This window comes from Carcharodon carcharias, chromosome 12 (genome assembly GCF_017639515.1).
Source record: "Carcharodon carcharias isolate sCarCar2 chromosome 12, sCarCar2.pri, whole genome shotgun sequence".
Lineage (NCBI taxonomy): Eukaryota > Metazoa > Chordata > Chondrichthyes > Lamniformes > Lamnidae > Carcharodon > Carcharodon carcharias.
Window position 1 is genome coordinate 137,091,072 of NC_054478.1, and position 72,089 is coordinate 137,163,160.

At 43.2% G+C, this 72,089-nt stretch overlaps 1 protein-coding gene across 1 annotated transcript; it reads left to right on the forward strand.

Annotated features, from left to right (window-relative positions):
• The first annotated feature begins 9,957 nt into the window (after positions 1 to 9,957).
• On the forward strand, positions 9,958 to 45,901 carry LOC121285179 (synaptonemal complex central element protein 1-like). The gene is made up of 11 exons (XM_041201435.1): positions 9,958 to 9,967; positions 12,406 to 12,499; positions 17,012 to 17,073; positions 18,105 to 18,202; positions 18,503 to 18,555; positions 21,455 to 21,554; positions 24,107 to 24,210; positions 29,195 to 29,266; positions 30,409 to 30,498; positions 31,541 to 31,650; positions 45,516 to 45,901. The coding sequence occupies exons 2-11, from the start codon at positions 12,482 to 12,484 to the stop codon at positions 45,640 to 45,642; spliced, it is 834 nt and encodes a 277-aa protein (XP_041057369.1). The 5' UTR covers positions 9,958 to 9,967; positions 12,406 to 12,481; the 3' UTR covers positions 45,643 to 45,901.
• The last annotated feature ends 26,188 nt before the right edge of the window (positions 45,902 to 72,089 follow it).

The following is a 72,089-nucleotide window of genomic DNA, read 5'->3' on the forward strand; positions in this document are numbered from 1 at the left end:
GAGAAGAGTGAGGGAAGAATGCAGATGACTTTTGCATGCATTGTCTTACTGGTTACATAGTCATAAATTAAACCACAACTGAAGAATATGTCATCTAATTTAAAGAAGCAACAGATGATTTGGGAAACTCTTCTGTCATTTTATTTCATGCCTCTTATCGAACCACATGATGTGAATCATGCAGGGAGAGAAATTAAGCTTCTTGATCTGACACCTAGTTTTGGTCATTTTCATGACCTGTTCGTTTCTGGTGGCCTATATTTCATTTGGACTTACTGATATTCAACAACGCAGGACCACGAAAAGTAAAATCACTTTGGTCCATTTGATTGGGTCCAGTTTAGTGCTTCAAGTTATTTTCTGTTTTTCAGGATATTTTTATTGTGGTGTTTGACTGTCAAAGCCTTGATTTCGGTGCTTGTGAACCGAAGGTAATAATTGAGAACAAAAGGTTCTAGTAGCTGCCCGAGAGATTTTTATTTGTAGAATCAGCGTACTACAATACAGAAACATGTAATTTGCCCCAGGGACCACAGGCTTTTATTTGAATATTGTCCCTCCCACGTGTTTTTCAAAAGATGAGTTAGATATAGAAAGCATATGTTATGGAGAATAACACCTCAAGTAATTTTCAGAAGATATCATTGAAAAGCATAAATTGCATTTCATACTCTGAGTTGTACTTACACCATTATTTTTGTGTGACATTAAGTGTTAATATAACGACTGTTAATTTTTGAGTTTCAAATGTTTTAACTGTTATGACTGATGCAGTTGGTAAAGCTGAGATTTTTTTTAAAGGGAAACTTTAAACAACTGTCATAACCTATAATTTTAAGTGTTATGTTTGAGATACAACTCTAAATTCAGGAATCATACCAGTTCTAAAGAGGTTTTATATTAAGCTAAATGAAACATTTTATTAACTTACACAAGTTAAATATATACACATGGCTACAAATTGCTACGATCACAACTTTTAACAAATTCCCAAACTAATCTCTATTAAAGGCAACAGCAACCCATAGACTTAACCAAACACCAGGCAAAACATTTTCATCTTAAGAATTCAAACTGAGGTTCTTTTCACTTTGGTTCCTGTGGAGACAGTTGGAGGCTTGCAGCTGCTTTTGATCTCACATTGCCTCTGTTCTACACACACAAAACTGCTGAAGTTGTACCTAGCACAGCCCATTGAATGTAAATTCTCATTTTATCACCAGCTTCTTTGAACTCCATCTTTTAACAATAAAACCCCTTTCATAGTACCAATTTTATTAGTAATATAAACATATTGCTTGGTCTCTGCTAGCTAGGTGGTAGTTTTCACCCCACTTCTTGAATGCCCTTCAAAAAATGCAAATGCACACTAGCTCTATGTTTACATCTCAAAACTAGTACACATCAAAGTACCCAGACTAGCTGGCTTTAATCCAATTAAGCCATATCCACAGACTAAAACTCTATTTTAAAAGAAAAATATTTTCCAATAATATTATATGCATTAATAGCTTCATGACGTAACACAAATGTGGTTCTATTGCTAGAAAAATATTGTTGATGCCATCAATAAGTGCTTTCTTACCCAGCCACAAGACTGAAAAGAAGTGGGCATCACTCTTCAGGAAAGGTGTTAAGGCTTTGGGGAGAGTACAGAAGAGATTTGCCAGAATTGTTCCAGGGATGAGGGTTATCACAGTTAAGTGGAGAGACTAGAGGAGCTGGGGTTGTTCTCCTTAGAGCGGTCAGAGAAGGCTAATGGGAGATTTAATAGGGGTGATTCAAATCGTGAAGTGTTTGGATTGAGTAAATATAGAGGAACTGTTTCCAACGGCTGAAGGATCGATAACCAGAGGGCATAGATTTAATGTGATTGGCAAAAGAAAGAAAGGCAACATGAAGAAAAATCTTTTTACACAGTGTGGTTAGAATTTGGATTTTTAAAACCTCTTTTACAAAGCATTTTCCGATGCCTGTTGTAGATTGTCAACTCCACTAATAAACCGATTGTCAATCTATATTGGTCTCTGTTTGAAAAGAAAATGGTAATCCATGATTTTCATACCAAATCTCTTGTTTTTGTTTAAAAAGTTTGACCCTTGATTTATGAGATGGTGAGATTGGCATGTTTCAGAGAATGAGAGTGAAGATTGTAAACCTGGGTCTGTGTTTGGGAATGTTTATCGCAAAATATCTGGATGGGCTACCTAATGTGGTACCACAGGGGATGCTGTTTCCTGTAAGCTGGACTGCAAAACTGTGGAGAGCTCATGAAACTATCTCTTCCTGAAATCAGCACTTATTGTTACTGGGGCGTTTCTGTGCTGCTTCTGATATAGAAAGACGGTTTTGTTTCACAGCTTCTCTTCTTTGTCGCTTCCCCTCCAGCACAACAGAAAAATCCTCAGAGTTGTGTAGAAAATGCAAGAGAGGGACAACTTTCCCACAACTTTACAAGGTAAGGGATTAATTATACAAGGGGACCCGCGGTATTGTAATGTGGCGGACGGCAGAAAACTTGCATGACAATTAATTCCAGCAATGTTTAAATGTTGGTCATAGCCAGGAATGAATCTTCAAAATTTGAATATGAGTAAAAAGGGAGGAAATATGCAAGACAACCAGCTTCTGCAAGAGAAAGATAGGATAACATTTTGCGTAGGAACTTCCAATTTGCAATAATGTCACTCCATCAGTAGGCTCATTTGAGCATAATCATAAACCCATTGTTGTGGTCACTTTGACAAACGGACCACAGGAGTCTCAGGTACAGTTCATGATCATTTATTCGAGCAATTGCAAGGAAAGAACCATCTCAATGCAGCTTGAGACAGCACTCTGCTAAATTACAAGTATTCAGCATATTTATTCATTATTGGTCACGTACAAGAACAGTTTCCATATTCCAATTTCGTCAACATATAGGTTTACATTAAACAGACATCTCTGGTAACAGGTACATGCATTGTATGTCCCTATTTTTCACCCAGGCAGAGACCTTCCCTCTATCTAAACTAGGACAATCTGTTCTTCCCCTATCTGTTGAACAGCGCACTTAATCTTAGTTGTTATTGCCAATGCTCTGACTCCAGGCTCCCAAGGCCTTTCTATTGTTTGCAGGACCTAAGGCTGTGCAAGGTTCATCTGATAACCTTTAACTGTTAATGTGCTTGGTAGCACTGGCTGCCTGGAGATTTTAAGTAATTCATTCCCTTTCAATAAATTCTCTGTTACCATAAATTCTCACCTACTTTCTTCCCCCTATGATTCATTCTTTTTTTTAATTCTCCAAATGTCTTCATTGCCTCTCTCACTCCCTATTTCTTTTCCTTATTTGAACCATAGTTTCCGTTTATTTAAGTTCTCATCCTTGTGTTCAAATTCCTCCATGATTTCACCCCTCCCTATCTGTGACCTCCTCCAGCTCCACAATCCCGATACAATTCTAGCCTCCAGCACGTCTCCCACTACCTTTGCCTCATCATTAGCAGCCATGCCTTCAACAGCCTGGGCCTGATCTCTGGGACACCCTCCCTCCACACTCTCTCCTCCTTTAAGAAGCTCCTTAGTACCTTCCTTTTGATCAAGCTTTTGGTCACCTGTCCCGATATCTCCTTATTTGGTGAGGTGTCAGACCGTCCCGTGAAGTGCCTTGGGATCCTTCACAAAATTAAAGGTGCTACATAAATGCAAGTTGTTGTTGTGCCACTGTGTTTTACATCAGGCTGGGGTATTCTGCAAATATCAGTATTCTGCAAAAGTGTTCAGCGTGCATTTGTAGGCAAATTTCAGCGAAGTGTAAAAATAATAGGGTAGTAATTGTGGGGGATTTCAACTTCCCCAACATTAACTGGGTTAGTCATAGTGTTTAGTCATAGGTTTAGAGGGAGCAGAATTCTTAAAATGCATCCAGGAGAGCTTTTTAAGCCAGTACATAGAAGGTCTTACAAGAGACAAGAGAAGGTCCTGGACTTAATTTTAGGGAATAAAGCCAGGCCAGTGGTAGAGGTATCAATGGGAGAGCATTGTGCAGATAGTGATCATAACTCCATTAGATTCAAGTTTGTTATGGAAAAGGATGAGAATGGGCCAGAAATCAGAGTTCTAAATTGGGGGAAGGCCAATTTTAATAACATCAGATATGATTTGGCCAGAGTGGACTTGAAGCAACTACTTTTAGGTAAACCTGCATCAGAAAAGTGGGACTCTTTCAAGAAGGAAATAGGGAGAGTACAGGGCCAACATATTCCAGGTAAAGATAAAGGGTGGGAGCAACAAACCCAGGGAACCCTGGATGTCGATGGATATACAAGATTGGATAAAGAGAAAAAGGGAGGCTTATGGCAGCTACTGAGGGCTCAAAATAACAAAAGTCCTAGAGGAATATAGAATGTGTAGGGAGAACTTAAAAGGGAAATTAGGAGAGCAAAAAGGGGGCATGAAAAGACATTGACAGGTAAAATAAAGGAAAATCCAAAGTTATTTTACAAGTACATTAAGAGTAAGAGGATAACAAGGGAAAGAGTAGGGCCCATTAAGGACCATAGTAGTAATTTGTGTGTGGAGCCTGAAGATGTAGGTAGGGTTCTAAATGAATACTTTGTGTCGGTATTCACAAGTGAGAGGGACGACATGTGCATAGAAATCAAGCAGAAGGACTGTGATATAATTAAAGAAATTTGCATAGAAAGGGAGGAGGTTCTAGGTGGCCTGGCAGGCTTAAAAGTAGATAAATCTCCAGGCCCAGATGAAATGTATCCCAGGCTTTTGAGTGTTGTAAGGGAGGAGATAGCAGGGGTGCTGGCAATAATTTTCAATGCCCCTCAGGCCACAGGAGAGGTGCCAGAGAACTGGAGGACAGCCAATGTAGTACAGTTATTCAAGAAGGGAGGAAAAGATAAACCAGGGGACTACAGGCCAGTCAGTCTAACCTTAGTGGTAGGAAAACGATTGGAAGCAATTCTGAGAGTCAGAATTAATCTACACTTGGAGAGGCAGGGATTAATCAAGGACAGTCAGCATGGTTTTGTTAAGGGGAGGTCACGTCTGACCAATTTGATTGAATTTTTCGAAGAGGTGACCAGGTGTATAGATGAGGGCAATGCATTTGATGTAGTCCACTTGGACTGCAGCAAGGCTTTTGATAAGGTCCCACATGGGAGACTGATAATGAAGGTAAGAGTCCATGGGATCCAAGGCAATTTGGCAAATTGGACCCAGAATTGGCTGAGTGGCAGGAAGCAGAGAGTGATGGTTGAGGGGTGTTTTTGTGACTAGATGCCTATGTCCAGTGGGGTTCCACAGGGATCAGTGTTGGGTCCATTGCTGTTTGTGGTACATATAAACGATTTAGACTTGAATGTAGGAGGGTTGATCAGTAAGTTCGTGGATGACAAGAAAATTGGTGGGATGATAAATAGTGAGGAGGATAGCTTTAGATTACAGGAGGATATAGATGGGCTGGTCAGATGTGCTGACAGTGGCAAATGGAATTTAATCCAGGTAAGTGTGAGGTGATGCACTTGGGCAGGACAAACAAGGCATGGGAATACACGATGAATGGTAGGACCCTGGGGAGTACTGAGGATCAGAGGGACCTTGGTGTACATGTCCACCGGTCCCTTAGGGTAGCGGGAAAGGTAGGTAAGGCGGTTAAGAAGGCATATGGGATACTTGCCTTTATTAGCCGAGGCATAGAATATAAGAGCAGGGAGGTTATGCTGGAACTGTATAAAATGCCGGTTAGGCCACAGCTATATTATTGCGTACAATTCTGGAATCTGCATTTTTGGAAGGATGTGATTGCACTAGAGAGAGTGCAGAGGAGATTTACCAGGATGTTTCCTGGGCTGGAGAGTTCTAATTATGAGGAGAGATTGGATAGACTGGGATTATTTTCCCTGGAGCAGAGGAAATTGAGGTGGGACCTAAATGAGGTGTATAAAATTATGAGGGGAATAGATAGGGTAGACAGGAAGGAACTTTTCCCCTTGATGGAGAGATCAATAACCAGGAGGCATAGATTTAAGGTAAGGGGCAGGAGTTTTAGAGGGAATGTGAGGAAGAATTTTTTCACCCAGAGGGTGGTGGGAATCTGGAACTCACTGCCTGAAAGGGTGGTAGAGACATAAAACCTCATAACATTTAAGAAGTATTTGGATGTGCACTTGCAATACCATGGCATGCTAGGCTATGGGCCTAGTTGTGGGAAATGGGATTAGTATAGGTACTTGTTTGAGCGGCACAGACTCGATAGGCTGAAGGGCCTTTTTCTGTGCTGTACACCTCTATGGCTCTATGACTCTATGAGGTTGTGGGAGAGTACATCTATATCAGAGTTTGTGAAATGAATGAAAGATCATTAAATGTGGACTGGTGTCAAATTGTGAAATTTCTGAGAGGAGACACCAGTGCGACCCTGAGAAGCCAGCACCACTGAGTCATAGAGAGTCATAGCGTCATGGAAATATTACAGCACAGAAAGAGGCCATTGGTCATTTGGCCCATTGAGTCCATGCTGCCTCTGTAGTGCAATTCAGTCACTACAGTCCCCACTCTATACCCGTAGCTCTGCAAGTTTATTTCCCTCAAGTGCCATTTGTTACGACCAGTACCGGGTGAGATTTCAACAATTTGTTATGATCCCAGATGAGGTCCCAAATTGTTATGCTCGTGGGTGAGGAGGGGTGAACTGACTCCCTTTCTTTATTCAACCCCCTCGGTTGTTTACAACAAGGACAATTTAAAAGGGATCCCTTCCATTGTGGATACCTTTTCCCAGCCCAAATGCATTATGTTTTAAAAGGAGCCAATTTAAGCTGCCTTTCTTGAATCAATGAAAGAGTGAGTTTATTAGTCACTAAACATGAGAAAAGATAATAAAAATGCAACACACACATACACATACACAGATTAGAAAATGAGAAATTGAGTCCAAAAATAAAAAGTAAAAGGATATACAGATCAGTGCTTTGGCTTGACTGGGAGGAATAGTTGGTGAAATGTTGCAGCTGTTAAGGTGAGTGATTCTGATAGAGCTGACTCTGACAGTTAAGCAATGGGTTTGGAGATTCTTGGTTCTGCAGGTTAGCTGAAAGGATTTGTCCTGTTTCCTTTTCAATTGTGGATTTGCTGACTTGTGACTTCCTTCCAGCAATCAGAGAGAGAAGACTTTTATACCTGCAAGAGCAGGGAAGCCCAGTTGGTGTTCTTTAGCTGTGACCTTCACAGCACACACACAGCAGAACAGAACACCAGACTAGCACACAGAACTCGGGCTGCAGTTGGCTTTTTTAAACCCCTTTCCTTGTGTATTCCTGGAAGGGGAAAAATAGACATATCTTTCACCCAGGTGTGTTTTCTTTTCAACTCAGTTCATGTTCACAGTCTGAGATATAACTCAACAGGAGTTCTGCTAAGTGGTAATCAGCCTACATTACCTCTGCAACCACAGGAGATTACAGTTCAGTTTGCATTGTATCTTCTCTTCTGAAGTGCCTCTGTCTGAAGTAAGCCATGTCACACCTTTTAAGTACGGCATTCCATTCTGTCGGAACTAGTTATATTCACATAGGAATTTTCCAACAAGTGGCTACCTTACAGTCTCAGCCAACTTTTGCTTGAATGTCTTTTAATAAAAAAAACATGCATCTTACTTAAATGTTCAACAAGTAATTTGGGAATAGGGTCCATGGTCATGACACGTTCCAATTTCCTTTTGAAATCATTGATTGTCTCTGGATCCACCACCCTTGTACACAGTGAGTTTCCCACTCACTGCATAAGAAAGCTTTCCCTCACAGCCCCGTTGTGTCTCTTTGCCGAAACCTTAAATCTGTGTCCCAGAGGCAAATTTACTTTCAGAATGCTGTCTTCCATAGTAGATTTTGGGCTTGTAAAGGTGGAGGGATGGGGGCAGGGAGCTGGGGGTGTGGTGCAGAATGATGACACTTTTGGTCCCAATGCCCCCGCCAAATACATCTAATTATTGAATCCCAGTTGTTTTGAAAATTGCTGTTGAGACTGGGGCTAAATGGAGCTTCACTGATATGAGCTCAGGCTCTAGCTCTCTATGTGCCATATTGTTTCCTTAATTCTTTCATGGGATGTGGGCATCACTGACAAGGCCAGCACTTGCTGCCCATTCGTAGTGAACTGAGATGCTTGTTCAGCCATTTTAGAGGGCAGGTAAGAGTCAACCACATTGCTGTGGGTCTGGAATCACATGGAGGCCAGACCAGGTATGGATAGGTTTTTAGCAACAATCAATGATGGTTGTCATGGTTTCCATCACTGAGACCAATTTTGTATTCCAGATTTATAAATTGAATTTAAAATGTTGGGATTTGAACCCAGAGCATTAGCCTGGGCCTCCTGATTACTAGTCCAGTGACGCACGACCACTACACAGGATCTACACAGGATGGTGGGTTGGTGAATTTTTTTTTAAGACAACGGATAAATAATGATCTTTGCTTTAAACAGAAAGGGGACCCAGTTGTCATCGCACCAGGATATGAATTATCACGGACCAAAAGTAGTGTTGCTGTCTCCCTGTGTGATGAGTTTTTCAATCGGATTCAGCCACCAAAGCCATTTGTTTCAAGGTAGCTTTACTCTTACAAACTGTTGAATTACTTATTGGCAAGGGAGACAGGAAGAAAAAGAGAATGAGCTGCGGGATTTTGATCTGTAATACGCACAGAGAAAATATATGACCTATTGCACCTGTGAATGGCTCAACTGCTGTATCTCTGTCTAAGCAATTAGTGTAGCTTGTGTATATGTGTCACAGCTCCTGTTTGCTGTATGTTCCCCTGTCTCCCTGTACTGTCCAGTTTGCTACATCTTCCCTGTCTTCCTGTACTGTTCAGTTTGCTATATCTTTCCCTATCTCTCTGTACTATACAGTTTGCTACATCTTCCCCTATCTCCCTGTGCTGTACAGTTTGCTACATCTTTCCCTGTCTTCCTGTACTGTTCAGTTTGCTACATCTTGCCCTATCTCTCTGTACTATACAGTTTGCTACATCTTCCCATGTCCCCCTATGCTGTACAGTTTGCTACATCTTCCCCTATCTCTCTGTACTGTACAGTTTGCTACATCTTCCCCTATCTCCCTGTGCTGTAGTTTGCTACATCTTCCCCTATCTCCCTGTGCTGTACAGTTTGCTACATCTTCCCCTATCTCCCTGTGCTGTAGTTTGCTACATCTTCCCCTATCTCCCTGTGCTGTACAGTTTGCTACATCTTCCCCTATCTCCCTGTGCTGTACAGTTTGTTACAACTTCCCCTATCTCTCTGTACTGTACGGTTTTCTACATCTTCCCCTATCTCCCTGTGCTGTACAGTTTGCTACATCTTCCCCTGTCTTCCTGTACTGTACAGTTTGCTACATCTTCCCTATCTGCCTGTGCTGTACAGTTTGCTACATCTTCCCATGTCCTCCTATGCTGTACAGTTTGCTACATCTTCCCCTTTCTTCCTGTACTGTACAGTTTGCTACATCTTCCCCTATCTTCCTGTACTGTACAGTTTTCTACATCTTCCCCTATCTCTCTGTACTATACAGTTTGCTACATCTTCCCCTATCTCCCTGTGCTGTACAGTTTGCTACATCTTCCCCTGTCTTCCTGTGCTGTACAGTTTGCTACATCTTCCCATGTCCTCCTATGCTGTACAGTTTGCTACATCTTCCCCTATCTCCCTGTGCTGTACAGTTTGCTACATCTTCCCCTATCTCCCTGTGCTGTACAGTTTGCTACATCTTCCCCTATCTCCCTGTGCTGTAATGTTTGCTACATCTTCCCCTATCTCTCTGTACTATACAGTTTGCTACATCTTCCCCTGAGGGATTGGATTATACTTGATAAGAGTTTGTTTGCGGATTATTGGAATTTATGGTACTCTTTCTGTTATTAATTCAGATTTTTATCTAATTTTTCAGGCTGGCAACAGAAAACCAAACGTGAGTGTTTATGTATAAAACAAGCCGCAATTTATGGAGTGACAGTGTGCCCACTTAAACTCAGACCTATTTATTGTTGCACGTTGAATTCATTCCGTTCTTTAACCTCTCTTTTTACCAGATTCGGAAAATAGATAAAAAGGACTTTAGCAACTTAGCTATGAAATTGTTTAAGGGGTAGAAGAATGGGAGTGATGGCGAGTAGATATTTCTCTGGAGAGGAGTGTGCAGTGGAATATTCCAGGGACTGGTATTAAGACCAATGTTTTTCTTATTTTATGTATATTAATGACCTGGACTTGAGTATAGGGAGCACAGTTTCAAAGGCTGCAGAAAATACAACACTTGACAACATAACAAACAGTGAATGTGTAACAAAAACAGAAAATGCTGGAAAATCTCAGCACTTCTGACAGCATCTGAGGAGAGTGAAACAGAGTTAAGGTTTCGAGTCCGTATGACCTTCCTTCAGCTCTGAAGAAGAGCCATATGGACTCGAAAGATTAACTCTGTCTCTCTCTCCACAGATGCTGTCAGACCTGCTGAATTTTTCCAGCATTTTCTGTTTTTGTTTCAGATCTCCAGCATCCGCAGTATTTTGCTTTTATCAATGTGAATGTGACAGCTGCAGAAGAACATGGACAGGCTGATGAAATGGGTGGACTCACAGCAGATGCAACCCGACACAGAAAAGTGTGTGTAACAAGAGCAGTGACATGGAGGGACAGTGTAATCTATCTGTCCCTAGTTTTAGGGGAGTGCACGAACAGAGGGAGCCAGGTTCTGCGTATTCACAAATCTTTGGAGGTAGAAGGGCAAACTGATAAGGTGCTTAAGAAAGCAAATGGGACCCTTGGAGTTTTAAATAGGGCCAATGAATATAAAAAACAAGCAAGTCATGCTCAACCTGCCTAAGTCTCTGGTTATACCTCAGCTAGAGCACTGCAGCCAGTTCTGGTCCCGATGCTTTAGGATTTACCAGGATGATACCAGGGTTGAAGGAGTTCAGTGATGAGGGGAGATTGGAGATGTTGGCAATGTTCTCAGAGGGTAGGAGGGTAGATCTATTTGGGGTATTTAAAATTATGAGAGGTTTCAAAAGAACAACTATAGGGAGAATCTATTGAGAAAATAGATCAGAGTGTTCAGAGTTAAAATAATTTACAAAGAACTAGAGGGGAAGTGAAGAGAAATTCTTTAGAGCGTTATTAAGATCTGGGATGCTTTACCTGAAAGGCTGGTGGAATCAGATTCCGCAGGAACTTCTAAAGGCCAATTGGATAAGTACTTGAAGAGGGCCAATTTATCCTGCAGGTTGTGGGGAAAAGGGGTGGAGCAGTGGTTAGTGCTGCTGCTGCCTCACAGCTCCAGGGACCTGGGTTCAATCCTGACCTCGGGTATCTGTCCGTGTAGAATTTGCATATCCTCTCGGTGTCTGTGTGGGTTTCCTCCCCCTACCCAAAGATGTGCTGGTTAGGTGGATTGGCTACAGTGTGTTGCTCCTGAGTGGGTGCCCTATGATGGACTGGTTCCCTGTCCTGGGTGTACACTGCCTAGCACCCGTTGCCTGATGTGATAGGCTCTGATTCCCCACAACTCTGAATTGGATGAAGCAGCTCTGGAAAAATGAGTGAAAGTTATGGGGATAAACTGGAGTGGATAACTCTGTCAAAAATCTGACAGTCAAAGGCCTCATGTGCTGTAAGATTCAATGATTCTTTCCCTTTCCTAAAGAGATTGACCACTTCCTCAGCTGATGACAGCCAGCTCTACCTCATCATCACCTCAGTCAACCTTTCCCTTGCCTGTGTGTTGTCAGACTCCTTGTGTGAAAACCAGTCCTGGCCTTCCCTCTAGCCCTGAGCTCTGGAATTCTTTCCCTAAACCTCTCTGCATCTCCTCCTTAAATCCTACCCCTTTGACTAAACATCTCCTTTTACAGCTTGGTGTCAATTTTTGTCCAATTATGCATCTGTGAAGCACCTTATTGGGACGTTTTACCACATTAAAAGAAGAAATGGGAGTTGATGTTACTAATAGATTAAGAATGGGAACCCTGGCCCAACGTTGCTCCCTCAAATGCAACAACTCAAGGCCCATTTTGGCTTTGGCTGGAATCAGCTCCCTCAGCATAGACCAAGGATTGAACCTGTCTCTTTGTTGGATTGCGCGACTCAGCTTCTCATTCACTTCATACCCTGAGCCATTGGCCTCCCACTCTTTAACTACTCCGTATTTTCTTGCATCAAGGTGAAACCCATCTGAATAGTGGTGTAGTCTGTCAGTATAGGCTCAAGGGGCTGATTGGCCTCTGCCCCATTCTTCCAAGCAGCTCAATTTCCTTTTGGACGTAAAATTTCTGATCCAAACTGTCTTGAAGTCCACAGTCCTGATGAAATGTGACATCTCAGTAAACATTTGAATCTTGTGCTTTCCAGAGAGCAGCTGGTCACAGACCTGCAAAAGCAGATCACTCAGCTGGTGCATTTACTGGAGCAGGAGAGTCTCAAGCAAATGAGCATTGAAAACAGGGTGAGTCAAAGAGTTATCTGCCTGTAGGTGTCTCTGTGTCCCAGTTTTTGTACTACAGAGGTTGGAATGTTGGTGCTGGAGAGTGGAATATTCACTATGTTGTACCTGGCCTCCAATCCATATGACCCAGCTCATCTTTTCAAGTGTTTCTGTTAGTTGGTAAAAGTAACAGTCGCCATGCCTTATCCATGGGAAGAGATGATAGCCAGACCCATATAACTGCAGATGAGTGAGCATTTGGCCAATCGAACCACCTCTGAGTCAGGAAGGGCAGAGTTCAGACTCTGAGCTCCAGGCAGTCCTAGCAAGTAGAGGGTGGATCTGACTTTAAACACTTGGTTGACATGCAGTATGATACTCACATCTGGTGGGTGAAGGTGACCCACTCCTTATTATATGGGTTAAGGATCCTCAGTCCATGTAGGACAACTACTCTTTCTGTCTGCTTGGTAATTTTAGCCTTAGTCCACAAAGGACCAATGGTCTCTCTCTCTCCATTAGAGAGAGATAGTTGGTTATATAGCTTGAGGGAGCCCAACTCCACATCAAACATGGGCAAGATAAGGAGGGCAGGCCTGCATGAACTAGCACAGCTGGTACTGGAATCAAACCTGTGCTGATGGCATCATTCTGCACCACATCTATCCATCTAGCCAACTAAGCTAACTGACCCATGGAAGGAGTATTCACTTCATTTCCTGTCAGACTGTTAATCAGCCAGGGAATCCTTCCACTGCTTCAGGCTACTCTCCAAGAATGTGAAGATATAAAACACAGAATTACAGAACAGTATCCCCTCTGTCAACCGTACCAAAGCTGATGGAGACCACAATGAAAGAGAATTTGTTGCATTATCAGATGCCCAGCTGCTACTTGGCATCCTGAATAAATTGGTATGAAATCTGGGAGAGATGTAACGGTTCGAATGTGGGATTTGCTACCACAGGTTGAGGTGAATAGCATTTATACCTTTAAGGGTAAGCTAGATATGTGCACAAGGGAGAAAGAATTCACTGTAACGTCTCCAATCTGGAAATCCATTGTTTGGAAGCACCAGTTGTGCAGACATTTTTTGAGCAGCTGCTTTCTTCCACACCTCTTCTAACTATTGGTGAAGTAAAGCAGTTTATGGAATCACCTGTTCCCTCAACATCATCAACATCAGTTTAGCCCAGTACTTTGGCAGCGGAAACATGGAAGACACAGTATTTGGATAAGTGAAACAATTTTTATTACTGTTTTATAATGTTTTATCACTGTTTTATGTTTCTGCTAAATATTTTTATCTACGGTGTTTTCCAGTTCTCACACTTGTGGTTAGGCATTCTGAACTGGAGGGGTTACAATGTATAAGGAAATGCTGATAGGGTGAGATGAGGTTGAGTGGGAGGAACTCATCAGGATTATAAACATTGGCATTGTTATAGAGTTGATCTTCCAGGCAACTTTTCTTAGTAGACACACATCTTAATTTACACGACAGCAGCAGTGTGTGCACCAAACTCCATAACTAAAGAACTCTCGACTTGAGGTTCCCCGCGCTGCTAACACATTGGTTTACACAGGTCATGTGATCTTACGACACTGGATTATTCTTAAAGCTACAGTCCTTTGTTTATCCAAACTATAATTAATACGTTCCTCCCCCTTTAACTTTTCTGTAGATTTTGCATTTACAGGGATATTTATCTTATGACATTACAATATTTACACAAGTCATGAAATTACAAGTTCAGACTCTCAGGTTGTTTCCTGATCCATGTGAAATGTTGTAGCTCCGCGACTTCAGATTCTTTTGCAGGAACCACATTCTCTGGAACTGCATTACCATCAGGTACCTCATTAGGCACAAGCACTTTAGTTCAGTCCCGACAGAGACATCGGGCATGTCTATTCTTGGTTGAGCATCTTCAACAGGAACCATTGGGTCAGCAATGGTGACAGGTGGAATCATTTTGTTGGGGTATCTCCCTTTTGCTTAAGTGATCCACATGATTATGGGTGATCCAGGCTTCCAGTCTCAGAACTTACTTTAGCAGGTAACCACTTCAGTCCTCCACCGAAATTCCTTACGCATATTGCTTCTCCAACAGTGAATTGTCCCTCACGACTATGCAAATCATGGTTCCCTTGATTTTTCTCCACCTTCCCCATTAAATTGGGAAGGATCAGGCTTAATCGTGTTTGAAGATGGCGCCTCATCAGTAAACCTGCAGGTGTTGCTCCTGTCGTAGTGTGAAGGGTTGTTCTATACTGAAACAGGAAATGAGCAAGTCTAGTTTCCAACAATTCATCTGCTTACATTTTCATTCCCGCCTTAAAAAATTGTGCTGCTCTTTCCTCCAGTCCGTTAGATGACGGATGGTACAATGCAATCTTCATGTGGCTGATGCCATTGGTGCTGACAAATCATTGAAACTCAGTGCTCGTAAACACAGTAACATTATCTGAGATGATTATCTCTGGCAATCCATGGATGGCAAACTCAGGTGTAGTTTTTCTACAGTACTGCCTGGCGTTGGTGACTTTACCTCATAAATGTCTAACCATTTGGAATGAGCATCTATAATCAGTAGAAACATGGTTCCACGGAAAAGACTGATGTAATCTATATGCAGTCTCACACAGGGTCTACCAGCCACTCCCATGGGTGTAATGGGGCTGCCACCTGTAACTTTTGCAGCTGTTTACATTGCACACAGTGTTTTACCACCTTTTCAATATCGCCGGCCACCAAAGATAACTTCCCGCTATCGTCTTCATAAATGAGATTCTTGGATGGACACTGTGTAACTTTACTAAGGTTCCCTTCCTTGTGAAGGAACTAGTACTCATGCATCCCGTAACAGAATATCATCTTGACTGCTCATCTCGTGTCTTCGGTTGAAAAATGGCTTCATTTCATCAGAGACCGGTTCCTGGAACCTACCATGTAACATTTGGTCTCTCACTCGAGACAGGGTTGGATCACGATTTGTCCAGTTTCTTTTATGCTTGGCACAGACTGGTGAGGGATCTAGAAAATTCATCACCAACACGAGTTCTTGGGGAATTTGGACATGGTCATTGTTCTCTGGCAAAGGAAGGTGACTTAGGGCATTGGCATTTGCTATATGAATCCTTGGTCTGTGTACAAAGGTGTATTCATATGTTGCCAAAATTAGGGCCCATCTTTGTAGTTCATAAGCTATGGGAGATATAGCCTTTTCCTTGCTAAACAGATCCAAAAGTGGTTGTGGTCTGATACTATCACGAAATGTCATCCATGTACATATTGATGGAAATGTTTTACACCAAAAATAATCAACAGACCTTCCTTTTCAACCTGAGAATATCCTTTCTCAGCTGTGGTAAGTGTCCTGCATACAAAACATATCAGCCTCTCTGTGCCGTCGTCCATCTTGTGAGATAATACTGCTCCCACTCCATTGGGGATGCATCACATGTTCGCACCAATTCCTTTGTCTGGTCATAGTGCACTAACAAATTTGAAGAGTTTAAGAGCTGTTTTACTTTCATGAAAGCTTCTTCTTGGGTTGAGTCCCAAAACCAATGTTGGTTTTTCTTTAGCAGTGAATGTAGAGGGGCTGGAACTGTTGATAAATTTGGTCAAAATCGGCCATAATAATTTGCCATCCCTAAAAATGATTTAAGTTCAGAGATGCTCTTAGGTGCAGGTGCCTCTCTTATTGCTTTAACCTTTTCTTCAATAGGGTATAACCATTGGGCATCCACCCGGTGGCCCAAATAAATGACTTCATTTGCCTGAAAACTGCATTTTTCCTTCTTCAGGTGCACTCCTGCTTCTAACAATCATTTCAAGACCTCCTCTAGGTTAGCCATTTGTTCCTTTTCTGTGAATCCAGCTATTAGAATATTGTCCAGGTAGACCACAACTTGAGGTAGTCCCTGTAGCAGGTTCTCCATTGTCCTCTGAAAAATGGCACAGGCTGAGGAAACAGCGAAGGGCAGGTGTGTATATTGATATTACCCTTTGTGTGTATTTATGGTCACAAATTCCTGGGAGGCATCATCAAGCTCCAGTTGCTGATATGCGTGACTCATGTCAAGCTTTGTTTACGCTGTGCCTTCTGCTAGTTTGGCATATAGGTCTTCATTCTTGGGAATAGGGTAACTGTTTTGTTGACCGTTAGTTTATAGTCCCCGCAGATCCGGACGGTCTGGTCTGGTTTAAGAGCAGGGACTATGGGTGCTGCCCACTCTGAAAACTGAACCGTTTTGAAGACATCCAGCCTCTCTAGCTGGTTCAGCTCAGCATCAACCTTCTATCACAGGGTGTATGGTACCTGTCTTGCTTTCAAGAAGTGAGGGGTTGCTTCTGGGTCCATGTAAATCTTGGCCTGTGGGCCTTGGAGTTTTCCCAGTTCTTCCTTGAAGACGGTGTCATTTTTTTTAGCAGCTCCTGTTTGTGCTGTGAATGTGGCTGAAGCATGAATCATTTAGATGTGTCATCAAGGAATAGTGTCTCGCTGTGAATGTTATTGGTTCCAGTTTCAGAATGAAGGCAAGGAGGCGAGCTTGGTGCTGCAGAAAAAGCATGACGGGGAACTGAGGTAGGACTGTAAACAACTGCGTGGGGTTAGAGAGAAGGTAGTGATTCTAATTTTTAAAAAATACATCAGAAAACAATGCAGTAGAGATCTATACGCAAGCTGGAGGAACAGCACCTCATCTTCCGACTAGGCACTTTACAGCCTTCTGGACTGAATTTTGAGTTCAACAATTTTAGATCATGAACTCTCTTCTCCATCCCCACCCCCTTTCCGATTTTCCCCCTCCATTTTGTTTTTTCCAATAACTTATATAGATTTTTCTTTTCCCACCTATTTCCATTATTTTTAAGTGTATTTCCATCCATTATTTTATCTCTACCTTTTAGCCTATTTCGATCCCTTCCCCCCACCCCACCCCCACTTGGGCTCTCTGTACCTTGCTCGTTCTACTTTCTATCCTTAATTAGCACATTCCTTTAGATAATATCACCACCTTCAACATCTCTTTGTCCTTTTGTCTGTGACACCTTTTGGTTATCTCCACCTATCACTGGTCCTCTATCCAGCTCTACCTATCCCATCCCCCCCTTAAACCAGATTATATTTCACCTCTCTTCTATTTTTACTTAGTTCTGTTGAAGGGTCATTCGGACTCAAAACGTTAACTGTGCTCCTATCCGGAGATGCTGCCAGTCCTGCTGAGTTTTTCCAGGTGATTTTGTTTTTGCAGTAGAGATCTATTGTTGGGTGTGGAGGGTATGTGGGAAGTTATGTGCTGTACCTGACCTAGAAGTGTTGACTGGCAACTGGAATAAGAAGGTGCCTTGTCTTGTCCAGTCTTCAATCTGACCTGTGTTGCATTTACCATGGCAATATGCTAAAAAGTTGACTCCAATGCTTTCCTTCTTGAAGACTGGGACTAAAGCTTGCAGCAGGTGTAATTACCTTTCAAAGCTGCAGTGTGACTTGCCTTCATGAGTTGGCCATCCCACCGAGGAAAGCATGTCAAGGTTGCTGACGGCAGTGATGGGGAGAGGGGTGAAAGGGACTAAGGGGTCAGTTCTTTCTAATGTAGGTTTACTTTATTTCAGGAAAGTTGTGAAGCTGCATACACTTGAAATCAGGGAGCTGCAGAGCAACTTTGCAGAAATACTGGAGGAAGAGAAGGAGAAAACAGAACAGCGGTATTGTAGGTCCAATTTGCGCTGCTGAACCAAACAGAAGTGGGTTCATGAAGTATTGTTTCTCTTCTGGTCTTTAAACCTCTTTAAAAGTTCAAAAAGAAACACACACTGACAAATTAACCTTTAACCTTAAAAGGGCAACTGATCTTCATGTGAAGCCACTTCTTCTGTTGTTATTTTATTTAATTATTGTCAGCGTCCTTAGTCAGCTCAGTGCTGACTAAGATAAGTGCTTCATTTGGTACCTGAACTGATTTACTCTGTGACTTGAGTGAAAAAAGATCCTCTCTTCTTTTGTGCCATAGCTGACCTGACGATTCAGTATGAAACTTTACAGGCTGCGTTTGTATCCTTTAAGGTAAGGCATACATTAACTTGGTGTTAACATGTTATAACCTTACCATGTTGAAATGTCTCAGGGCTAAAGGCAACAAATTCCTCTTGTAGGAGAACCTAGAACTAGGGGAGTCACTTTTTAAAAATAAGGGGGCACCCATTTAAAATGGAGATGAGGTGAAATTTTTTCCACTCAGAGGGTCATGAGCCCTTGGAACTCTCTTCCTGAAAAGGCGGTGGAAGCAGAGTCTTTGAATATTTTTAAGGCAGAGGTGGATAGATTCTTGGTAAGTAAGTGGGTGATAGGTTATCAGAGGTAGGTGGGATGCAGATTTGAGGTTACTATTATATCAGCCATGATCTTATTGAATGGCGGAGCAGGCTTGATGGGCCAAATGGCCTACTCCTGCTCCTTGTTCATATGTTCCTACTTTTGAGGCACAGCATGAGAACTAGGAGCAGGAGTACACCATCCAGTATTCAGATAAATGCAGTGTACCTACCAGCTTATCATTTCTCAGCCAAATTCTGCCTCCCTTTTGACCTCGGGAGGGGCTCTTAAATTTCGGAATTTTGCTGTGGGCTGAGGGGGTCGTGTTGGGACTGGGTTGCTGACTCCTTACTGATTGGTTACCTAGTTACAGGGATCGGGCCCTCTGCCAGGCCCCGAAGCTGGCACTGTGTTTTTGATGTTGCATTGAGTCCGCCCAGTTGATTCCTAAAAAACAGCACCCGTCACTTTTGAAGGAGGGAAAGGCAGGAGATGGGCCTAGGGCTGGGGCCTGGGGTCTCTCTCTCTCTTAGCTCGGTTATTACACAAACCCTAGACTTAAACTTCAGTTTAATTTTTAAATTCCTGCATGCTCCCTGACACTCCAACACCAAGCTTCTTGCTGTCTTTCACTTCACTCCATCACTGATGGCCCCTCAGTTTTACCACTACTGTCCTGCCCTCTCTATTCAGTTCTCTCCAAGCTCTCTGCATTCAAATACCTTTCATTTAATGTGCCTTTCATTTCTCAACTTGCTCTTTATTTTCAAACTTTCCTCTCTTACTTGGCATCCACTATTTTGCACTCTTCAATGTAAAGCAATTAGCGATGAGCCCCTGCATCAGTATAGAATTGCAAATTGTGCTGTTCACTAAGTATCTGTTATTCTGCATGACCATTTATCATATTCAATTATTTCATGATTTTGCAAATGAAGGTAACGAGTGAAATTGATATTTGAGATCTTTACATTTTATGGTTGGGGAGCATATATATAGTGAGATACAAGGTATCACAATTGTATGATATAGTTGGATGGATCAGATGGTCTTTACCTGCCAGTTATTGTTCATATGTTTGCACATTTTGATCTACCATATTTTGAATAACTCAAACTTGGAGGCAATAATAGTTGCCCCAGTGAAGGTAATTGTATTTTTAATGTATTAAAACTAGAACACATAGGTTAGATTCCATCCTTTAAGGAAGCAGCTGTTTAGCTGTATAGTGACAGTGCTGGGAGCGTGGATCCTTCTTTAACACATTAGTAGGATTTTTTTAAAAAGTTTAAAATTAATATGCTATAGCTTTTGTAAAGAGCTCTGACCCATGAGAGATTAAATAAGCCATTATTGAAGTTTATAAACCAATTGTCAGTCTTCATTTATGTTTTTGAAAAAAAGCAACTCATGATTTTTATACCAAATCTCTTGATTTTTAAGAGTTTGCTTCAATTTATAAAATGGCGGAGGTGTCACTGTGGTCCAATAATGTAGGTAACTGTTCTGGAGATATTCTGCACCTATAATGTCCTCAGTGGCATTGGGATGAATAGTTACTAATCTATTTTTGGGGAGGTAGGGAGGCGGAGAAAGTTAGGGAGGGGATGTCAGAGATCTGGGCCTGGATGGCTGAAGATACAACAGCCAATGGTGCAGCAAAATGGGGATGTCCGCTGATGATCATATAGTCTCCCATTCCATTTGCAATTCATGAGATACTGAAGCAGTCTGTGCCCACATGCAGCAAGATCTGGACAATATCCAGCCTTAGGGTAATAACTAGAGAAAATTCCACACTGAATGGTCATCTCCTGCAAAACATTCACTGGCATTACCATCATTGAATTCCCCAACAGCAAAATCCTGGAGGGCACCATTGACTGGAAACTTAACTAGATCAGCCACTTAAATACTGTGGCTATATGAGCAGATCAAAGGCTGGGTATTCTGTGGTGAGTATCTCACTTCCTGACTCCCCAAAGCCCATTTACAAGGCAAAAGTCACAAGTGTAAGGGAACACTTTGCATTTGTCTGGATGAGTGCAGCTCCAAAAACACCAAAAAAGCCTGATACCTTCCAGAACAGAGCAGTCCAATTGATTGGCACTCCTTCCACCATTGGTGCACCATGGCTGAGTGTGTACCAGCTACAAAATGCACTGCAGCAACTCACCAATGCTTATTCAACAGAAACTTCCAAACCCATGACCTCTACCATCTAGGAGAATAAGGACAGCAGGCAAACGGAAACAACATCACCTGCAAATTTCCCTCCGAGTCACACACCATCCTGACTTGGGCATATATAATCTTTCCATCATTATCAACCATATCAAATTCCTGGAACTCCCTCTTTACCTGCACTGTGGGTGCACCTTTGTATTGTGGAATCCAGCAGTTCAAAGCCATGACTTCACACCATCTCCGAGGGCAATAAATGCCAGACTTGCCAACATCCTGAGAATGAACATGTTTTTGGAATGGCCATTCAGCCCCTCAAGCCTGTTCCACTATTCGATAAGATCGCAGCTGATCTTGAATTATATTATTTTTCATTATACAAGTGGAAATTAAACAAATGATACTTGGAGTGCTAATCCTAACAATATTGATGCTAAGTCAATGAGGTATTTTTTTTTAAATTCAGGAATCCATCATTCAGGAAATGAATGCAAGGTGGTCAGAGAAAGAAGCTGAACTCAGAGAAAACCATGAAAATGAAATGAGAAAGGAACTGACTTTACAGAGTAAGTGACGGATTCCATGGAGAATTGTTCAGATATGATCTATAGGGCAGGGAATGGGGAATTAGGGATGATCCTATTATGCTTGCACTGAACATTAATTATTTAAAGTTTAAATAAATATAAAAAAAATATAAAAAGGTTGCAAATACAGCCGGACAGCATCTGTGGAGAGAGAAACAGAGTTCATGATTCTGCCATTCTCGCCTGGACGTATCTTTTGTTTATTTATTTTTCTCATTCCCACTCCCTTGGGCTCAGTCCCACCAACTCTTATGTCCTTTAATGTCTCCTGCCTTCAGCCCTATCACAGACCTTCCCTTTTGTCCTTTTTACAATCTCCTTTCATTTCAACCACGTAAAAGTTATTGAATTTCTAACATTTCAAAGTTCTAATGAAAGGTCACGACCTGAAACATTGACTCCCTTTCTCTCTCCACAGATGCTGCCTGGCCTGCTGTGTATTTCTGGCATTTTCTATTTTTACTTCAGATTCACAGCACCTGCAGCATTTTGCTTTTGTAGAAAGAAGTTTACTCTGTCCTAAGCATTCACTTTGCTGAAGGTGGTGGGGATGGGGGTACCCAGAACCAAAGACTCTCCCAGTGTTCACAAAACTCACCAGAAGGATTCATGATGGCTTTGCAAAAGTGCAATCTGTTGTGTGATGTGCAGGGCCATTGGAACACAAGATGTTGTGTTGTGGGGTTGAGCAGAGGTTCACGTCCAAGATTTGTTAAGCCAAGGCCCTGTCTGCCCTCTCAGATGGATGGCAATGCTTGAAGAGCAGCAGGAGAGTTCTCCCCAGTGACCTGGCCAATAGTTAATACTCAACCAACACCTCTAAAGCACAGATTATCTAGCCATTTCTTTTTGTGGGAGCTTACTGTGCATAAATTGGCTGCCACATTCCCTATATTAAAACAGTGACTAGACTTCAGAAACACTTCATTAAGTTTCCTAAGGTGATGAGCTGCGCTATATAAATACAAGGTATTTTTTCCCTCTTCTCTTACACATTGTTCTGGAACACACCCCTAGTAAGATTTTGCAGGTGAAACTGTTCTTGCTACGTCATTTGTCAACATTTTCTTATCTGCTTGTGGGATGTGGGCATTGCTGGCAAGGCTAGCAATTTATTGCCCATCCCTAATTGCCCTTGAGAACTGTACTAACCCATCTAGTATTATGGACAGAAACCAGTGAGTGTTTGAACGCCAATGAGGATTCAGATTGAAACTTTGACCCCACCCCCTATCCCCACCATGCAAGTTGTTGCACTTGGGGGCAAGTGGTTTTGCTGCCAAATGGTGCAGCGGTGTGTTCATGCTCCAATGCACCCCGCCCAGATGGCTATGATGTTGTGTCAGCTCTTGCCGTGGCAGGACATCTAATGGGGTTTCTACAATTAAACTTACCCTTGCATGTTTAAGCTTATAAACTTTTGACATGCCAAATTGCTGAAAGTGCATGCTGATAAAGTAGCAGCAATGGTAACTGGGCATCTGCAACCCTGGGTGTACAGGCAGTGTCTCCTTAACCAATCAGATGAAGGATTGTGAAATTAAGAACTGTGAAGGAAGTGTAAATTAGAATGGGTGAATTCAATGTCAGATCAGGTACAAAAAGATAAATAAAGAGGAGCAAAAAATATTGGACTGTGACAAGAGAGAAAAGAAGATAAGATAGCATACCAGAAATACAAGTTCGAAAGGTGGAAATGCAGTTATATAGCATCTTTCATATCTTCAGGATGTCTCAAGGTGCTTCATGACAGTTAAGTATTTTTGAAGCGTAGCCACTGTGAATAATTGGCACATGCAAAGTCTTACGAACAGCAAAAGAAATCTATTAGCAGTTAATTTTTCTGAGTGGATGAATGTTGGCCAGTGTTTGGGTTTTGAAATGCAATCATTACCAAGTGTCCTACCTAGCTTGCCATAGTCTTGTGAACTCTGCCATAAGGGATGTCTGGTGAGGTAGCTATATTACATTTAGTTCAATAAAGACATTACACTAGAAAGACCGCAGTCTTTTAGTTTGTAACAGCCAGGATACCAGGACGACTGCCTGCTCTCTTTTGAACAGTACGGGGATGTTCTACCTGAACAGGCAAAGTAGGTCTCAGTTTACCATCATATCTGAAATACAATTATTCTTCAGCAATGCACTGAGACACTTGTCTAGATTATGTGCTCAATTCTACACTAGATTTTTGACCAATGTTTCCTGTAGGCTGATGTGTGTAGCATCACGACAGTCCCCAGGCAGGCCCCTTTAAGTTACTGCGCCTGAGTAACCACACAGGAAACCCTAAAAGGGCTCTGTACTTAAAATAAATCACCAGCGCACTCCAAAGGAAAAAAGAATACAGGGTATGTTGGTTTTGACCCACAATCTTCTGATCCAGACAAAGGTATACCACCATTGATTGACGATATCAGCATCTCAAAATGCAAAAGTGGGGAAAGTCTCCATTCGACACAGAGCTACTGTTACGCACTGTAATATTCAACATGGTAGTCTTTGAAGGAATGATCTATTCTGTCCAACAGAGTACTCAATTCAAAATAACTGTGATGAAGAGAAACAGTCAATAATAGGAGATTATGAAGAACACATTGCTGCCATCCTCGATAAACACAGAGAAGAGATGGAAGTGAGTAGAATCTTTTTTAATATTGTACCTGCTGGGGTAAGTGAAGTATCACATTTCATGACGTTTTAACCATGGGTGAAATTTTATGCCAGCGGGATTTTACAGTCCCGCCAAAGTCAAGAATTCAATGGACATTTGAACGGCTCGCCTCATTTTACATCTCCACCCCTGTTGTGAATGGCTCATAAAATTCCACCCCATTTTTCCACAGATAAGAATTGAAAATATGAATTACTTTGAATGGCAGGTCAGGAATGGGAAACAACTACGTGGGACTGGCTGGATGGGCCTGTGCCTCCTTTCCTAACTGTTGGCTTTGTAGGTACAACATCCACAACTTGAATTTATATAGCGCTTTTAACATTAGCCATTCCAAGGCCTTTCATCGCAAATGTTATCAAACAAACTTTGACAGCAAAACGCAGAAGGAAAAATTGGGAAAAGTGACCAAAGGTTTGGTCAAAAAGGTAGGCTTTAAGGAGACCTTAAAGGAGGAGAGATTGAGGTAGAGAGAATGAGAAATTTCAGGAGCAAATTCCTGAGCTTGAAGCCTTGGCAACTGAAGGCACAGCTGCCAATTGTGAGTGATGAAAATCAGAGATGCTCAAGAATTGGAGGAGCGCAAATATCTCAGAGGGTTGTGGGGCTGGAGGAGGTTACAAGGATGAGGAGACATGAAGCCATTGAAGGACTTGAGGACAGAGATGAGAATTATTAAATCCAGGCTTTGCCGGATCAGGATGCCAATGTAGGTCAGTGAGTACTGGGATGATGGGTGAACTTGATTGGATGTCAGTTAGGGTATGGGCAGAAGAGATTTGGTTGAGATCAACTTTATGGAGGGTGGGAGCTGGAGAGGCCAGCTAGGTGCGCATTGGAAAAGTTCTCTGAAATACCACCAATATTAGTGTTTATCTCATTGCTGTTTATTGGATTTTTCTGAGGGCAAACTGACTACACCTCAAAAATAATCCATTGTTTTTCAAGCCCTTTAGAGTATCCAGATATGCTATATAAATGCAAACTCAACATTAATTCTTCAGGAATGCAGACCACCCAGCTTAGCACAAGCTCTTTCTACATGGGAAAGCATAGTAGCCAAAATTGAGCTTGGTTCATAAGCAAGTTGGGGGTTGAGGGGAGGTTGAAGGTAAAAGCTTTTTAGGTGGTTGTAATAAACTTGGAGTGCAGGACGAGTTTCCTGTAAGAATCAGTAAACTTTATTTACAGATTCCTGGTGAGGCTGCATGCTTGTTCCAAAGCCAAGGCTAGAAAGCTCCACTGCTAAGATTCCACACGCTTAGGGCTGATTCATCTGTACAGTCACATGACCCCCATAACAGTAAGAAATGGTTTAACTCACAATTACTACATTATTCTGCCTTTAATTTTTTACCCTCTTATTTACAAAAACATCTTAACCCATATTATATACAATGACATATAGTTCATGCTGTTATAAGTTTAGTTTTTGAGGAGGTTTTTGGATTCGGGTGGAGTGACACAGCTCCACAACTGGATATGAGTCATGCGTATCAACAGCTTGAGCTGGACAACACGTCAAGAAGTTATGTCACTGTTATGGTAATGCAGTTGGTAAAGGCTGAGTTGTTTAAGTCCCAGAGAGAAATTTGAACAACTGTCATAACCTATATTTTCAATTGATATGTTTGAGATTCAGCTCTGAATTCAGGTATAAAACCACCAAGCCTCAAGAGGTTTATATATAAAACTAAATTAAACATTTATTAATTTAACAACAAATTAAACACACATGTATGTCTACAAATTACTACCATAATAAACTTTTAAACAAATCCCCAAATTAACCACTCCCAGGTAAATCTTCACCAGGGCAACAGTAACCCATAGACTTTAAACAGACACCAAGCAAAGCACATTTGATTTTACAAATTCAAAATTTGTATTTCAATTTGGTTCCTTTGCAAACACAGTTGTAGGCTTACAGGCTTGTTAGATCTTAAATACCTCTGACCTACACACACAAATTCCTTTCTGTTTAGACCCAGCTTTCCCTCTAAATGTAAATTTTCCATTGTATCCTAGGCCTTTTAATTTTACCTCTCCTAACAATAATCCTTTCATTCCACCAATTTTATTAGTAATATAAACACATTGCTTGGTATCTCGCAGCTAGGTGCAAGATTTTACCCATTCTTTTGAATGGTTTAATTCAACAAATGCAAATTTACACTTTACCTTCTACTCCTTGACCAGGATTTTCCCCTCGGCAATTTGGGGGCGGGGCCCACTCGCCAAGGGGAAAATGACATGGGATGATGTCGGGAGGAATCCTCGATGTCATCCCGGTCCCTTTAAATTTTTAGGAAGGCGGGTGGACAGCGAAATCAGCTGTCCCCCTGCCGACCTGTCAATGGCCAATTGAGGCCATTGACAGACTAATTGAAGTGATTAAAGACCTGCCCATCCAACCTTAAGGCTGGTGGGCAGGCCAGGAGCCCCAGTGGGCTCCAGATTATTCATGAACCTTCATCCACTGGCGGGTTGAAGTTTCATGTCCGTTTTGTAAAAAAGTAATAAAGTTTATGAGTTTTTAATTAACATGTCCCACCTCGTGTGACATTGTCACATGAGGGGGACATGTTAAGAATTTTTTAATGTTTCTATTTTTACACTTAACTTACCTGTCATGAATCTCCCTGAGGCAGCACTTTGCCTCGGGGAGAAGAGCGCTCTTTCGCGTGCATGCACAGAAGAGCGCACTCTGACAGATGGGGAATCCCTGCCCCACCCCCGGAACAGGAAGTGGGATGCCGCTGGGTGGGCCTTAATTGGCGGCGGGCCCCGTTTCTGTGGCGGGGGTCAGCTGGCCGCCTGTGGGGCCCGCCCGCCATCCGAGGGCAAAATTCTGCCAGTCTGTTTATCTAATTAACTCTCAAGCTACTATACATCAAAGCACTCAGACTAGCTGGCATTAATCCAATTAATCCACAAATGGACGCACAAATGAGGCAAAATTTTTAGCTCATTGGGCAGACAAGCATAAAATGACGTCAGGTGAGCGTCCTGACCTCATCGCACACTCGCGCGATACTTCGGTCAGTGGGTGCATACGGAAGTCGGCAGCAAACCTGCTGGCAATTAAAAGGCCTATTAAGGCCAGCAAAGTTCATGCTCGCCCTCCTCGCTGCCCTGCCCTGCACTGAGCTGGGCATTTCATTCTGGGCAGGCCTTAATTGGCAAAATTCTGCACATTATGTCAGGCCATACATGGGAGCTTTATTTCCATCTTAATATCTTCCTAATATGCTTGCCTTAAATTCTTGTCTGTACTATTTTATTACTAGTTTTAAACCTATTTATTTTAACTATGTTAATATACCAAATAGAAATCAAGTGCCTGAACCAATACACGAAAAATATCACATGGAGGAAATTAAACTCCTTGGAGTACAGTTCTGTTCACCAGCTTCAACAGGGACACTGATATGTTGGAGGGGTTCAGAGAAGGTAGATGAGAATATAAAGAGGGTCAGGGAGAATATGCTACTGGATTATGCTTTGGGGTCCAGAGAGAAGGGGAATTTAACTGAGATATATTAAGTATTGGGCATGGTGAATCCCAAAACTTACTTCAAGTTAAGGCGAGTCGGAAGGAAAAGGGCATGAATTTAAATTGGTCAGAAGTACATTTTAAACAAAATATATCAGCTTTTCAATGCTAAATTCCCGTGTCCACATTTAGAAAATTGTCACACTGTAATTACACCCCTCACCAATGGAGGTGCTGGAAGATGTATGAAAATGTGAAATGTGATTAGGCTGGATAGCTCTTTTGGGGGTGACACATGCCTGATGGGCTGAATGGCTTCCTTGTGTGCCATGAATTTCTGTGATTCAATTAACTCTATCTGAGCCTGGTACAATCTTCCCCTGCCTCTGAACCCTGAAAATGAAGGCCACACTTCGGTTTTGATTCCCTCACGTACAACACCAAGGGAGTATGACAAAGCATTAGCAAACATTCCTTTACTGAAAGGCCGTGTCATGCACCATCTGATATGGTGGTGATCTTAAAGCCATTAGGGGTGTTCAGAACACAGTTATATGTTAAGCTGGGTGAGCTGCACTCCAATAGACATGCACATTATTGTCAAGTTAATACTGTAGCTTTGCACGAATAAAGTGCTTAATTAAGACTATTTATTTTAAAATAATTATTCCTTAAAGCAAATTGCTCCAGCCTCTTACTTTTTAATTGTTTACCTTGATCTCCTCAAGGTTTTTTGAAGTTGCTATCCAGCAGAGGAATTGAGGATAAATTAGCGAGAGACTCTATTGATCAATGCCAATCCTCATTTTGTCCAGTCTGGAATTCCAACTGGAGGCCTCTATGACTTTAATATTTTGCTTTGCCTGAATGGATGATTTAGCTCACATTGTGTTTAGCCCAATGTAAAGCATATCCCTTTGAGTTCATAACTTCCTTTTCCCAAAAAAACATACTGGATGGAATTTACAATCCTTTCTCCATTGCATGTTTAAGGGTTAGAGGCAGAATTCACCTTCTGGTGAATTTTTCTGTCCTGTGCTCTGAAGACTATCAGTCGCCAGCCCCATTCCTGTCTTTGCTAGCCTAACTCAGATCATCTGACTCAGCACAGACTAGTGATTTTCCTGTTTTAGATGATGCTGTGCCACACAATATATTTACCCACATATTGACACTCATTTAATTATAAACAAAGGTTTTAAAAAACAGTTGCATCTAAATATGAACTTTTAATTTCATCCCTGCCTCAAGGAACCCTAACAAGCTCTTTGTCTTCTAAAAATAAAGATACCTACAGCATTATATAAATAATGGATGCTTTTGACACATTCCCATTAAGTTAGCTGCAGCCTGGACTTGGATTTTCCGGTTTGCAAGGTACAGAAACAAAAATGTTATTTTTGCAAATGGCCTACAATCGAATCTAACACTATGCCTCTGCTTTCTCAGGAGGCTGCGAAGCAGTATAGTTTCATTATGGAAACAATTGCGGAGCTGAACAAAGCAAGGCAAGAGATCAAGGTATAAACATGTTCTCTAACAAGAGAAGGCCTAACTATCTGCCACAATCTCTGAAACCATCACAGTCGCTGGGTCTTCCACCATCAATATGGGGGTTGGGGAGGGGAGGGATAGACTTGACATTCTACAAATATACAATAGCTTTGCAGGGCCAGAGATGGTGTCCTGCAGTAATGATGACTTAGTGTGCAGTTAAAACCCAGTTCCACCTTATTCAACATGGTGCAACTTTTTCAGAAGTTTTTAGAGCAAGATTAATAGTATAAAAAGTGTTGGAAGTTTAAGTCAATTCAATGATTTCTAAGAGTTCCAAGTGTGGCACTTTTAGAAGTGCACCGTGTGGAGGAGTGGGGAATCCCTGTCAGCAACTTTTGGATTTCTGCATTAAACTGCACGTGTGGGTGCCAGAAGCTGCTGTCAGTTTCACAGAGTAATGACAGCAAAAACTGACAGTTTCACTGTCCTTACAAGTGCAAAATCTGGGCCTATGTTGCTAGAGATTTATAAAGGACTCTTTTAATCCCAGTGTCCCAAAGGTTTTATATTACAAACTGTAACATAATTGGGGTTATGAGGTTAAAAGATAATTGTCACCTCATTCTCCTTCCCTTCCCAACTGATAGTAATAATCATATCATCCCCCAGCTTCTCATTCTATCTCAGCATTGTACTTCATGGGAAGCCATGTACAAGTATAAGAACCTCAATGGCTCACAATGAGAGGAACCCAAATTCTTTACAGCTGCTAATACATTTTTATGCATGCTATTAATCACAGTATTTTATGTTATCTTTAAATATTTTTTAAGGAGACAGCCATTTAAGAAATAAATCCATGTTAGCAAGTAGTTGACTCTTCACAGCTCTGAAGGGAAGTTAGGGATGGTTAACAAATGCTGGGCCTTGAATGAATAAAGAAAAACAAGCAAATTCCAACAAGCACAAATATGCCCCTAAACTGTATTGTTTACAATTAAATAACTGTTTCAAGAGCAGTATTCTCATGGGGCTGGGACCAGTTTCACTGCAAATTCTCAGATAGTAAGCAGCATATGGCCGAGGGGATATTAGTAAGTGGGGCATAATTTACACTGCTAAATATAGAAGCTTGAAGTAACATTAGGCCTGTTGTTGTTTTATAGGATCTGAAGGATCAGCTGGAACAGAAGTCCGAAGAATTAAAGAATCAGACTCAATATCTAAGTTTTCTTGAATCACAGCTAGCATCAACTGTAATCTGACATTCTATCACCTCCTGGTAAAGGGGTCTAGCTCTGGGCTCATGGGGCTGGTTTATGACAAAAGGATTTCCAAAATCTGTTTGTTAAAACTGGTCATAGAAACAATATTAGGTTACAGTTTAAATGTGCCAGCTTAGTGCATTTGTTGGCATGTTGAGCTGTGAGTCAAAATGACATATGTGCATGCGCCATACAGGCTTTAGATATGTAAACTAACTGATGCTCCAGCACAGTACTGAGAGCTGGCTGCATTATTAGAGGCTCCTTCTTTTAGATGAGGCTCTGAGTCTGCCTGATCAGATGGGTGTTGGAGACCATCAGGTTATTTGAAACAGAGCGAGTCCTCCTACGCCCTGGTCAATATTCCTTGTTCAACCAATGCCACTGGTGGAAAAGATGAACTGGTCATTTGTGGGATCTTGCTGTGCACATACAAGTTGCCATGTTTGCCTGCATAACTATCACTGTACTTCAAAAAGTAAGTGCTTTGAAATGTGAAGGACAAATGCCCTGTTTCTTTGAATACTTCCTGGTCACTCTCAGTACTGCCCGCACAGGGAGCACTCAGCGCTTCCGGGTGTGCGTCACACTGGACAGGCCTTAATTGGCCCACCCACGTAAAATGGCAGCGCGGCCTCGATCAGGGTCACTGATTGGGTTCGCCCCCACCCCCGCTCACCCCCACACAACCCCCCCAATGGGGGGAAATCTCTGCCCCAGGTAATTCAGATAGCGCGTTTATTGACCAAAGAGAATAATTTCATTTTCTCCAGCTGGTCAGGCAGAAGTTTTCACATCTGCTTCAGCATCACCCCCAATTCTTCCTCTGCACTGCTGCCAGGAGGCAATGGGAGACAAGGGAGGTTCTGCTTAGTGCTTCAATGTTTGGGCATGGCTCAGGTACAGAACTGGATAGGATAAGATTGAACTAATCCACCCCTTCCTTTTGGCCAATTGTTACACGTTCAGCCTGTTTTAAATATTACGTTGATGAAAAATGTCTTATTTTCAAATCACACAATTAATATTTCAGAGAGCCATTCTGGCTGAAATCGAAGGAACCTATAAGACAAATATAGGTGCGTTGAAGAAGGAATATGTGGTTTCCATAAAAGCTTTAGAGGATCAAAACCTCGACCTAAAGTAAGAATCAAACCTGTGTTTTGCATCTGTCTGTTAAGAAACCACATTAACAACTGACTTCAACAAAAGTACTGCTGGATCCAATGCCCTCAGTTTGCTGGGGTCTAAAGGATCTGGGTTACATGCTTGTTTTGAGGTGACCAAGTTGGTACAGAGGCAGGGGACATCAGTAGGTCATTGTTAGAATAAACACATGCTGTTTATTTACAAACTAAACTCAGCAGCTACACTTGTGTGCTCACAACTCAAACCTCTGTCTTCACTCTTCAATATCTAACTCAAGACTCTTTCACAGAGGCATCCTGCACTACTCTGCTATTGGGTATTAAAATCATGTGATCTTACATTACAACACATGTCTTAAAGGTACATTACACATCAGATTACTACATTCCTCCCCCTTTTGTGAAAAATGCATTTTACAATTTTTTTCAATATATCAATATCAATACATATTTACACAGATCAATAATTAACAAAGCCAGTCTTTCTGGGGGTTTCCTTATGCATGTTGTTGTGGTCACTTTGATAAATGGACCACAGGAGTCTCAGGTACAGGTCACAATCATTTATTCGAGCAATTGCAATGCAGCTTGAGATAGCACTCTGCTAAATTATAAGTGTTCAACGTATTTATACATTATTGGTCACATACAAGAACAGTTTCCTGATTCCGATCTCGTCAACATATAAGTTTACATTAAACAGACATCTCTGGTAACAGGTACATGCATCATATGTCCCTATTTTTCACCCAGGCAGAGACCTTCCCTCTATCTAAACTAGGACCATCTGTTCTTCCCCTATCTGTTGAAGAGCACACTTAATCTTAGTTGTTATTGCCAATGCTCTGACTGCAGTCCAGCTCCCAAGGCCTTTCTGTTGTTTGCAGGCCCTAAGGCTGTGCAAGGTTCACCTGGTAACCTTTAACTGCCAATGTGCTTGGTAGCCCTGGTTGCTTGGAGATTTTAAGTAATTCATTCCCTTTCAATAAATTCTCCCTTACCATAAATTCTCATTTCCTTTCTTCCCCCTAACAGTCCCCCCTTTTAGCCCTTGGCTTTGCCCAAGGTGGCCAACTACAGTGGTACTGTACATCTCTTTACGCACCACCACCCCATTGATGCTGGCCAGTCATCCAGCTTTGGGTTCTAAAAGGTATCGTCAGACTGCCTGTATCATCTGGCTATTCAATTCAGGCCTCTGGCTTACTAAATTTTGTCCCCACCAGAATAAACTCCCCCAGCACTACCTTAACTAGGGAATGGGAGGTAATCTGAATCCACAGGTGTATTTGTACATTTGAGCCCCAGTCCCACCACCACCATGTGGAGGAACCTATTTGCTCGATATCCTCTTTTAAGGCTCTAACCTGTTGCTGCAGTTTATAGTAAGTTCTGGAGTTCTGCTGAGCCTGTCTCCAAATCGTGGTTAGGTGTTCGGGTAATAAGGGAATTTCATAGAACAACTGGTTCAAATACTGTCAGGTTATCCTTAAGACTTTCCTTGACCTGAATAGTAATCAATCCTGTCTTGTATATTTCGACCAGTTCCACTTTCCCTATCCTTGTTGGTGCCTGTGGGTGTAGGCACACTGAATGATTATGGATGGGGCATATCCGGTTGTTCCCGTACTGGATTCTTTCCTGCCACGTGGTAATACAATTTCTCCCATTCCCTACATATGCAACATGGGTCGGTTCTTTTGCAGCCCATATAGTTTCCATTGTACAGTTTGCTGCTGCTTTAAATCCAATTAGCTTCATCTGTCTCATATATTGGGTGTGCACACTACTGTGGTGGCCTCTATCCTACACTCCTCTAATGTGGTGCTAACTATATTCTATGTCTACTGCATATGGCGGAATATCTTGATACTTAATATAGTAATCCCCCCCGTATAACCCCAATATTTTCTACTCTATATAAGGTCCTGCCGGATGTTGACATAGGTATGAGAGGTATTACTAATACAATGCCTATTAGCATATTACTATTCACTCTACATTCAACATTAATTCTATATACACATGTTAAACCTCTGAGCTGGCAATCGGTCAAATCATGATCCTTGTGTCGTGAAAGATTAAATAAATGCTAATTAGTTACCCATAAAGGAACTACCCCTTCATTAATCTGCCTTAAATTCTCTTGGACTTGTTCCAGTGCCCAAGATCCATAGGTGCTGCAAACATCATTTCTCTCGCTTCATCTGAAATATTTTTTTATCCCAATCAGTTTGTTGATAGTCCCCACATGACTTTCAAGCTTGGTAGCCACGCTTTGGATTAATCGTGTCATGGCCTGGTCTGTATTTAATTGGGTGTTATGAATTCCCTGTCCCCACTCTAGAACCTCCTTAACCTTAAGCTCAGTGTCCAGATCTTCTGGTCAACAGTTACCAGGTTCTGAATTAACCACTGATGTCCGTATATTGAATATCGTAGCGGCATCATTTATCAGGCTGCGCTTAACGCGGTTCCCTCCCAAGCCTGATCGCATCTCGCCATTGAACTGAGATACTTCAGTCATCAGCTGGCCCATTAGAGCCGTATATAGTGCTCGAATATGGGTTGAGCACCACTGGGGCGAGGCAATTCTGGATATGTTCAAGACTACGGGTACCAGCTCACGGTGTACATTATCAAACAAAACTTCTGATTAACCAGTCGGTCCTGGATGCATAGTTGGACAAGGTGGGTCAGTTGGTGTGGTTTTAGGGGCTTCAATTATCTCTACTCGGACTGTGGAGGTAGACATGGGAGGTGGCTGGATAGTGGCTGTTTTGGGCAGATCCCCCATGCCAGATCTGAAACAAATCCTTACTACAATTTGAAAGCACTTGTTCTCTGACTGTTACATTTATCATTCCCCGTTGCGTGTCACATTCGGCACTGTCTGTGCTGTACCAAAGTTCCTCCTGCGGTGCGGGATGAGCAGTGATGATTCCCAACCTTGTTGTCAGTACTGATACACCCACGACCAGGATCATAGATCTGTGGTGACATTAACATCGGCTCCCGTTCTCCGGGTTACCGCTTGATCAATTGTCATGTATCTTTAACTGTGTGTAATGCCTCCATTTACTTCCCGTTCTCATATCTACAAGTGCGCATGTATCACCTGTCATAATTACCTCGTATGGTCCATACCTGTTCGCTCCGGGCTTACCTTGACCATCACCTTATCCCCCACTTGGGGGGCGGGGGTCCATTGTTGCTCTTTGGATTTGCCTGTTTCCATATCCTTAATCACCTGTCGGTCTCTGACTTCCTTCCTTAACTCATGCAATTGCTGACTTATTTCCCTCACATAGTCTCGCATCTTTCCTCTTAGTGGTCCTACATCTCCCACTCCTACTATGATTCCCCCGGGTAACTGCATTGCTCTCCTTGTCATTATTTCAAATGAGGTGAACCTGGCGGTCCTGCTTCGGATAGCCCTTAAGGCGCAATAGAATATTGGGCTATTCCCTGTCTCTTGAATTGCTTTTGTGATTGATTTTTTTTTAAGTTCATCCTTTCCACCATCCTTGAGCTCTGTGATTGGTAGGGAATGTGGAATTTCTGTTTATATTTAAATTTATACATTTCTTTAATGACTCTTCCTGTGAACTGAGTTCCTTGATCTGAATCCATCTGGATAAGCCCCCTCCACTCCTTCCAGTCTACTGTCTCCTACTGCTGTCCCACGTTGGATGGCAATTCCTTTAAACTGCCGACACAATTCTACAATTTACCTTCTTATCCTATCTGTCAATGGCTCAGTATCTTCACTTCCAGTGACGGTCCTCTCTGCAAGCTGCTTAACTCTGTCTGTCATAATGTTAATCCTGTGGCCTTACTTTTTGTACCTCACAGGCACATTAATACAATCAGTAATACATCTATTTAGCCTTTTTCCAGCTTTTCCTTTACCTATATCCATCTTGTGGTGAATTATTGTTAAGTATTATTTCTCCTTACATTTCAATTCTTGAACTACAGATTCCACATAATTTTACCTCTAAGTTTTTTTCCCTCACCATGATCATCCTAAGATTCTCTTGATGTCAATTTTTCTATTGTCTTGATCGTTTATAATGTTTTCTTGCTCTTTAGGCTGTATTAACTATTCCGTGTCAACGAGGATCTCTGTCTCTAGATCTTTGCTTATCTCCCCCTATGCATTTCCAATGTCTTAGTTGATGGCCAGATTATCAAATTCACTTCCCTTAAAATAGTTTCTATATTGTGTCCTCTTTCTCCTACTTGCCTCATACCATTTTACATATGTAACAGCTACCATCTTGTCTTATTCAGGTTGCCTGGACAGACTTTAAAATAAATAAAATATTCTCATAACAGTTTTAAAAACAGAAACCAGGCATTGACATGTTCCTTATCTTCTTCTCAAACAACATTTTATTGTCTCAAAAGTAACCCACTAAATTGTGTCTGACCTGTTTCTTTTAGAATTATTCCAGATTTATTAACTCAGCCTAAAATTGGATTTCTGCCAAACTTTGTCAAGGTCTTGAGCTTAGCTTCATATTTTGGAAGCAGACTTTACAAATACAAAAGCTTGCAGCATTTGAATTAGTGCCAATTGTTGTCAAACCTTTTAAAATGAAAATTCCCTTTTGAGAAATTATCAGGAACCAAACCTCAAATTTTAAACTTTGTAAGAAATGTAATTTACACTATCAAAATTAAAACAACCTCTTTCTTATGTGTATTGATTTGTATCCAAGTTATAATTCCCGTATGTTTATCGACACATTCCTTATCTTAGATGGCATCCTAGTGATTCAAAAGTAACCTGTTAAATTACATTGCACTTTACATCTCAAGATTGTACCAAATTCAAATAACAGTGCTGTTGGGATGCAGATTTCCTTTCATATTTAATTCATCTCTTCAAAAGAAACTCCTTTTTATCCATTGGAACCACCTAGATCGTATGCTTATGCCTTTTGGTTTTCCTAGAATCCCTTTAACTTCAGGTAACTTTTCCCCTCAGAATTTTAGAATACTAACTCGTATGAGTTAATGCAACTCGCATGTATCAATCCCAATCAGCTTGGAAGCTGGTGATACTAGTCTGCAAGGGGGTGGTACAAAGGTTGGTTCATCTAACCCTGTTTAACGACTTAAAACTCTCATATTCTAAACGATACATCAAATAGCAGTGGGGGAAATAAAGGGATCTTGAAGGCTCCGCCAATAGGGACAATCAAACTGACAAAAGCTCACATTTCCCCTGCTACTGCCTGTCAGTGCTTATTAACTCCCCTAGGGGTACGCCCCTTTTCTCTCTTTCTCTCTCTCTCTCTTCAGCACAAGCAGCTCTTGTAGCAGACCTTTCAGGTCCCAATCATCCTTCCACATTTTCAGGAAAATCTCATTATCCCGCACGGGATGCGGTTGTCCTGAAAACTGTACATATGTCTCCCACTTCCGCTCTGCATAGTCCATTATGGACTCACCCTTCTTCTGTTCTACAGACGTTATACACCACCAGTTCGTCTCTCCGTCCCCCAAGGCTTCCTTAACTGCCTCCTCAAAGTCCCGGTGCAGGGCTGTCACCTCCTCCCAATCTGGGACGTCCCCAGATTTCGCCCAGTCTCCACTTCTAAACTGCAGGGGTAATCTTCCCCAGATATCCCCTGGGCATTTAGCCTTCACCAGTATATAGTTATCAAGGGGTTGCTTTGCATGGAAATCTTGCATTTCCCGCAGTTTGGTCCAAAAATCTGGGTTGTTATTGGGAGTTTTAAGTCTCAGCAGTTCTTTAAGCAAAACCTGCTTCTCCCCTGGGCTGAATGGTACCTGCTTAACTTTCTCCGTAACCCTCTCAATCTCTTCATCCTCTCCCTATTCCTCAGCCCCCTTTTTCCCTTCGGTTTTTAATTCGCCTTTCCTGACTTTACTTTTCCTAACAGTTACTACCATAGGGGCCATGGGATTCAACAGGCACAATGGGGTGGTTTGTTTGTATGAGGGCGGTTTTGTCCCAACTCCATCATAGGTTTCTCCTTCGGAGCTTTCCTCCTCTTGATCAGTATCACTACAAGCTGCCACCACTGCTCTGCTCTGTCCTGGATCTGACTTTGTCTCTGCACAATTAATTCATGCGGCTCTGACAACTTAGTTATTTGCGGTGTGTGTGGTCTACTTGTTTCACTGGGGTCTGGCCTGTGCGGCTTCAGCTAAGGTTGTATCTCAAACCGTAACCCGCCTGCGCGTCTCTGCCTCCTCTCAACTGGGGTCTGGCCTTCCTGTTTGGCTTTGGTTACGGCTATACCTCAAACCGTAGCCCACCAGCACGGCTCTGCGCCCTATTTCGGATAGTGGTCTGGCCTCCCTGTGCGGCTTTGGCACCGCTAGCCCGCCAGCACGGCTCTGCCTCTTACTCCTGGCACCTCTTATCTCCTGTCCTGAGTCCTCCTCCTGATTCTTTGACACTTGACCGGACCATTCTCAGGTAGGCTTACTGCACTAACTATGAGTAGTACATAAATATACTCACCCACTTTACAGAGCGGTCCCGAGGATCGGATCCAAGTATCCTGCCGACTACACCAAATTGTTGTGGTCACTTTGACAAACGGACCACAGGAGTCTCAGGTACAGGTCACAATCATTTATTCGAGCAATTGCAAGGAAAGAACCATCTCAATGCAGCTTGAGATAGCACTCTGCTAAATTATAAGTGTTCAACATATTTATACATTATTGGTCACGTATAAGAACAGTTTCCAGATTCCGATCTCGTCAACATATAAGTTTGCATTAAACAGACATCTCTGGTAACAGGTACATGCATCATATGTCCCTATTTTTCACCCAGGCAGAGACCTTCCCTTTATCTAAACTAGGACCATCTGTTCTTCCCCTATCTGTTGAAGAGCACACTTAATCTTAGTTGTTATTGCCAATGCTCTGACTCCAGTTCGGCTCTCAAGGCCTTTCTGTTGTTTGCAGACCCTAAGGCTGTGCAAGGTTCATCTGGTAACCTTTAACTGCCAATGTGCTTGGTAGCACTGGTTGCTTGGAGATTTTAAGTAATTCATTCCTTTTCAATAAATTCTCCCTTACCATAAGTTCTCATTTACTTTCTTCCCCTAACAATCTCAGCTCTACAGCTTCTGAAAATTGATTTGGAACCTCCTTTACTGTAGTTGCCTGAGCATCTGGTTCTTCAGTAGGTACCTATAAATCTGTTTCTTTGACTCTTTCAGGTACAGTCGGCCCTTCAAACACATTTGTACTCAGTTGAGCTCTTTCAACAGGAGATGTTGATTCAGTCTCAAACACTGGTGGAATCATCTCTGGATATTTGGTTTCTCCCCTTCTTAGGTGATCCACATGTCTCCTTGACTTTCACGTGGTAGGGAAGAGGTCCCGTTACTGCACTTACTTCACCGAACAACCATGCTGGTCCTTCTCTAAAATTCTTCACAAATACTTTCTCTCCTACTGTCCCGACTGTGACAGTCATGTCCAATTTTCTGACCTCCCTGCCTTCCTTCTACCCTGCCCTCCAAGTTTGGCATAATCAGGCTCAGTCTCGATTGAAGATGGCGCTTCATCAACAATTCCACAGGTATGACACCTGTTGTTGTATGAGGGGTGGTTCTATACTGGAAAAGAAAACGTGCTAATTTAGTCGCTATTTCTACCAGATTATAACATCTGAACTGCTCTCTTGGCGAGTCCATTTGAAGAGGGTGGTATGGAGATGTTTTGACATGAGTAATACAATTGAGCCTTGTGAATGGGTTCAATTCAGCACTTGTGAATACTATTCCATTGTCTGATACTAGCACTTCAGGTAGTCCATTATTTGTGAAATTTTGTCGTAGTTTATCTATTGTAGTGGAAGACATGAGTGACCTCACTTCCTATATGTCCATCCATTTTGAATGAGCATCGACAATAAGTAGAAACATTGTTCCCATAAAAGGTTCCACATAGTTGACGTGTACTTGTACCCGTGGCCTTCCTGGGCACTCCCAGGGGTGTAACGGAGCTGTTGCAGATAATTCTTGTACTTGTTGACACTGCATAAAAATTCTCACTAAGTTTCCTATTTCTCCATCCATACCCAGCCACCACATATAGCTACGTGCTATAGCTTTCATTTTTGAAATTCAGGGATGTGAAGTTCAGATAACAATGGCTTTTGTCCTTTTTGAGGAACCATCACTCGAGCTCCCCACAATAAAATGCCTTCTTCTCTGGAAATATGGTTTCATTTCATCAGTTTCTTGTTTTTGTGACCAACCATGAAGAACTTGATTTCTCACTTTGGATAAGACTGGGTCTCCGTTTGTCCAATCTTTAATTTTTCTTCCACATATCGGGGATGAGTCCAGGAAGTTCAATAACAAAACAAATTCCTAAGGAATTGGAACATCCTCATCTTTTACTTGCAAGGGTAAACAACTGAGAGCATCTGCATTTGCAATTTGATTCCCGAGTCCATAAATAAAAGTATACTCATACGCTGCCAAGATCAGTGCCTATCTATGTACTCTTGCTGAGGCTATAGGGGGTATAGCCTTGTCTTCACCGAATAATCCTAATAATGGCTTGTGGCCCGATATGATAGTAAAATGACAACCATGTACATATTTGTGAAATTTCTTAACACCGAAAATGATTGCCAGGCTTTCTTTTTCAAGTTGAGGGTACTTTTCCTCTGCAATACTGAGTGTTCTCAACACATATCCTATAGGTCGTTCTGATCCATCATCCATTCGATGGGAAAGCACTGCTCCCACTCCATAGGGAGATGCATCACACGTTAATATCAACTCCTTTTTTTGGTCAAAATGTACAAGGAGTGTAGACGATTGTAACACAGCTGTTTCACTTTTGTGAAAGCTCCTTCTTGTGGTGCTTGCCATATGACCACCCCTGGTTTTTCTTGAGCAAGTAATACAATGGTGCCAGTTCTGTCGACAAATTAGGCAAGAAGTGTCCACAGTAATTGATCACGCCCAAGAATGATTTCAGTTCGGTTGTATTCTTTGGCGCTGGTGCTTCTTTAATGGTTTTCACTTTTTCTCCAACTGGATGTAGGCCTTGTGACTCTACCTTGTGACCTAGGCAGGTTACCTCTTGTGCCTTGAATGTGCACTTTTCTTTTTTCAATCTCACTCCCACCTGTGAAAAACGTTTCAAAACTTCTTCCAAGTTCACCAAATGCTCCTTTTTGGTGAGTCCAGTCATGAGACCATCATCCAAATAAATTACAACATGGAGCAGTCCTTGTAGTAAACTTTCCATGGTTCTTTGGAATATGGCGCAAGCTGAAGATATGCCAAGTGGTAAACGGGTGTATTGGTACAACCCTTATGTATATTTATGATGATAAACTTCCAGGATGCCTTCCCTAATTCCAATTGTTGTCAGGCATGACTCAAATCTAACTTCATGTAGGCTGTTCCACTTGCCAATTTAGTGTATAAATCTTCAATTTTAGGTATGGCGTGTATATCCAATTTTGCCACTTTAGTGACAGTTAATTTATAGTCTCCATATATTCAAATGCTTCGGTCAGGTTTGAGAACAGGTACAATTGGAGCTGCCCGCTCTGGATATTGTACTGCTTGTCTCACTCCTAGCTTTTCTAATCTGTCCAGTTCAGTGCCTACCTTATCCCGCATTATATAAGGTGCTGGTCTTGCCTCCATGAATCTTGGCATTGCCTCTGGATCTACATGAATTTTTGCTTGTCGCCCTTCAATTTTTCCAAGTTCTTCCTTGAAAACTGAGGCATATTTTTGTAGTAGCTCTGAAAGCCCATTAGTCCTCAGTTGGGAGATTTCAGTCCATTCCAATTCAATTTTTTCCAGCCAGTTTTATCCAAGAAGATTAAGTCAAGAGTAATCTCACTGTTTGAGCTCCATAGTGTACTGTGACTTTACATACACCCTTTACTTGTATGTCTTCTCCTGTGTAAGTCTTTAATTTTTTACCAGTTTCTTTTAAATTCAGCTTACGTTCTCCATGGTTCAGGTATTTAAAAGTATGCTCACCGATCACCGTAGTGGCTACACCGTTATCCATCGCCATTCTGGTAGGCTTCTCATTTACTTTCATGGTTACATAGATAGGCTCCGTTCTTCCTACCTTTAAATTATACAGTGAATAGACATTAGAATCTGTCACTTCAGGCTTTTCAACACTGTTTATCTCATTGGGCGAAATTTTACAGCAGCAGGATTTTACATTCCCGCCGAAGCCAATGAGGCTTAGAATGTCTCGTCTTATCTTACAGCTCCATCCCCGCCGAAAAGGGGCCGTAAAATTTTGCCCATTGGTTTTTGCTTTTGTCTGAAACTCTGTCTGATTTTCCATTTCGATGGCAGAAGAAACATTCAATCTTTTTAAATTGTGATTCATTGCAAGGTTGTCTGCTTCCACCTCTGTTACTATTATGCGATGTTTTTGCTGCTAAGTTATCCCTTTTAATTTGTCTGCTAGCGGTGGCTGCTTCACGTTTCAGAATAAAGCTCTGCACTTTCGTGGTCTTTTTGGTTGAGGCTCCCCGCCCAATGTGGAGCACGGCACCATTTTGCTCTCCTTGTATGGCTTCTGAGTCTTGCACTGCACCTTCCATTGCCAGAGCGATTTCCAATACCTTCTGAAAACCTAGATTTGTTTCAGCCAGTAATCTCTTCTGAATCGCATTTTCTTTCATACTGCACTCCAAAAGATCTTTAAGCATATCATTGATAGATGTAGCAAACTCGCAATACTCTGTTAATTGCTTCAGACTTGCCACATAACAAACAACTGTCTCCCCTGCGGCTCTGTTTCTTGAGTTAAATTTAAACCGTTGCATCGTCACCGACGGCTTGGGCTGGTAATGATTTTTTTACCAAGCTCACTAAGTCATCAAAACTTTTTGAGTCTGGAGCACTGGGCGCCAACAGATTTCAAATTAAGCCATATGTCTTACTGCCACACGCGGACAAAAGGATCACACGCCTCTTCTCCTGCCCCGCAATGTCATTCACCTAGAAGATGAATGTGAGGCGTTCGACATAGTGAGACAAGTCGTCCAAGGTTGGATCAAAAGGCTCCAATCTGCCAAATTGCAGCATGCTCTGGGGGGAGCCACTTCGACAATCAAGAAGGAAATTTTCTTTATTTATAACTACCGTGCGAGGTACAGCCCGATTTCGGTTCTTCCAATTTCCTTCATTCTTCCTCGCTTATTACTTCATTTTATCCCATGGCTTTTCATGCTATTACTCTCGTCGCCAGTTTGTTGGATCCAGTGCCCTTGATTTGTTGGGGGCTAAAGGATCTGGGCTGCATGCTTGTTTCAGGGTGACTGAGTCAGTACAGAGACAGAGAACATCAGGAGATCGTTGTTAGAATAAACACATGCTGTTTATTTACAAAATAAACTCAGCAGCTACACTTGTGTGCTCACAACTCAAAATCTATCTTCACTCTTCAGTGTCTAACTCAAGACTCTCCCACAGAGGTTATTGGGTATTAAGATCATATGATCTTACATTACAACACTTGTCTTAAAGGCATATTACACATCAGATTACCACAAGCACACAGTAACATTAACATTCACCCTGCATGTTGTATTTTTGTGCAAGTTTTTTTTGCCCGTCATTTTCCTATGGGTATGTGTTAGCATAGAGAGTACAAGGGGCCATGGAGGGTGGTTGGGGGGGCCATGAGGTGGCACATGGATGGGGCATGGGGAGTGTGTGGTGTGGTGAGGGATTTTTTTTGTTGTTTTAATAATTTTTTAAAAATAACTCAAACAAAGTGCCAGTGCATAGAAGCAAGCCTTCCTATAGAAAAGAGCCCAAGGCTCTTTTGTCCTGTTTGTTAAAAGCCTTCAGTGTTGGCATGGCTGCTAGTTTCTCTTCATTAACGTTGCCAAATGGCTGGGCTTCACAACTTGGTTCAATCTTGTCCTCACTTAGTATCTGTACACAGACACCTACAGTAAATGGCAGGCCAGGGGATGCTCACTGGACTGAGGACCCTGATTTCAATACTGTTGTCTAACCCCAGGGCACTAAAACCAATTGAATCACCCAACTGAAATCACATTGAATCACATCTGTAGAAGTGGGTATGATTCAATGTACTGGAAACTTATGTGGTTCAATACCTACCCAGTATGATGTGCACAGTCTTTTGTGATAGGCAGGAGTTCTTCCATAAGTGAATAATTTGAATTATTTTCTTGGTTAGCAAATTCATGCTCAGTCCGTTTACTTCATTAAATAATTGAATGCTTTCTTTCAAACCATCAAGAATCTTTAAATTGGAACTGGAAGCTGCCTTAAGGCTGTGGAAGTAAAAAAAACATTATGGTTTCCTAAAAAGCTCTCGTTGAATGCTCTGTTTCTGAGTTGCTGTCTGCCACTGAATGGATTCTTTGATTGAAGTCTCAATTAATGTTGACATTAAGAGCTGACTGAATTCCTATCACTGGCACTGAATAATTCCTTTAACTCAAACTTACCATGTGAATGGTAAATTCTGAATGGCGCAGAGTGGCTTCACGAACTAGGCCATAGCAACAGGAAGAGGCTGCTCAGCCCCTCGAGCATGTTCCGTTCAATCTATTGTATCATGGCTGATCTATAACTCAACTCCATTACTGGCATCATTCATCCATATCCCTTGATGTCCTTAGCTAAAAAAAAACATAATCAGTCTCAGCCTTATGCTAGGGTTCCAATTAAGAGCACTAGATCCCTCTGGTGTCATCCCAAAAACATTGCTCTAAGCCCCAGGCACCCCTGGATGCCACATATGCAGCCCTTCTGGAAGACTCTTGACGAACGAGTCTACTGGGATGGCTGACCAATTTCAGGGTCCTATATCTTCTAACAGTTAATAAAAACATCCAGGCACCCCCAAAGCGTGGCTAAGGCTGGGACTAACTCCATTATGGTACCGTGTCAACCAAGGCTCAGGTGTCAGTGCCTGAGTCAGGAGGTTGAGGATACAAATCCCACTCTAGGGCCAGAACACAAAATCTAGGCTGGCACACCAGTGCAACACTGAGGGAGAGATCCACCGTCAGAGGAACTGTCTTTTGGAGGAGATGTCAAACCCAGGCCCACTCTGCCCTCTTGGGTGGTTTTAAACAATGCCATGTTCCTATTTGCTGAAGAGCAGGTGGCATTCTCCCAGTGTCCTGGCTGATATTAACTCTTCAATCAACACCACTAAAACTGTGATCATTATGTCTTTGCTGTTTGTGAGGCTTTGCTGTGAGCAAATTGACAGACACATTGCCTTCATTACAAAAGTGGTCATACTTCAATTGTACTTTGGTGGGTGTAAAGCACTTTGAAAGATCCTGAGATTGTGAATGGAGCTAAGTCTTTTCTTTCTGCACTAGAGAATGTTCATATTAATAATGTCCTACATTAAAAACAAATTACAGAAAATCCAGACATAAGTACCTTTACTTACTGACAGTTTATTCATGGTGTAAACTTTCCACCCTTGACTGTAAAGTTCTGCAATCCTTTCCAATCCCCTGCAAATGGAAATATCTTGTTTTTGAAATAACATTTTATTTTGATTTTAGCACTAAGCAGAATGACGGTGATGAAAAGTGACACTTGTGCAATTTATCAAGGAAAAGCTTTGAAGTCAGTTTAGGGGTTTTGATGTGAAGATGGAAGAAGTCTTGTACAAGTGACAGAAAAATCCCTCACACTGAGACACTGTAAGGAAAAGGTTGATGGGGGCATGTCAAAGTGGATTCCTAATCTGGCTGCTGGATATGTCTGGATTTTTAAACTCCACAGAAAGTGCACATACTGTAAACAGAATAAAAATAACCACGATTTCTTTCCCTTCCTCTTTCTTCAGGCAACTGTTTGCTGTAAAGGCTGAAGAATTATGCACCCTTAAGGCAGCAATTGAAGAGAGAGAGAGACTAGACGAGCTCGAAAGGAAAGCGGGTTTCAGCAAGAACATGGCACAATCTTTGAAATGAGCAGTCCAGCCATGTCCGACATATTGCAATCAGAAACTCCGTCAGCTTCTCAATTAGAGATCATCAAACCAGGAGACTAGAACTTGTCCATTTGTTTTGTGTAGGGAGCAGCTAGGATTGGGTACAAATCTACAGCTGTGGAGCAGAAAGCAGCAAAGATCCTCCTTGACACTTTTTTTTAACAAAAATTAATGGGCTCAAATGTAGAAATGCTGACTGGCAGCAGTCTACTTTGGTCAATAAATAAATTTGAACTTTAGAGCTCATTACTCATAACGTGTCCATTTACAAAACAGCTGGTCCCCAGATGTGTCCATTCTTCAGGTAAAAATGTTATCAGGGTCTGCTGTTCTGACAATAGGGAACTTCAAAAGTCAAGCACGATTCTCTCCTTACTTGGGTGTCCAGTCATTTTCCCCTAGGGTTTCTATATACTCTATATCGTTGATAGCTTCACATATCCAGGTTCTAGGAATTTCAGTAAGTGGATAGATTATACCAGTAAATAAAGTTACTGCCAAGAGGAGAGGGGGGTTAATTTAAACTGCACTGATTTCTTCTCTCATCATCCATTCATAAACAGAAAATTGTTATGATTTGCTTCCCCCTTTTATAAGCAGTGGCATATTTCCCAACCCTTCAGCTTGGTGCGATCCAATTTCTATTAATAACCCCACAGCAAACTTGAGATAGGATGAACTCAAAAGGTGTAAGTTTCTTTGAAACTGCCAGACAGCTCCTTTTGTTCAAAGGTCACAGACAGACATAGATTGAGCCATTTTAAAACATCCAGGTTTTAAAATTTTAAAAATAGCTGTGAGGATATTTATATCTATTTTATAAAAATATGCAGGGTGAGGTCTTAGTCCACTCACAATAATCTGAGATATGCAGATGGCACTAATTATGGCAGATACAAAGGAAAATCTACAAAGACTCCTGGACGCAATTGTAATAGAAATGGATTATCATTAAATTGATACAAAACAGAATGTATGATAATATCAAAGAAAAGGATTACACCTAGATGCAAAATAACAGTGAAATTGAATGAAATAAAACAAGTAGAACCATTTTCCTACCTGGGTAACCTAATAACATCTGAAAGGGAAAATTGATCAAGACATCAGGAAATACATAACACTTGCAAAATAAACCTTCACAAAAATGTCAGACCTTGAGTATCACTGAAAAAAGTTAAAACTTTTCATCTTACATTCATCAGGACATTCGCAAGAATACTAAATGTAAAGGGAACAAGAATTGATACTTCATGGGAAGAGAGTGTTGATTGGTTGGCAAGTGGATCCTGGTTGGTAGAGGCATTGCCATGATGAATGCACCAGTTAACTGATGACTGACAGTTAACTGTCAATTTTGCATACCTACACACGTTCACATACACACACACGTGTTCACATTCATACACACACACACACACTTGCACACACTCACACATACAAACACTCGCTCACACACAAACATATTCACATCCTCACATTCAAGTTCTGTACGATGAAACAACTAAATATCAAGACTCTTTAGAAACAACTAAACATCTTTAGATATAAGGATATATCTGGGGAAAGCAGAATATGAATACTAAAATGCTGCAGCTGGTCAATGTTACCAAATGGACGCAAAAGTTGGAATAGAAGCAAGACAATGGAAGATAAATTAAAGGCAAAGATATGGCCAGAATTTTCCAGCCCCTCATGCCGTCTGGATCTTCCAGTCCCGCTGATGTGAACGGGGATTTCAATGGATCATTCAATGACCCACGGGAGAACCCGCCACTGGTTGGGGGTGGGGGGGGGGGGGGGGGGGGGGGGGGCGGGGGGCGGCGGTGGGCTGGAAAATTCTGGCCATGGTTTTTGAGATAACTAATGAGGAAAGTTTGAGAAAAGCAGGAACACAAGAAATTTTGCAGATAATCATGCCACAGGGTGGGCATTCCACGTGGCTGAGCTGCCCTGCCATACTTTCACCTTACTGTGCGACTGTTTGCTATAAACTGGAGACTTGTTCACTAATCAGCTCCTTCTCTTGTTCCAACTACTGGAGACTGATAAAAAGGTATCAGATGGAGCTCCTCTTTCGTCCTGTGCACTGAATTCCCACACGAACCAAATTCCCAACTCTACACTCCATCTATGTCTCACTCAGCCTTGTCTGCTGACTCCTCGTCCACCCTTACTATACTCAATTGTCAATTAATAGATTCTGTAACAATAAAATGTTTAAAATTATCCACTGAAGCTTAAGTAGGTGAGCTCCTCCAATGCAATTTAATCAATTCTCATTTCATCCTTGAACACTTAGTTCATTTCCCCTTTTGGGCTCAGAGAGGCATTCAGGAATTCTTTTCATCTCATCCAAGTTACTGAAATGACTTTATGCAAAACTCCTTCTGACATGTGTAAAGATTACATTAAAAAATAGCTCTGCAATGTATTGGTGTACACATCTTTTCTACAGATGAGCCACAGCAAAAGTAGGTTCAAAATTCTCAATATTGCTAAAGGAATGAAATTCAAAAGCAGATAAGATATTGTTAGACTGTCAGATTTGACAGGATTCTGGCCTTTGTATTACAAAAAAGATGTAGAACCGCTGGAGAAAAGATTTACAAGAATGATATCAGAACCAAAAGGTTATGACCATCAGGAAGGACTGAACAAGCTGGAGCTCTTTTCATGGATGGAGCACGCTCGATGGCATACACCTGTTTCGGTGCCGTAACATTCAATGTGAGGAAAGAGTATCAATGAGGAAACAAATGTTGGGCATCTTCAGGCTCACCTTAACACCAATGATATCTCCGTCTTTCAGATAATAAAGTGGTCTCTCAAGGTTCTGGATGGGATTAGCATCTGCTAATTGCACCAAGTATACACATTGCGATCTGAAATAACCCCCAACTACAATCTACAAGCAATATCTCCAATGAGTAACAGAGCTCATCTACAGTGTCCAGTGATAAAAGGGCAAATGTAGCAACGAGGCTCCTGCTGCAAACTTCAAACTCCAACAATATTCTTCAATATTCAAACTTCATCAATCTGTTTCCAGATGCAGCCATCTGGATAGAATTTTCTATTTTTGAGGCTGTTAGGGGGAAATTAAAAATACTATAAGGGAATACAGTAAGAATTTACTGAAATATACCTAAAATCTCCAGGCAGATATGGCTGCTAAACATATTAAAGTTGAAGATTACCAGATGAACATTGCATAGCCTTGAGAGTCAGACTGGAGACAAAGTATGACATAAATTAGATTAAGTGTACTCCTCCCTCAGATAGGGAGGGGACAGTTGGTTTTAGCTTAGATATGGGAAGATGAACAATGGACAAAGAGGGGGCTTTGATGATACACAAACAGCCTTGAGTTGCAAAACCAAGGTCCTTGTGTACATGTGTTAGTTCTGATTGGCTAGTATAATTATGTATATACGCTTTAGAATAACTGGATAAAAAAAATCACATGTTTATGTACTCAATAGGATAGAGATGGTATGGAACCAGTGTGTCGGTTACCAATTGGATGTATTCAAATGCACTCAAATATATTACGACTAGCAAAAGTACAGAAATGTAATCAACCTGGGAGCTGGTCTGCCATTTTACGCAATGGTAGCAGCTCCCTTGCATATGCTCGAATAAACCGGTTAAATAGAAGTCTGAGTCTTGAGTGGTCGTTGCGGGATTGGAGAGTGTAATAGCTCCCCTTCAGTGGCGTAGTCGGTAGGATTCACCCGGACCTCTGTGAAGGCGAAACAATGATCTGGTGAGTATTTTCATTTGAAAGATACTCTCCGGTTGTTCAGTTCGGACTAGAACGGAAGTCTAATAGGGCAAATCCGATCGTTTTGACCAGGGAGACTCAGGTGGCCAGGGGGCAGGATTGAACATCAGGAGGTGGGATTGAGTCCCAGGAGACGGAGTGTCTCAGGGGAACTGTGCCTGTCCCTGTTTACTTTGAGGCAATTAAGCCTCAGGAGGCAGGATTGAGTCTTGAGAGGTGGGATTGATCCTCGGGAGGCGAGATTGAGTCTCATTTAGTGTGAATGTGAGTATGGCTGAGAAAATCAAACTTGAGTTCGTTGCAGAATGGGGAGGTGAAGGAACAATGTCCCTTCACCTCGCCAGGAAGCATAAAAAGCTGATCAGCAAAATTAACCAACAAGGTTAGCAGCCGAGCAACCCATCATTACATTCAAAGGAGTGGTGGAAAGCTCAGACTAATGATAAAACCGACAAAGCTACAGTACTCATTTTGAGTCTGTATCTGCAACAAACTAAACAAATACAAAAATATTTTGTTCGAGTTGCGCCGGTGGCAGCGGCAGATCGATTTCTCCCAGGGGCCACCAACAGGGAATGGGGATATGTGGAAGGATGATTGGGACCCAAAAGGTCCCCTACTGAATTCTTTGTGACTTAAAAAAAATGAATTGATCTAAGTTACAAGAGCTGTTTGTGCTGAAGAGAGAGAGAAAGGGGGTACCCCAAGAGGGGTTAATGAGCATTAACAGGCAGTACCAGAGAAAATGTGAGCTTCAGTCATTTTGATTGTCCATATAGGTGAAGCCTCTAAGATCCCTTTATTCCCTCACTGCTACTTGAAGTTTCGTTTAGGGTATGAGAGTTTTAATTCGTTAAGTTCAATATTACAGGAGTATAAATATATACCTTTACCTATGTATGGAGAAGAAAAGAGTTGACTTTTCGAGTCCTCGAGTTTTTCCAGGTAATTCTGTTTTTGTTTTGATTTCCGGCATCCGCAGTTTTTTGTTTTTGTACCTTTACATATGTGTTTGTTTGTGTGCAAGGAAGCATTTGTATGTGAGCTTTATTGTGTTTTCTTCCCTAAATTGTCATTTGTGTGTGTAGTTCAGCACTTTAGAGTCGAAAGCCCCATATTAGATTAAAGGAAAAGTATACTCAAACATTCCAAAGTTTTGAGTATAAGGTTTGAGTTGAGATTTCTGGCAAAAATCGCAATTTGAAGGTATTTTAAAGACAAAACAGGTTTTGCCTTTGTTTGAGATGAACCAACCTTTGTACCACCCCCTTGTAGACTAGTAGGGAATAACCCTTATCACCAGCTTCCAAGCTGATTGGGATTGATACATATGAGTTGGTACTCTAAAATTCTGAGGGAAAAACAAATTACCTGAAATTCAAAAGAATTCTAGGAAAACCCAAAGACAAAACACATGGTCTAGGTGGCTCCAATGGATAAAAAGACGTTCCTTTTGAAGAGATGAATTAAATATGAAAGGAAATCTGCATTCCAACAGCACTGTAATTTGAATTTGGGACAATCTTGAGATGTAAAGTGCAATGTAATTTAGAAGGTTACTTTTGAATAACTAGGGTGGTATCCAAGATAAAGAATGTGTCGATAAATATTTGGGACTTTTAATCTGGATACAAGTCAATACACATGAGAAAGAGATAGTTTTAATTTTGATTGTGTAAATTACAGTTCTTTCAAAGTTTAAAAAAAATTGTGGTTTGGTTCCCGATAAAGTTCTCAAAAGGGAATTTGACAAAGTTTGGCAGAAATCCAATTTTTGGCCGAGTTAATGAATCTGAGATAATTTTTAAAAAGGGGTCAGACACAATTTAGTGGGCTACGTCTGAGACAATAAAATGTCATTTGAGAAGATAAGGAAGCAAAACATGGCAATGTCTGATTTCTGTTTTAAAACTGTTATGAGAATACTTCATTGGGCTCTAAAGTCTCACCTGAACAAGATAAGATGGTAGCTATTGCAAGTGTAAAATGGTATGAAGAAAGGATTAAGGGTAGGAGAAAGAGTTAGGGAAAGAGGACACCATATACAAACTGTTTTAAGGGAATTGAATTTGATAATCTGGCCATCAACTGAGATATTGGAACTGCACAGGGGGAGATAAGCAAAGATCTAGAGGCAAAGATCCCTGTTGACATGGAATAGTTAATATGGCCTAAAGAGTAAGGAAACATTTAAAATGATCAAAACAATAGAGAAACTGACCTCAAGAGAATCTTAGGATGATTGTGGTCAGGAAAAAAAAACCTTAGAGGTAAAACTATTCAGAATCCATATTTGAGGCAATTGAAGGGTAAGGAGAAATAATACTTAACAACAATTTGCCACAAGATGGATACAGGTAAAGGGAAAGCTGGGAAAAGACTAAATAGATGTATTACTGACTATATTAATGTGCCTGCGAGCTACAAAAAGATCACAGGATTAACACACTGATGACAGGCAGTGTTAAGCGGCTTCCAGAGAGAACCCTAGATCCATAAGACCATAAGACATAGGAGCAGAAATTAGGCCATTCGGCCCATCAAGTCTGCTCCGCCATTCAATCATGGTTGATAAGATTCTCAACCCCATTCTCCCGCCTTCTCCCCGTAACCTTTGATCCCCTTACCAATCAAGAACCTATCTATCTCGGTCTTAAATACACTCAATGACCTGGCCTTCACAGCCTTCTGTGGCAATGAATTCCATAGATTCACCATTCTCTGGCTAAAGAAGTTTCTCCTCATCTCTGTTCTAAAAGGTCTTCCCTTTACTCTGCGGCTGTGCCCTCAGGTCCTAGTCTCTCCTACTAATGGAAACATCTTCCCCACGTCCACTCTATCCAGACCTTTCAGTATTCTGTAAGTTTCAATCAGATCCCCCCTCATCCTTCTAAACTCCGTCGAGTATAGACCCAGAGTCCTCAAACGTTCTTCATATGTTAAGCCTTTCATTCCTGGGATCATTCTCGTGAACCTCCTCTGGATCTTCTTCAGGGCCAGCACATCCTTCCTGAGATACGGGGCCCAAAATTGCTCACAATATTCTAAATGTGGTCTGACCAGAGCCTTATAAAGCTTCAGAAACACATCCCTGCTTTTATATTCTAGTCCTCTCAAAATAAATGCCAACATTGCATTTGCCTTCCTAACTACCGACTCAACCTGCAAGTTAACCTTAAGAGAATCCTAGACTAGGACTCCCAAGTCCCTTTGCATTCCAGACTTCTGAATTCTCTCCCCATTTAGAAAATAGTCTATGCCTCTATTCTTCCTACCAAAGTGCATGACCTCACACTTCCCCACACTGTATTCCATCTGCCACTTCTTTGCCCATTCTCCTAACCTGTCCAAATCCTTCTGCAGCCTCCCCGCCTCCACAATACTATCTGTCCCTCCACCTATCTTTGTATCATCTGCAAACTTAGCCAGGATGCCCTCAGTTCCTTCATCTAGATCATTAATGTATAAAGTGAAAAGTTGTGGTCCCAACACTGACCCCTGCGGAACTCCACCAGTCACCTGCCGCCATCCTGAGAAGGACCCCCTTATCCCCACTCTCTGCCTCCTGCCAGACAGCCAATCTTCTATCCATGCTAGTACCTTGCCTCTAACACCATGGGCTCTTATCTTACTGAGCAGCCTCCTGTGCGGCACCTTGTCAAAGGCCTTCTGGAAGTCCAAGTAGATAATATCCATTGGCTCTCCTTTGTCTAACCTACTCATTACCTCCTCAAAAAATTCTAACAGATTTGTCAGGCATGACCTCCCCTTGATGAAACCATGCTGACTTTGCTTTATTTTACCATGCACTTCCAAGTATTCTGAAATCTCATCCTTAATAATGGACTCTAAAATCTTACCAACGACCGAAGTCAGGCTACTCGGCCTGTAATTTCCCATCTTTTGCCTCACTCCCTTCTTAAATAGGGGGGTTACATTAGCAATTTTCCAGTCCCCTGGGACCCTCCCTGACTCCAGTGATTCCTGAAAGATCACCACTAACGCCTCCACTATCTCTTCAGCTATCTCCTTCAGAACTCTGGGGTGTAATCCATCTGATCCAGGTGATTTATCCACCTTCAGACCTTTCAGTTTTCCTAGCACTTTCTCCTTGGTAATGGCCACCATACTCACCTATGCCTCCCGACTCTCTTGAACTTTGGGGATGTCACTCGTGACTTCCACTGTGAAGACTGACATAAAGTACCTATTCAGTTCCTCCGCCATTTCTTTGTTCCCCACTACTACTTCTCCAGCGTCAATTTCCAGTGGCCCAATGTCCACTTTTGCCTCTCTCTTACCCTTTTTATATCTGAAAAAACTCTTGCAATCTTCTTTTATATTACTGGCTAGTTTACCCTCATATTTAATCTTCTCCCTCCTTATTTCTTTTTTAGTTGTCCTCTGTTGGTCTTTGTAGGCTTCCCAATTGCCTGGTTTGCCACTGCTCTTCGCTGCATTGTATGCTTTCTCTTTAGCTTTTATGCTGTCCCTGACTTCCCTTGTCAGCCATGGTTGCCTCGTCCTCCCTTTAGTATGCTTCTTCTTCCTAGGGATGAATTTTTGCTGTGTCTCCCAAATTACTCCCAGAAATTCCTGCCATTGCTGTTCCACTGTCTTTCCTGCTAGGCTCATCTCCCAGTCAATTCTGGCCAGCTGCTCCCTCATGCCTCTGTAGTTGCCTTTATTCAACTGTAATACCGTTACATCTGATTCCAGCTTTTTCCTCTCAAATTGCAGGGTAAATTCTATCATATTATGGTCACTTCTTCCTAAGGGTTCCTTCACCTTAAGCTCCCTTATCAAATCTGCCTCATTACACATCACTAAAGTAACTAAATTACACATTACATTACGCATCACTAAACCACCACTGGAAGTGAAGATACTGAGCCATTGAAAGATAGGATAAGAAGGTGCATTGTAGAGTTGTGTAGACAGCTTAAGGAATTGAGGTCCAACGTGGGACAGCAGCAGGAGATGGTGGACTGGAAGAAGTGGAGCGGGTGCCTACCCAGATCAATTCAGATCAGGGAACTCATTTCATATGAAGAGTCATTAAAGAAATGTATGTAAACTTATGGAGATTAAACAGAAATTCCACATTCCTTACCACCCCCAGAGTTCAGGGATGGTAGAAAGGATGAACTGAACTTTAAAAACATCAATAGCAAAAACAATTCAAGAAACAGGGCCACAGTGTTGGCAAGTATTCTGATGCGCCTTAGGACTACCCCAAGCAGGGCCGCCGGGCTCACACCATTTGAACTAATGACAAGGAGAGCAATGCAGTTACCTGAGGGAATCGTAGTAGGAAGGGGAGATGTAGGACCACTAAAAGGAAGGATGCGAGACTATGTGAGGGAAATAAGAAAGCAATTGCATGAGTTAAGGAAGGAAGTCAGGGACCGACAGATGATTAAGGATATGGAAACAGGCAAAGCCAAAGACCACCAATGGACCCCCCAAGATGGTCAGGGTGAGCCCGGAGCAAACTGGATTCGCCCCAAGTGGCAGGTACCATACAAGGTAATTATGACAGGAGATATGTACACAATTGTAGATATGAAAATGGGAAATAAATGGAGGCATTACATGTAGTTAAAGATATATGATGAATCACCAAGCGGTAACCCGGACAACAGGAGCCAATGTTAATGTCTCCACAGGTGGGCGTGTCAACACTGGCATGGGAGGCACCGACTGTTAGGCCAATGACGACATCTGCCTCCACCCAGGACAATATGCATTACTCCCCCGAAGAGGAATTGGGGAATGGATAAAGAAACCCGACACCTGGATCACGGATTAAGCCACCACACGAACACATCAGATGAACAATTGGGAACCGGACCTCACGTGTGGCAGCACAAAGGGTTATAAGAGTAATTTACGCTTAGCAGCACCAGGGCAGCCGATCCTGCTAACACCCCTCGAATGTCAACAAGGGAATTTCACAGGGTGGTGGTATGTACCCAAGGGCAAGGACAACGATAAAATGACAAATGCACTCTTTAAGATACACCCCAGTGGGTTGGTACACTCACCCAATAATATCTCACTAAGCATAAGCACAGACATGAGTGACAGAGTAACAATAACTGGGATTTATAACAATATGACTGGACTGGGTTGGTGGTATGGGGGATGTGAAGTGCATGCGTCCCTTACCAACTTTTCGCCCAACAGATATTTGGGTGTATCAAGAGATTAATGTGACTGTCGGATGGACAGACCTACCTCCCGTTGTTTGGGAACTTGGTCTTGAGGGACAATATTGTGAAGAATCATGTAAATATATAATAGATAGGCAAGATTGTTATGATACACGATGTTTTACTTTGACTATGTGTAGATATCAAAGACCCACTCAATGTCCAGATGTAGCAAGTACCCCCCACCGGACAGGATAATCAGGATAGGAAAGTCAAAACCATTACTACTTGATGTAACTATGGTCTTCCTGGGTGTGACATATAATATCTTGGGACTAAAAGAAATATACTGAGAGATATAGGAGGGCTATTTGGGAGTTCCAATTCCATGCTTAATTCAGGTCAGATCCATGACTTAAATGATTATGCCTTCTGGGCGGCCACTGAGACTGCCAGAGGATTGCACTTTGGTGCACGCGGAACAGAGCATGCCCTGACAGCTGTGGAGATACAAGGAGAAGGTCTGCTACAGGTCCTTAGGCAAACCACAGACAGGATTATAGATACAGCCGAATGACAAGAAACAGGGAGGCCATGTGATAAGCTAGCACGAGAATTAATTGATGGGGTAAAATCTGACACCGAAGATATCAGGTTGGGAACGATTCCCGAACACATGTTCAAGTCAGTATACCAATTGAACCTCCTAAATTTATGCAAGGAGCGGCAGGAATTGGTGATTGCACAACCTCAAGGTGGAGGAGAGGATGGAGTCATAAAATTCATCATGGCCATTCCCCAAGAGCATCATCCAAACGGGATTTTCCTGAATAGCTGTAGGTTTAAGTCCCTAGGAGTAGATAAAGGGAGGTTGGTATACTGCGTAGGACTACGTGGATATACATCCTATGTAAAAGAAACGCTACTGATGAGTACTAGAGATTGTTGTACAGAATCAAGAGATTACATTGTGTGCCCATGCCAAACGCTAGATGTATTTACAAATACCAGCAAAGTCACATTCACCACATTACCAATTCAGGAAGCATTTAAGGCAATTCAGGTGTCTTCAACTCAATGGTGCCTCATGACCAGCGAGGCTGAGTTCCTTTATGGGGACTTAATTTGTGCTACCAACTCAAGTTTTTGTCTACAGGTCCTTTTACTATAGGAGACTTCCATCTGCCAGGCAGAACGACAGGATGATTATTTAGCCCTTGGTGGGATGACACATTGTTCACTGATCAAACTCCTGCCAAAATAGCATGCCTAGCCATGCAGGAAGCAACAAGGATGGCTCAGTTGTACGTAGAAGCTTCTAGAGAGCAAATTGCAAGGGGGCATTTGCAAGTGGAATTAGCCACCCAATCGGTCAAGAGTCAGCTACTGCATGTGCTACAGCCGGAAGATTAATGAATTGGTGAGAGATAATTAGAATGGGTATGATGTTAGCCAAGGAAATTATGCTCTTTTGGGCTATCAGACTCTGCAGCCACCAACGGAAAACCTGGAAAGGGCCTCTCCAGGCACAGACAGCAACAAACCAAAGGTGTGCATCAATTCCCCAACCTATGCATACTCCAAAGGAGAAGACTGGAGAAGGAAAGGTTAGGTCATACAGATAGGTGGTTTAGGATTCCTCTGGCGGCCTGGATTACTGGCCACCCGAAAGACCAGGAGAGGAATTCTCAACTAAATGTGTGGCCATCTTCGGCTTTGCCAAGGGCCAAAAGGGGGGACTGTTATGGGGAAATTAAAAATACTAAAAGAGAATAAAGTAAGAATTTACTGAAAAATACCTAAAATCTCCAGGCAGACATGGCTGCTAAACATATTAAGAGTTGAAGATTACCAGATGAACATTGCATAGCCTTGAGAGTCAGACTGGAGACAAAGTATGACATAAATTAGGTTAAGTGTACTCGTCTCTCAGATAGGGAGGGGACAGTGGTTTTAGCTTAGATATGAGAAGATGAACAATGGACAAAGAGGGGGCTTTGATGAAACACAAACAGTCTTGACTTGCAAAACCAAGGTCCTTGTGTACGTGTGTTAGTTCTGATTGGATAGTATAATTATGCATATATGCTTTAGAATAACTGGATAACAAAATCACATGTTTATGTACTCAATAGAACAGAGATAGTATGGAACCAGTGTGTCGGTTACCAATTGGATGTATTCAAATGCACTCAAATGCATTATGACAAGAAAAAGTACAAAAGTAATGAAATGGAATCAGTCTGGGAGCTGGTCTGCTATTTTACGTAATGGTAGCAGCTCCCTTGCACATGCTCAGATAAAGCGGTTAAATAGAAGCCTGAGTCTCGAGTGGTCGTTGCGGGATTGGAGAGTGTAATAGCTCCCCTACAGAGGCTAAGTGCAGTGGTGGGTGGGTTATGCGGCATTTTTCCTGTTGTGTCGCACCCGATTCCATATTTGGAAGCTCACTAATTATGCATAGGCGAGTTTCTATCCAAATGACGTGGTGGGTTGGGAACTGATTCGCTGCTCCACCGTAACCTAATTGAGTCAAAGGTCCAGGGGCCATTTTTAAACGCCACCCTCACTCTCTTCAGCCCAGTTTGGAGAAGAAGACGTTTTGAAATGGTTGCAGCAAAGAAGAGAGCTGCTCCGAAGTTCAACAGTGACTCCATGAGGCACTCATAAATGGTGTGGAGCAACACCAGGAGACCCTCTACTCCAGGGATATCTCCACGAAGCCCACCAGCCTCACCTCGCCAGCCTAGGAGGCCATTGTGAGAGTGGTGAGCGCATCAAGCAACTGCCCTCATGACGCAATCCAGTGCAGGAAGAGGATGAGTGATCTCATCCACTCTGCAACTGTAAATCAGCCTTCTCCTCACAACAATCTCAGACGCCGATAATGGCATCATGCACTCAAAGGGTCACACTGTTCAGGGGTCTCACACGATATTAGCAGGGGGCACATGAGCACTGATTGTCTCACGGGCACTTTAACATCACCGACATCTCATCTCACAAGCTGCACAAACTCCATCCTCAGCCCTTACTGGGGAGGGCTCCTCACACACACTAGGCATGCATGCTTCCTAACCTCTCCTCCATCTCTTCCCATCATATTCCATCCATTTATCTTCATCCAGGCCAAAAACAGGGAGCGATCTCAGACCGGAGGAGGGAGGGCCGACATCCTGGAGCTGACTAAATTCGGGGAGGATGCCGCCGAGTTGGTGAGCGAGGACAAGTCTATTCTTGTGCAGAAGGTGAGATCGGCCTCTCCCAGCAAGCCTGTGCGGATGAGCCCTCCATGAGTGGCTCACATGCTGCCATTCTCAGTGAGTGATTTGCAATGTTGTATTCAGCCTGTTCCTGAACTGAATCCATCTGCTCTCTCTTACTGGCAGCAGCAGGTCCAGGCACACTTCAAGACCCAATGTAAGCCCCAACCCCCAGGCCACCTCTGATGAGGAAGCAGAGGAGCCATTCAAAAAATAATCCTGCACACTCCACCAGCTCAGAGACACACACCCCGGTGGGTCATGGATCTAGATTAGGCTCAGGATCACATTGTGGGGAACACTTCACTGACACGTCTCCACAGCAGCTGGAGGCAGTGACAGTCCAGGTCTCTGACACTCGGAGGATGGCTGGAGAACAGGCACCCACTGAGTCCGATTCTGATGATGAGGCTCTGGAAATGACAATGTCAAACATGCTGGAGATACAATGACAGGCAGTGGAAAACCAGGTAGAGTTGTGAGATACAGTTAGCAGACTAGAGCAAAGGATGGAGGAGTCTGTCTGTGTTCTGTCCCATGTCGTGGCTCCAACATGTGAGCATCTTGAGGTCTCCATGGGGAGGGTGGTGACTGCCCTGGAGACCTTGGTCCAGCAGATCCTCCCGGATTTCCGCTCAGAGGTGTTATCGTTAAAGGCATTGGTGGAATCCGTCAGTAGCGAGGCAAGAGCGGGGCGGGGCACCTCAACCTCCCTCTGGGTGCTCCTTCTCCTCATGGAATCAGACAGAGGTCCTTGGGCCCACAGAAGGACCAGCAGCTGGACACCCCGGGGCTATTCACCCAGGTACCTCCGAGAGAGTCCAGCCGATTCCAATCCCCTCTGCCTGTGACCCTATCACCTCCATCTGTACAGGCCAAGGAGGGTGCATATGCCCCACAACAGGAGACCCAAAGTAGGCTGCGGCCCTCCAGCTCACGACCCTCCAGAGGATGCCTGCCAAAGTCATCAAAGACAACAGGGCGATCCAACCAGCAAGCTGCCAACACCCCTGCTGTGGATGACGGGGATGTAGATAGAGGAAGCAGTAGGGTTAGAAAAATTAAGAAGCTTTGAAATCGCTGTTATGGGTCATGGGTGTTCAATCACTGTAAATATCATGCACCTTTGTAAATACATTTGCTGTTCTTGAGAATGATAAAAGTCAATTGCATCCATGTGCCCTCTGATTGTGAGACTGATCCATGCTCCCACTCAGATTTCACCTCCCTCTGTGAGCCTCATATTCATGTGATGTGTAGCTGACTCTTGATACTTATTCTACCCTTGTGTTATGTCAGGGAGATGTGTGAAACTCTTTACTGAAGTGTCTGCAAAATGCGTTAGCAACCGAACTGCTTACCAGACAGCATGGAGTTAGACATCCTCCCTCGCGTTGGAGGGGTAACTGTAATTGTCTGTCCAAATGAGAATGTTGCCTTCATTGGAAATACCAAAGTACAAGACCTGCAGCCATGGTGCTCTCTCCAACCATGGCGCGCATCTCAGTGTCCACTAAAAGCTTCTCATAAAGTGGCGACCGCTTCATCAAGTCTTTTCACAGAATCACAGAACCACAGTGCAGAAGAGGTCCTTTGGCCCATCGAGTCTCCACCGACATGTGAGAAACACCTGACCTAATCTACCTACCTAATCCCATTTACCAGCACTTGGCCCATAGCCTTGAATGTTATGACATGCCAAGTGCTCATCCAGGTACTTTTTAAAGGATGTGAGGCAACCTGCCTCCACCACCCTCCCAGGCAGTGCATTCCAGACCGTCACCACCCTCTGGGTAAAAAAGTTTTTCCTCACAACCCCCTAAAGCCCCTGCCCCTGAACCTTGAACTTATGCCCCCTTGTGACTGACCTTTCAACTGAGGGGAACAGCTGCTCCCTATCCATGTTCCTCATAATCTTGTACACCTCGATCAGGTCGCCTCTCAGTCTTCTCTGCTCCAATGAAAACAACCCAAGTCTATGCAACCTCTCTTCATAATTTAAATGTTTCATCCCAGGCAACATCCTGGTGAATCTCCTCTGCACCCCCTCCAGTGCAACCACATCCATCCTATAATGTGGCAACCAGAACTGCACACAGTACTCCAGCTGTGGCCTCACCAAGGTTCTACATAGCTCCAACATGACCTCCCTACTTTTATAATCTATGCCTCGATTGATAAAGGTAAGTGTCCCATATGCCTTTTTCACCACCCCACTAACATGCCCCTCCGCCTTCAGAGATCTATGGACTCACACGCCAAGGTCCCTTTGTTCCTCAGAACTTCCTAGTGCCATGCTGTTCATTGAATACTTCCTTGTCAAATTACTCCTTCCAAAGTGTATCACCTCACACTTTTCAGGGTTAAATTCCATCTGCCACTTATCTGCCCATTTGACGATCCCATCTATATCTTCCTGTAGCCCAAGACACTCAACCTCACTGTTAACCACCCGGCCAATCTTTGTGTCATCCGCAAACTTACTAATTCTACCCCTCACATAATCATCTATGTCATTTATATAAATGACAAATAATAGGGGACCGAGAACAGATCCCTGTGGTACGCCAGTGGACACTGGCTTCCAGTCACTAAAGCATCCTTCTGTCATCACCCTCTCTCTGTCTTGTACAACTAAGCCAAATCTGAATCCACCTTCTCAAATTACCCTGTATCTCATGTGCATTTGCCTTCTTTATAAATCTCCCAAGTGGGACCTTTTCAAAGGTTTTGCTGAAATCCATTTAAACTGCATCAGCTGCACTGCCCTCATCTACACAGCTGGTCACTTCCTCAAAAAATTCAATCAAATTTGTTAGGCTTGACCTCCCTCTGACAAAGCCATGCTGACTATCCCTGATCAAACCTTGCCTCTCCAAGTGAAGATAGATTATTTCCTTCAGAATTTTCTCCAATAGTTTCCCTACCACTGATGTGAGACTTACTGGCCTGTAGTTCCCTGGCTTATCTCAACAACCCTTCTTAAATAGCGGAACCACATTAGCTGTTCACCAGTCCTCTGGCATCTCCCCCATGGCCAGAGAGGAATTAAATCATTTTGATGCAGTGTCTGTGCTGTCGTGTTAACTTTCACTTCCCAGAGCGCACCAATGGAGGGTTCGCATTCCAATGAACAGGTCCGAGTGAATGATGAGGTATGAAGGTGCTGGGTCGAAAGCTGAGATTGTTCTCGCTGTCACTGGTTGTAAAGGCCTCTCAGTCCAGTGGCACGGCAGTAAGGGATGGGGGCAATGTTGGTAGGTCATGTTGTCTGCATCTTACTCCTTCTGGAATTGTGTGGTTCTCAATGTGGCACAGGCATATCTTTCACAGTCCTCAGCACATGAATGTATCAAGGAGGTGACAGATGCCCTCTACAGTAAGGCTCATCATTATCTGAAGTTCACACTCGATGAAGCTAGCCAGGCTGCTAGATTTCTGAGGTTTGTGGCTATATCAGGCTTCCCTAGAGTACAGGGTGGAGTTGATTACACACATATGGCTTTGAGAGCTCCATGGCAGCAACAACTGATGATCATAAACAGGAAAGAGCTCCACTCCATCAACGTTCAACTGCTGTGCGATCATCAGAAGCACATTATGTACATTTGTGCCAACTACCCTGGGTGTTCCCATGGCTCATGCATCCTGAGTCACTCCCAGGTGCTTCAATGGCATCGTCACGTGGAAGCAGACTTTCATCTCTCAATTTAGGCTCCTGCCCATCCTGCTCTTCATCAACTGAGGAGCTCTCAGCCTCCTCCATATCTTCCTCTGGCAAGGAAGTGCCAGGTTGTGAAGGATGCAACACATTGTGATGATGTGGGACACCCTCTGTGAAAAGTACTGCAGAGACAGCCAGTGTGGTCCAAACATCAGAAGCGCATCTTCAGGATGCCCATGGTCTGCTCAATGATGGATCATGTCAAGCTATGCGCCGCATTCTATCTCTCCTCTGAGGCACTCCGAGGACAATGCACTGGTGTCGTGAGCCGTCGTTTGAGCACGTACCCCTTATCCCCAGGCCGCCAGCCCTGTAATCACTGAGGCTCTTTGAGTATGTGAGGCACCTGGGAGTGACTCAGGATGCACGAACCATGGGAACGCCCAGGGTAGTTGGCACAAATGTACATAATGTGCTTCTGATGATCGCACAGCAGTTGAACGTTGATGGAGTGGAATCCTTTCCTGTTTATGATCATCAGTGGTTGCTGCCATGGAGCTCTCAAAGCCATATGTGTGTAATCAACTCCACCCTGTACTCTAGGGAAGCCTGATATAGCCACAAACCTCAGAAATCTAGCAGCCTGGCTAGCTTCATCGAGTGTGAACTTCAAATAATGATGAGCCTTACTGTAGAGGGCATCTGTCACCTCCTTGATACATTCATGTGCTGAGGACTGTGAGTTGCTGCATAGGTCCCCTGTGGATCTCTAGAACGATTCACAGGCAAAGAAATTGAGTGTGGCAGTGACTTCAGGGGCACTGGCAGGGGATGTCCTCCCAGTCCATAGGGCATTAAATCCTCCCACAGAATGTGGCAGATGAGATCCACTGCATCTCTTGGCAAAAACAGATGTGCACAGCATTGTCTGTCACTCATCTCCAGATCAGAGAATCTTCTTTGATAGACTCTTGGTCATGCGAGTCGCCTCCTTGGGATGGGTATAAACTCCTCATCCTCTGGTTGTTGCTGCAGCTCCCCTTGAACATGGACTCTAGGCTGGGCCTCCTCTCGAAGCTGGGCTAGGCGGCGTCGGGCCCCTCTCCTGCTGCTCAGTTAGGACAGTGCCATCAGTAAGGCAGCATTGACCACAGGCTCCATTATTCAATCCTCCTTCTCCCTGGGGAATGATAGATGCAACAGATTAATGAACACTGGGCAGATACAGCAGACCTCCCACTCACACACAGAAAGACAATGTCATGCCCCAGAGCTTTGTCAGCGCTAATAGCTTCTCACTGATACAACCTTGCAGCTGAGGCGCAGACTCAGATATCTCGGTGCCCATGATGCCAACGCTGACACGTGACATCTCAATCCCACAGAATTTGTGAGAGGTTTAGAGACCCGCTGAAATGTATGGTCTTAACAAAGGAACTCCTGTAATCTGTTGCCTTGTCTGCTGATCAACCTTAACTTGCACTTCAGCAATGACAGGGTGCCCTTTGACATGTGATCCATGCCAATTGGATAAAGCGCATTACTGGCACATATATAGCAGCTGTGCTTCCTAGGCACTTGCCCTCATTTACTTTCTCACATACCTCTCTGTTGAAGCTGAAATGGAGTAACTGCATTGTGCAGCCAGTAACTCCTGTAGTCTCTCTTTGAAAAGCAGAAGAAGGCAATGGCTCCAATGTAACTTTCTCAAAGAAGATCTTCCTCTTTTCTATCAGCTCTAACTCCATTTCAATGTTTTGAGTGCAAACAGGTTGAGGATGCCCCCCGAAAGGGGCCCCTGAGTACAGCACTGGGCTCCTCCCAAACCGACTCTGACCCCTCCCATCCAGATTCTTCAAAGACAGGTAGGAAAGTAAGTTGTGAAGAGGACAAAAGGAGGCTACTAAAAGATATAGATAGGTTAAGTGAGGGGGTAAAGGTCTGGCAAATGGATTATAGTGTGGGAAAATGTGAAATGTCCATTTTGACAGGAAGAATAAAAGAGATGTATTTTATCTAAATGTTGAGAGATTGCAGAGCTCTGAAATGCAGAAGGCTATTGTGCAGGTGCAGCAATTAATTAGGAAAGCTAAATGAATGGTATAATTTATTGTGAGGGGAATTGATTACAAAAGTAGGGAGGTTATGGTTCAGTTATACAGAGCACTAGTGAGACCACATCTGGAGCACTGTGTACAGTACTGGGCTCCTTATTTAAAGAAAGATGTAAATGCATTGGAAGTAGTTCGGGGAAGGTTCACCAGACTAATACCTGAAATGGGCAGGTTGTCTTATGAGGAAAGGTTGGACAGACCAGGCTTGTATCCACTGAGTTTAGAAGAGTAAGAGTCGACTTGATTGAAACATATAAGATTCTGAGAGGTCCTGACAGGGTGGATGCGGAGAGGATGTTTCCTATTGTAGGGGAATCTAGAACCAGGGGTCACTGTTTAAAAATAAGGGGTCGCCCATTTAAAATGGGAGATGAAGCAAAATATTTTCTCTCAGAGGGCTGTGAGTGTTTGGAACTCTCTTCCTGAAAAGGTGGTGGGAAGCAGAGTCTTTGAAAATTTTTAAGGCAGAGGTGGATGATTCTTGGTAATTAAGGGGGTGATAGGTTATCGGGGGGTAGGCGGGTTGTAGATTTGAGGTTACTATTAGATCAACCATGATCTTATTGAATGGCGGAGCAGGCTCGACAGCCAAGTGGCCTACTCCTGCTCCTTCTTTGTATGTTCGTCTGTTCGTATGAGCCTTGGTGAGTTTCTGCAGTTCATTTTGTAGATGGCACACACTGCTGCCATTGTGCATCAGTAGTGGAGGGAAAGAATGTTTGTGGAAGGGGTGCCATTCAAGCGGTCTGCTTTGTCCTGAATGTTGTCAAGCTTCTTGAGTGCTGTTGGAGCTGTACTCATCCAGGCAAGTGGGGAGTATTCCATCACACTCCTGACTTGTGCCTTGTAGATAGTGGACAGGCTTTGGGGAGTCAGAAAGTGAGTTGCTCTCTGCAGAATTCCCAGCCTCTGAATTGACTCTTGTAGCCACAGTATTTATATGTCCAGTTCAATTTCTGGCCAATGGTAACCCCCAGGATGTTAATAGTGGGGGATTCAACAATGGTAATGCCATTGAATGTCAAGGGACAATGGTTGGAGAAGGTCATTACCTGACACTTGTGTGGCACAGATGATACTTGCCACTTGTCAGCCCAAGCCTGGATATTGTCCGGGCCTTGCTGTATTTGGACATGGACTGCTTCAGTATCTGAGGAGTCGCGAATGGTGCTGAACATTGTGTGAACATCCCCACTTCTGACCTTACGATGGAAGGAAGGTCATTGATGAAGCAACTGAAGATGATTGGACCGAGGACACTATCCTGAGGAACTCCTGCAATGATGCCCTGGAACTGAGATGATTGACTTTCAACAACCACAACCATCTTCCTTTGTGCCGGGTATGACTCCAGCCAGTGGAGAGTTTTCCCCCTAAGTCCCGTTGACTCCAGTTTTGCTAGGGCCCCTTGATGCCACCCTCAATCAAATGCTGCCTTGATGTCAAGGACAGTCACTCTCACCTCACCTCGGGAGTCCAGCTCTTTTGTCCATGTTTGAACCAAGGTTGTAATGAGGTCAGGAGCTGAGTGGCCCTGGGTGAACCCAAACTGAGTGCCAGTGAGCAGGTTCTTGCGAAGCAAGTGCCGCTCGATAGCCCTGTTGAGGTGCCCTTCCATCACTTTACTGATGATGGGGAGCAGGCTGATGGGGTGGTAATTGGCCAGGTTGGATTTGTCCTGCTTTTTGTGTATAGGATATACCTGGGCAATTTTCCACATTGCTGGGTAGATGCCAGTGTTGTTGCTGTACTGGAACAGCTTGGCTAGGGTTGCAACAAGGAGCACAAGTCTTCAGCATTATTGTCGGAATATTGTCAGGGTCCATAGCCTTTGCAGTATCCAGTGTCTTCAGCCATTTCTTGGTAAAACGTGGGGTGAATCACATTGGCTGAAGACTGGCAACTGTGATACTGGGGACCTCCGGAGGAGGCCAAGATGGATCATGCACTCATCACTTCTGGCTGAAAATTGTTGCAATTGCTTCAGCCTCATCTTTTGCACTGATGTGCTGGGCTCCCCTCATTGAGGATGGGAATGTTTGTGGAGCCTCCTCCAATGTTGATGTCCCAATGCCCACTGTGGACCTCACCCCCTCCCTACCTCAAGTCTGTGTGCACAGTCACATACAGAGCAGACCCCCACCCCCACTGCGCCCCCCCCCCACCCCCCGCCACCCACCCCGGAGAGTTTTGAATACCCCAGTCTGTATTACATTTTCCCCCTTTACAGGCTGCAGATGTCTCCCCTATCCCTGACCACCCCAAATGCAGCCCTCTACCAAAACAGGCAAGACCACGGCCAGCGACATTAAGACCATGACCACGCCTTGCACCCCAAGCTGTGTCTTATCCCAATTGAGCACACAATCCTTGCCTCTCACTGGAGTGGGGCTACGACATGTGTGCTATGCATAGCCCTGAAGCATGGCCCGAAAAGCCCCAGGACTGACTTGACACTCACACCCCAATTACTTGGCCCCAGACCAGGGGCTATGACTGATTTTCTCATAGCTCTCCCATCCCTTCTTAACTGCTGACATCACAGTGTCCCTCCCCTGCCCGGTCCCCTTCCATGCATCTCTGTGAAACCCATCCTTCATATGCAAGCCTTTCCCTTCCCCCCACCTCCATGAGTCTCTGTGCAAGCTTTACCCTCTTGTGCCACACGAACACAACCAGCCTCCCTCTCTTGTATTCCAAAGTCTGCGTGCATCGCCTCCAATTTGTGAAGTTCTGTTCCCATTCCATCCCTGAGTGTGCCAGTGTTCCAGTTTTTAATGTCGGGCTCCAGCTTCCTGACCCTTGGGCAGGGGTTTTCCGTGAAATCGGCAATGTCCGAAAGCGGGCGGGCGGCATCGGCATTTGACCCGCCAACAGCAATGGCGGCTTTTTCCGCCATATCGTGCGCCACCTTGTTGAAAAAAATTGAGTGGCACAGGTTTCACCTCGGATCGCTGGTGGGGTGTTGTCTCTGATTCGCTGACCCTGCCTTCACCTCAGGCATTCTGTAACCTGGGCCCCATTTTTAAGGTCGCCCCTGCACAGAGCCAGCATTCCCTAAGGGATCGAAAGCTTGTGGAAAGTCATGACTTCCAAAGGGAGGAAACATGCTGCCCCAAAATTCAGTGACACCCCTCTCGAGTACCTACAATACCTCATGAAGTCCTCTACCCCCGCTTTGGGCAAAGAACCACATCCAAGGTGGCAAATCCAGCATGGAAGCCGGTGGCAATGATGGTCAGCACCAATGCCCTACAAAAGAGGACAGCCACCCCGTGCCGCCAGGGTAAGTCGCTCTTCTCAGCACTCTCAAACACACACTCAAACCCATCACACATCCACAGAGATCTCATGCACTGCCACTTCAAGGGACATCACAACTCACTCTCTCACACACACGTTCACCTGCCCTGTAGATTGCATCCTCATCCTGTCCATGGCACCACTCACCACCCGCACATGCCAGGCATCCTTCTCAACTGGCCTGGCAAGCCTCCTGCTTACAGTCTCTCCATGGTTTCTGTCTGGTTTGCTGCCCAGCCTGAGTCCCCAGATGACAGTCTCCCAGACAATGGAGGAAGCCAGTGGGGGGAGCAACCCTACACCCTGCCAGTGTAGCATCTCACTAGCTTTGGTGAGAACCCGGAGTGGCACTGTTGCGGGTAGACTTTGAATGTTGCACTCGCCTTGAAGTCAGGAATGAAGTGAGGGCCGACAGCGGCATGCCCCTTATTTCCAAATGTGTTTCAGACCAGTCTAATTTCCCACTGATTGGGAGATTGGGAGGGGCTACGGGATTCCGGCGAGGGCTGTTTTTAGCAAGCGTTCATGACATGGTAATACATGCAAATGGGGTTCCCACCATGGATCAGCGGGAAACTTGACCGTCCAACAGCCCGTCATGAAAGTGGTGAGGGGGAAATTCCAAACTGCTTTCCCGCCGGCGGGTTTCCGATTATTGGCCTGTCTCTGAATTTTCCACTCCTGCCTGCCTCGAAACCTGCCATGGGCTGGAGGGGACAATTCCGCCCTTTGTCTTGTCATGCCACACTTGTGCAATTAATAGCCAGCCACCCACAGAACCTTTATTACCATCTAGTTTCCCAGATAGGCCTTGGAAAAGATTTGGACTAGCCATCTTTGACTTTGGAGGAAAAGCATATCTCGCCACAGTTGATTATTATTCAAGGTGATGAGAAGCTACCAGACTCCACACTACCATAGCTGTGACTGTGATAAGGGCGTTACAGAGCATCTTCTCCATGCTTGGGTTTCCAGACGAAGTTGTTTCGGATGATGGGCCACAGTTCATGAACAAATGCTTTAAGAAATTTACAGACGACTGTGGCATCACCCAGATTACTAGTTCTCCATTCACCCAAAGGCCAATGGAGAGGATGAAAACTATTAAAATTTTAATGACCAAGAATACCGATTGGAGTTCAGCCTTGCTGAATTACAGAGCTACACCTTTAAATAACAGCTTTTCACTGGCAGAGCTGCTCATGGGCTGATGACTGAAGATGCAAATTCCTTTGCTGCAGCAGAACCTGCAGCTCCACATGACAGCCGATGACCAGAAAAGAGTGAGGAATCTGCAGAACGGCCTACATGAAAGACAGAAGGTTTGGTATAACTCCAGGCAGAGTCAAGACTTTAGCCCCATTAGTGTGAGGTGAGAAAGTCTGGATTCGAGATCGAAAATCTGAAGGCGCAGTCCTTAAACAAACAGAACAACCATGTTCCTATCTCGTCCAAACATCGGTAGACCCGTTGAGAAGAAATAGGAAAGCTCTAATCTTCTTCCTTAACCGAGGTTTTCCAACCACGGTCGTTGACAGGGCCCTCAACCGTGTCCGGCCCATCTCCCGCGCATCCGCCCTCACGCCTTCTCCTCCCTCCCAGAAACATGATAGGGTGCCCCTTGTCCTCACTTATCACCCCACCAGCCTCCGCATTCAAAGGATCATCCTCCGCCATTTCCGCCAACTCCAGCATGATGCCACCACCAAACACATCTTCCCTTCACCCCCCCTATCGGCATTCCGTAGGGATCACTCCCTCCAGGACACCCTGGTCCACTCCTCCATCACCCCCTACTCCTCAACCCCCACCTATGACACCACCCCATGCCCACGCAAAAGATGCAATACCTGCCCCTTCACTTCCTCTCTCCTCACCGTCCAAGGGCCCAAACATTCCTTTCAAGTGAAGCAGCATTTCACTTGCATTTCCCCCAACTTAGTCTACTGCATTCGTTGCTCCCAATGTGGTCTCCTCTACATTGGAGAGACCAAACGTAAACTGGGCGACCGCTTTGCAGAACACCTGCGGTCTGTCTGCAAGAATGACCCAAACCTCCCTGTTGCTTGCCATTTCAACACTCCACCCTGCTCTCTTGCCCACATGTCTGTCCTTGGCTTGCTGCATTGTTCCAGTGAAGCCCAACGCAAACTGGAGGAACAACACCTCATCTTCTGACTAGGCACTTTACAGCCTTCCGGACTGAATATTGAATTCAACAACTTTAGGTCTTGACCTCCCCCCTCCATCCCCACCCCCTTTCTGTTTCTTCCCCCTTCCTTTTGTTTTCTTCCAATAAATTATATAGATTTTTCTTTTTCCCTCCTATTTCCATTATTTTTAAATATTTTTAAATCTTTTATGTTCCCCCCACCCCCACTAGAGCTATACCTTGAGTGCCCTACCATCCATTCTTAATTAACACATTCGTTTAGACAATGTCACCAACTTCGACACCTATGTGTTCTTTTGTTCTGCCGTCTGTGACATCTTTTTATGATCTGCTTCTATCACTGCTTTTGCCTACAACCACACCACCCCCCTCCACTTCTCTCCACGTCGCCACCTCCCCCCCCCCCCACCCCCCAACCACAACCACCTTAAACCAGCTTATATTTCACCCCTCCCTGGGATTCACCTAGTTCTGTTGAAGGGTCATGAGGACTCGAAACGTCAACTCTTTTCTTCTCCGCCGATGCTGCCAGACCTGCTGAGTTTTTCCAGGTAATTCTGTTTTTGTCATGTTTGATTACCACATGCTTTGAAATGATGATCTGAAGGCTACATCAATCAACTCTCAGAATGCTGACACGTCCAACCAACTGGTTCAAGGCCATCACCCTTGCTCAATGGTGACATCAATGAGATCAGGGAAAGTTGTGATGGCACCGTAAAGGCTTAACCTGTGAATGTTGGTCTTTCAGGGGAAGTGGTGGTAGTGTATATGTAATGTAAATAATTTGAGAAATAGTTTAACATTGTTATTAAAAAAGTTGACATTATACCTGGGGGATGTGTAGCATAATGGGTTAATAGTTAGAGAAATGTAGAAAATAGGAGCAGGACTTGGCTATTCGGCCCTTCGAGCCTGCTCCGCCATTCATTAGCTGAACATCCAACTCAATAGCCTGGTCCCGCTTTCTCCCTATATCCTTTGATCCCTATAGAAACATAATGGTAATTATGGTAATGAGATAGTGATGTGTATCATGATGTAAGAGTGACATCAGTAGCCATGTGCTATAGACTTTGTAGAGCAGATGAAATAGCCTGTGCACAACAGAATGGATGTGCTTAGCTAGTAGCTCATCATGTATATTGCTTAAATAAACCAGTTTTAAAATAACTTACCTGAATCAGACCGAGTTACTCATGTCCAGAGGGAAGCCTTCCCAGTATAGGTTCGGTTATGCAACAAACAACAGAACATGCACTGAGCCACGCTTCAAATGTTGTTGAAGGAGATCATAGGAATTTTGCCTCTTGCCTACTAACCTATAATGGGCATGAAAGCTGTTAAGCAGAATATGAGTCAGACTGTGTCCAGCACACTCAAAAGAGGTTGATTGCCACTGCATCTTGAATGTGAGGAAAAAAGCAGCATATCTTTTTAATGTATTTTGCTATGTGGTAACTGGCTTTCAGTGTCCACACTGTACGTGAACAAGTTAGAGCATAGAAAGCCGAACCTATTACCTTCCCTTTGAGTATCAAACATTCTGCCTTCTCTCCCACATTAGGACTTGCATGGAAATGATGCGAAGTCTGACATCTACAGCCTTGGGATCACAGCTTGTGAATTAGCCAGAGGTCAAGTTCCCTTTCAGGATATGCGGCCTACACAGGTGACTTTTTCTTAAATCTTCAACGTTGAGCACTCAACCTTATGATGGGGGCTGACCCATGGATGAAGGGGAGGGAGAAAGAATTGTCCATTTACTATTTTAATATTTCTTTCAGATGCTGTTCCAGAAGCTAAAAGGCTCATTGTGTCTGGGAGACATCAGCTTCCCTCCAAAGTGATGAAGAATTCCCGCTCTGGAGTAGATTCTGGGATTGGAGAAAGTGTCAAGCCCTGCAGCATGCTGAGAACGAACACAAAGGAACGATCCCAGAGTTCAATGAAGAAAACTTTCTCTGC

Excerpts from the sequence above, each read along its gene's own strand:
- LOC121285179 (XM_041201435.1), top strand. Across the intron at positions 18,203-18,502 it reads GAAAACAGAACAGCGGTATT|CTGACCTGACGATTCAGTAT; the intron begins GTAGGTCCAATT and ends TTTGTGCCATAG. Across the intron at positions 24,211-29,194 it reads AACACAGAGAAGAGATGGAA|GAGGCTGCGAAGCAGTATAG; the intron begins GTGAGTAGAATC and ends CTGCTTTCTCAG.